This window comes from Ylistrum balloti, unplaced genomic scaffold (assembly GCF_031769215.1).
Source record: "Ylistrum balloti isolate Yb309-2 unplaced genomic scaffold, AGI_CSIRO_Ybal_v1 Utg370572, whole genome shotgun sequence".
Lineage (NCBI taxonomy): Eukaryota > Metazoa > Mollusca > Bivalvia > Pectinida > Pectinidae > Ylistrum > Ylistrum balloti.
The window spans coordinates 301,435-362,382 of NW_026782358.1; the positions used below are offsets into that span (position 1 = coordinate 301,435).

Below are 60,948 nucleotides of genomic sequence, written 5' to 3' on the forward strand. Positions count from 1 at the left end.
GTGGTCGAAAGGGATTCCATGTTGATGCAGCCTACAACTAACGGTGCACTCTCAACAAGTAAGGCTTCTCTCACAGATATAGGTCAATGTAGGTTTTTTTCCTCTAGTTATCCTTGAACTGATTGAGTCCACTCTCTGCTGTATTACAGGGGCTTATCGATATTCAGATCCACTATGACTGTTGACTATATGTGGTTATTATTCTCATTCTTTTTGTAATACCTCGATTATTTTATGAAGGTTGGATAATTGATTTTGATGATGATATCAAATGGAATGATTGCAATTACAATATCCAAATCATTATCAAGACTTTCAGAAGTACTGTTGATACCATTGACAATCATATAAAGTATTTAAAAAAATTCTGGAAATATTTTTTATTAAAGTTATGTATAAATTTATGCCGAGATGTGTTTAAGTTTGGTCTCATAATACATGTGTTTCTCCCAGATATTTACGAGACGTTTGAAAAGAACACTGGCTTAAAAAGAACTTTTCAACAATTTTACGGAATGTTTGTGAAGAAGGCCATCAACACATGGAGAAACAAAGTCGTGACTATAACTCAGCTGAGCCTTCCAGTGGTATTCACCGTGCTGGCCTTCCTGGCTATACAGGAAAGTCCTAGTCAGCAAAACACGACTGCTGAACCTTATTTGAAACTTGATCTCGCACCTTTTGGCTCTGATTCCACAGTTATGTATAAATATGGTGAAAATCTTGATCCGGAAACGCTTCGAATCAAAAATCATTTCTTGAATCTGTTTTCCACCTATTCTACGGAAGATGCAAAAGATTTTAGCTCTTTGGAAGATGCCTTTCTGTCGAAAGCAGCTGCCATAGGAATCGCAACATTTAATGAGCGTTATATCGTTGCCGGAGACTTTCCAAACAACAGCTCCCCATTGACAGCCTATTTCAATGGACAGCCTTTCCACTCTTCGGCTGTTGCACTGTCTTATATGATGAACGCATTATTGAGAGGAATCCCAATTTCCAGCAATGACTCTATTACGACAATAAACCATCCACTACCACCCACTCTCACCGATCAGAGCGACAGAGCAAGTGTCACGGCTTCCGCTGGTGGATTTACTGTCGCTCTGCTCGTCTTATTCGGGATGGCCTTCCTCTCCACAAGCTTTATTCTGTTTCCCATCAAGGAACGTTCTACTGGTGCCAAACATCTGCAGACAGTTAGTGGTGTTAGCTCGTTTGCTTACTGGCTATCCAACTTCTGCTGGGACTTGCTGAACTACCTATTTGTAGCAGTCTGCATAGTGATAGTGTTTGCGGCGTTCCAGTCCCCAGCCTATGTGGAGGACGGTCGAATCGGCTTAGTTGTTCTGGTTTTCTTTATATACGGAGTTTGCTGCCTGCCATTTGTTTATTTTCTTCATTTCCCCTTCTCAACACCGTCCACGGGTATGGCAGTCATCACCATCCTCAACATAATCTCAGGTAAATGCCGACATGCGTAGGTTGTCCCGTTTTCCCTGCCCTAATTTTCTTAGATAAGCACATCCTCTTCTTGCGGATAGAAATTAAATATTTAAGTACCAACTTATCCCAAGAGGCACCTATGATACATAAGAACTTTCCATGTATCATATTCGTGTTATTTTTAATCATAGATTAAAACTTTGTTTGCAATAAGATATCTCTGACGAAATATCTACGAATGACGTCATTGCCTGCTATCAACACGGTGTTATATTGTTCAATAATCTCCCCACTTTCCATGCTTTGTCCGCCAGGTATGATTGCCCTGTTGGCTGTTTTTATCCTGGAACTTCCTGGCCTTGGCACTGAGGATGTGGGAAGAGCCCTTAACTGGGTGTTTACTGTTCTGATACCTCACTACTGTCTGGGAAGGGCTTTGAACAACATCTACGTCAACTACCAACATACCCAGACTTGTGAAGAGTTTCAGTATCGAACAACGTGTTTGTTCAAGAATGATGGTCCGTGTTGTTCAGGTAAAGTCTATTTCTTACGATCTGTGCACGATCTTCAATTTACTAAAATGATTTCCTTTTTTAATCTTTTGAAAATTTTGAAAAATTTCACTTTTTATAAAGACATATCGCTCGCCAATTTTCCCTTTTTGAATTAGCTTTTGATATTATCCTTTCCTGTGTTTGTAGGTTGTACTTCGAACTGTCTTGTATTCAGCGAAAGCTACCTGGTATGGGATTCTCCTGGGATACTGAAGTTTATCGTCTTTATGGCTCTCCAGGCTGTTTTCTTCTTTGTCGTCGTGTTGGCTATAGAGCATGGTGTACTTGGTAAGCTTCTTTACTGCGTCTGCAGTAGTTGTGGACCACCTCAGTCGGATGAGGAGCATCAGACTGGCGAGGCGGAAGACAGCGACGTTAAAGCTGAAAGGGAGAGAATCTGGAATTCGCCTCTCACTAAACTGATGGAGACAGACGCACTCATCATTAAAGGTCTGTCGAAGTCTTACCGTCGTGTTAAGGCTGTACGAGGGATCAGTGTGGGAGTTGCCAGTCAGGAGTGTTTTGGACTCCTTGGACAAAACGGTGCAGGGAAGACCACTACATTTAAGATGATCACTGGTGATGTGTTCGTAAATAACGGGAATGCCTACCTGAACAGTTTCGATGTGAAGCGACACCTTAAACAGGTACAAATGTGCTGTCTAAAGTTGTCATTAGATATCACATATCTCACTTCACATGGCGTTTAATATGTAAGTTAAGCAATGACTCTGCCTATCGATACATCATTAAGTGAAAGTTTATGGCACAATATTTTTAATTTCGATTATGATTTTGTTTATACATTTTGGAATCCTTCGTTGTTTCAATGTTTCAAAGTGCCAGAAAAATACCCTTGACTAGACCTTAATTCTACCAAATAACTCTTGTTGATAATTTCCAAGTATATATTGATAACTAACAAATACAATACAAACACTTATTTCCAAACTTTAGAAGATTTTCTATTTCCATATTTTATATAATCCGATGTTACAAGTGTAGCAGTTATCATAGAAATGTCATCAAACAATGGAATGGCGAGCGATTTATATTTGTATTACTTATTTAAGTATACATCTACGGTAAAGTTTCTGTCAGTATTTGACAGACAACTCATAACAGGATTTAGACAGATGCAGCTTAAGGAAGACTATGAGGAATGTCATACCTAATGATTATCTAAGAACGTGACAATACGAGATTGATCGAGATTTACAGGGCGGAAGTCGTCGATGAAACAGATGAGGGTTACCATTTTGGAACGCGTTGTCTTACATTACTTTTACTTTCAAGAGTCTCCGTGATAATCTTTTTTTGTTCTTGATTTCATCGAATTTGTATTTTAATTATAATTATGTTGTCATATAGGTATTTTCTTGATTGTTTTGCATCGTGAGATGTCATGAGCAAAAGAACTTACTTCGTATTTTTGTGTTGACAATTCAGGTCCAACAGAATCTCGGCTACTGTCCACAGTTTGATGCCCTTATCAGCCAGATGACAGGCCGCGAGACGCTGAACATGTACGCCAGACTTCGTGGGGTACCAGAAAACCGTATAAAGGCCGTAGTAGATGATCTGATAAACGCCACGATGCTGACAAAATATGCTGACAAAAACTGTGAAATGTACAGGTATACAGATACAGGAAACATTGCAGTTAACTTAGGAATATATGTTAATAATGATATTATCATGAGAGTTGAAAACGTTTATCAGAATGGAAGTACAAAGGTTAGTATTGTTAAAGGGTATGTGTGTGGGGAGGGGGGATGTGAAACAAAATGACAGTAATGACAGTAGGAACATAAGAAAGGCTTGAGGATAGGAAATACAGATACCTATAAGTAAGATGTGGAGGGGGAGAGGAGGGGTAATAATTGTACGACCATCCATACCAAATAATATTTACAACTCATGCACAATACCACTTTCCACTATATCGTATTATTTTACACCAGCGGAGGTGATGATATTCCTACTCGTATTTCATTTTCTTTTTTTAGTGGAGGAAACAAAAGGAAGCTGAGTACAGCCATCGCCTTGATCGGGGATCCGCCGTTCATACTATTGGATGAGCCGACGACAGGAATGGATCCTGGAGCTCGACGGAAACTCTGGAATTTACTGTCTGACGTCAGAGCAAGAGGAAGGACACTTGTGCTTACGTCACATAGGTAGGAAGTGTTTTATAGAACAGAGATATCAAAATATGCTTTGAATTTGTCTTAATTATGTTAAACGTTTTGATATTTTCAACATGACTTTGAAACACAACAGCTTCTCAATAATTGTGAGAAACGGGATAAAAATGTCAAAATAATGTTAACACTAACATGAAAGTACTTTCATAACCCAGATCCCGTTATAAGATAGTTTCGTTTTGATGTTTTATTTGATGTGATTATCATTCTTCTCTAGATAGTTCCATAGAGTTTACATGACGAAGTTCAACTCATTTTTCAGCATGGAGGAATGTGATGCTCTTTGCACCAAGATTGTAATCATGGTCAACGGGAAGTTTGTCTGCCTAGGCAGTCCACAACATCTCAAGAGCAAGTTTGGACAGGGTTACACACTCACTGTCAGGCTTGGCTTGTCATCAAGCGGTGAAGCAATATCATCAAATGATGTCATAAATCACGTGCTGCAACATTTTCCAAACACAGAAGTATTTGATGACTTGTATCAAGGTTATCTGAGTTTCCAGATACCCGAATCTGGCATACCCTTAGCGAAAATATTCGGGACCATGGAAAGAGTCAAAACTCAATTTGGTATTGGAGATTACTCTGTACAGTCAACAGCTCTGGAGCAGGTCTTTCTGGCCTTCACAAGAAACCAGGTCTCAGCAGACGACAAGAAAAAGAAAAAGCGTTGCTGTTGTTGTTAACTTATACTATACAAACTTGCGCTTCGTGTTATTGTGAATTCATAAACGTGAGGTAGATAGGATAAAATCTCATTTTATATGATGTGAAAGCACCTCAATATATAACCATGGACAGAACAGTGCAATGTTACGATAGAAAAGAAAATATGATGGACGTAACTTTGATGGTGCTGATAAGATGAGTGAAAATGCACGTGTATTAATACCCAAAGTATTTTCATTGCTAGTGCATCAAAATGAATTACTGTTGCTGGTTTTTTTTCTGTTTTTTTTTTTTTTTTTTTTTGATAAATATTTCATTATCCTCCCATTCCCTGTATTGGACTTGGGCAGGTCTCAATCCCATGAGCATTCCTATAATATTTTTAAGTAAAGCATTTTCCCCATTAGAAAGCATTAATGGCATTTCAATAAATACTAAAGTTAAGTTAACAACTGAATCGCTCCGACATGCTTATCACGTTGAAAAATTTCAATTAATGATCAGAGCATAAGTTTAAATCTAATTTTTGCAAACTAAACACAAAAGGATTGGGACGACAAAAGTTGTATCAACTTACTTACCTGCATTCCGACACAAACAGATAATACAAAATAAGTTTATGGCGCAATAGAATTTGATTTTTAGACGAAAGCATTTCAAGTTTAAGGTAAACTCAGGATTAGGGACACGGATGTTTGAAATATGTGTGCAATATATGTGTTTTTTAGAGATCGCGCGTGCGATTTTCTTAATCTTGTTGGTATAAGTATAAAACTCTTCTAAGCACATATGTATCCTTCTACTTTTCTGACGTCCATCACATTCCATGCCTCGAACTGGATTTTAATTTGATCACTCATAGTCCGTCAGAGGATTCCGGAATTCCGTTACTATATATATAGATATACTTTGCCGGCCAGATCAGGAAAACCAGACTATTTCTAATGTAAGACTGAGACAGGAATGAATGTGATGAATAAACGATAACAGTGAAGGTTATACACAGTTGGTGTTGTGTCGAAGGAGATGGGAATGAGAGAGAAGTGAAGAGAAAGGGGTTATCCAATCTGACTCTCCGCTATTATAAAATAAAAACAACTTCTAGAACTAAAAATAATGACTGTACAGACCTAACAACAGAATGTTTAGATTGGTGTCATGAAATGGATCTGCGAAGAGAAAGTATTCCACGGCATTTTTGCCATATTAGACGAGCGACTGAACTTAGATAGTAGACAGAAGAGTAATATCCGCAGTCGCGAGTCGTCCCGAAGGGGAGGGGGGTGGGGGGGATGCGGGGTCTTTATAAAGATCATAGTTTAAAGAGCTACTGCGGTTTTTTAGTTGACAATGAATAATGTTGACTTTTTTAGACTCATATTCAAGAAAGAATTTGATTGGCATAATGATAGTGTCTTGCGGTGGAAGAAGAAATTCAAACCGTTTAATGGATTTGGATGACATCGTTTCAGTAGGTAAATTGTTCAGGAGTCAAAACAAATATTTGGTAGGAAAGATGACTTGTGACTTAGAACATTAAAGAAAGTCAGATTTGAAAGTCCTTGTAAGTGAACATAGTAAAGACGTCATAACATTGAACTGTGCACAGGATGAGTATTCTTGATATTGTGAAAGAATTTTTTACGTAAATATGAAGAACCCAGGTATAAAAAATAAGTTTAATATCAGATTTCGGTAGTTGTAAGCTATAACAGTGATTGATGAGACCACCTGAACGATTTTCCTTCTGAAAGTTATGGGATTTGATTCAGGCATATATTATTGTTGTTCCAAAGTTGTTGTCAGCACCGTGTTTCAACATTTGTGATATCTGGTGAACGACATACAAATGATATATATCTCTATATATATGTTCGTTTTTATTGTTGATAAAACATTATACGTCCGGTGTTGGTCCGTTGGTTGTTTACATTTGAAATTGATAGTATTTGATGTGAATTTCCTTATTTATAATTCATTATAAGTGTTATATCTGTATTAAATCATATCTATTTTACACTGTTCAAATAGACCTCGGCGCTTCTCACAATCTGACTTAAACGATGTCTTGTTCTATGCTTCCGTTTCGTAACCGTCCGTCTGTTACGTCAGCAGTAAGAGGTTTACCAAACAAGAGGCGTACATGTAACATATCAAAAGTGAAGTTAACGAAACGAACGCGTATTTCAAGATATAGTTTAAATAAATTTATGCTCGGGAAAGATTATCAAGAACCATATCAAGAAAGAACTCTATCATCAAGTTATATATATGTATGTTTATTCTATATTATTGATTAATATTTAAATAGATATTCTTACATGGTTTGCATTTGTATGAGAAGGCGTTTACTTTTCAAAAGGAGAATATAAAAGAAAATTATATTAGATATATATGTGATATTTTATTTCTAACTCTTATAGTATTTTTTTATAATTTGTTTACAATGTAACAAAACATTCCTTATTAACATTTTGGCCTTAATGCCTTATTGCTTGAAACTTTGTAATTCTTCTCTAAATGAAAACAGGTTGATACCACCTGTCGCAGTAATGATATTTGGTGAATCAAGGTTAAAATTAATTTGTAGTTGTAGAAACGTCCAGCTGTTTTATATTATTCATAGAATCTCACAGTTTGAAATCTCACCATTTTTATAAAGTGAATTCTTTATATTTTGATGTCGGAGAGGCAATTAGTAAATCGGGTATATACACGACAAAATGTTTATTTTGTAATCCTTGTACACGGTGTCAATGAGATTTACTATTTATTTTGATTACCGTTACGCTGTTTTGAAACATTGTAATAAGGGTTTTGAGTATATACTGTTTATATATGATACTGGCAAAATCATTACCCCCCTAGTGACCAGCGGTCAAGAGGATATAATGATCTCCCTGTAGGTACATCTATGTATTTAAAGTTTAGTTACAAACAAAGTGTATATATATATACGAAAACACAGATATATGCTTATTAAACACCCTTACGCAAGATGATGTAAGAAACATATATCTACACTATTTACAAACAGTAAGATGAATAATATATTAAATATACAACTAGTGAAAACAGATCATATGAGATCAAAGTATCGATATCCCCCAATAGAACTATGCCATGATTTAAACCTTGTAAATGTATATGTCTTCACCATTTCACTTAGTCGCCATAACTCCTCTTCTTCGATGGAAGTACTGTTCGGACACAGTTGTGTGTCTGTTCCTAGATAAATTAACACTTTTATCATCTATGACGAAGTTCATTTCATTTGTGTAGATTAGCGAACTAGATTAGGAATAAAACGATTGATTACTCGAGAATCAGTGGTTGTTTCGAGTTGTATCCGTCCTCTTACTAGCTGGGATGCTTCTAGTACCTAGTCTAGTTGCTAGCCTTATTCACTGTCTACATTACTGAAGTATGTCATTGCGGAAAAGACACAAAAATGAATCAAACATTTTAAACAGTATTTGTTCATTTACAATTCATTATAATTTAAGAAGTAAATCACAATGATATATGTAGGTGTTGTAACACATATGATTAACAGTTCGGTGTGATATACTGGTATAAAACAAGAAAAACTCGAAAACAAGTGTATCATGAGCTTATTTACGGTGTTTTTTCAGTACAAATGTTTCAGTATTGTTTTTTACAGATGCAACGCATCTAACGTATGCATTCAGTACCAAAATAGTATATGTAATTTAAAGAAGTTGCATATACAAAATTGTTTAACTTATTCAAAACCATTATAAATTATTATTTCAAGTGCATATATAGAAGTATATTTCGGCAGTCATAAAAGTTGTCGTAACTATTTGAAGGTTGGTTGTTAGGTTGTTACTATGTTTTTTGGATATACATCGCGGTTTGAGTCTACACTTCTTTTTTCTATGCGAAAGGGGGGTAACTGTTTAAATCCTGCCAATTCACTAAAGCTCCGTTCGCTGGGAGCTCCGCGCTTATCTTCGGTAACTGCCATCTGTAATTTTACTATAGAAAACATGTGAGCTTTTCATGACATTCTTATCGTCTTCAAATCATAGACATACAGAGATAATCAAAACCTGTGTCGTGCAGCGATTTCTGTTTGTAATTGATTATGCATGATGATGTGCGAGTTATACGAAAATTAGTCTGTCCTACCTCTCTGTACTTCAGTATAGTATTACATCATCAGATACCATAACTGGTACCGAAGTTTGTAATGAATATCAAATTATGGTAATGAGATTGGAAATACAAAGTCGTTAAAGAAAAAACAGTATATTGTGTATATGATAAAAAAAAATGACAAAATATCAATTCAATTTGTCATAAGGAAATAAAAACATACTGAAAACCTTAAATAATTCATTCAAATTTAAATGGTTTGAAACAAATATTACAAAAACAAAAACTTTATTTAAAAAATACGATTTCAGTTCGTCACAGTAAGAGCACATCTGACACCGGTTGTTCTAAGATTGGTTACAGATAACTAGTGGTAAGTGATTTTCTTTTCCAAAAATGAAATTAACAAAATTGGAAACATTTGTATTATTTCACTGCTGTAGGTTTGATGAGACAGGTCAAACTGATATATATTTGTGTCATAATTTTGAATTCAACACACTTGTTTGTTTAGTGGCAGCAATTTGATTTTTTTGCTAAGCACTGCTTAATTCTAACTAACTTTTGAAAATCCTTTGTGGCCTGATTTCCTGGGTATCTTATTTCCGGTTCAAGGCTTCGGAACTTTTGTTATTTTCCGTTGAACCTCAGTATTCCGAAGGGTTCCTATCGGGAAGGTGATATTTGTAATAACCGTATCCTTACTGCATTATAACTTCATTATTAAGTACTTGTGATATTTATTTAAATGTCAAATTGAATTCATATTATAAAATAATTATTTGCATGTCATTATATTTGAATGTTTATGATTTTTTTCTCAAATTGTTATCATGGTTTGCTAACAAAATTTTAAAAATCACGATCAAATTGATATGTACATCTGGTAAATCTATATAAAATTGTGCATCTTTTTGATCAAACTGAGCTGTCTTTTAGGCATTGCCTGTTTTATATTGTTGTCGCTTGGTGTCAAGAATTATGAAATAAAGTACATGTAACGATTCACGTTGTTCAAATGAATTGGTTTTTTTTCACTGCTTTGTCTTCGATTTTTATACATTTATACGAGAATGTTATCTAAGCAGCATCTAACTATCCGATCAAACGAAATATTAAGTACCTCCTCATCAACAGTACCCTCCCCTGTGTACGATATCGCTAGCTTGTGTAGGACACCATCCCATGTGTACGGTATCCCTGGCCTGTGTAGGATACCCTCCCCTGTGTACGGTATCCCTGGCCTGTGTAGGGCACCCTCCCATGTGTACGTTAACCTTTGCCTGTGTAGGACACCCTCCCATGTGTACGGTATCCCTTGCCTGTGTAGGACACCCTCCCCTGTATATGGTATCCCTGGCCTGTGTAGAATACCCTCCCCTGTGTATGATATCCCTGGCCTGTGTAGAACACCCTCCCCTGTGTACGGTATCCCTTGCCTGTGTAGGACACCCTCCCCTGTGTATGGTATCCCTGGCCTGTGTAGAATACCCTCCCCTGTGTATGATATCCCTGGCCTGTGTAGAACACCCTCCCCTGTGTACGGTATCCCTTGCCTGTGTAGGACACCCTCCCCTGTGTATGGTATCCCTGGCCTGTGTAGAATACCCTCCCCTGTGTATGATATCCCTGGCCTGTGTAGAACACCCTCCCCTGTGTACGGTATCCCTTGCCTGTGTAGGACACCCTCCCCTGTGTATGATATCCCTGGCCTGTGTAGGATACCCTCCCCTGTGTATGATATCCCTGGTCTGTGTAGGACACTCTCCCCTGTGTACGGTATCCCTTGCCTGTGTAGGACACCCTCCTCTGTGTACGGTATTCCTTGCCTGTGTAGGACACCCTCCCCTGTGTACGGTATCCTTTGCCTGTGTAGGGCACCCTTCCCCTGTGTACGATATCCCTGGCCTGTGTAGGGCACCCTCCCATGTGTACGGTAACCTTTGCCTGTGTAGGAAACCCTCCCCTGTGTACGATATCCCTTACCTGTGTAGGACACCCTCCCCTGTGTACAGTAACCCTTGCCTATGTAGGACACCCTCCCCTGTGTACGATATCCCTTACCTTTGTAGGACACCCTTGACTGTGTAGGGCACCTTCCCCTGTGTACAGTATCCCTTACCTATGTTAGACACCCTCCCCTGTGTAAGGTATCCCTTTCCTGTGTAGGACACCCTCCCCTGTGTACAGTAACCCTTGCCTGTGTATGACACCCTCCCCTGTGTACGGTATCTCTTACCTGTGTAGGGCACCCTCCCCTGTGTACGGTATCCTTTGCCTGTGTAGGACACCCTCCCCTGTGTACAGTAACCCTTGCCTATGTAGGACACCCTCCCCTGTGTACGATATCCCCTACCTGTGTAGGACACCCTTGACTGTGTAGGGCACCTTCCCCTGTGTACAGTATCCCTTACCTATGTTAGACACCTTCCCCTGTGTAAGGTATCCCTTTCCTGTGTAGGACACCCTCCCCTGTGTACAGTAACCCTTGCCTGTGTATGACACCCTCCCCTGTGTACGGTATCTCTTACCTGTGTAGGGCACCCTCCCATGTGTACGGCATCCTTTGCCTGTGTAGGACACCTTCCCCTGTGTACGGTATCCCTTGCCTGTGTAGGACACCCTCCCCTGTGTATGGTATCCCTGGCCTGTGTAGGATACCCTCCCCTGTGTATGATATCCCTGGTCTGTGTAGGACACTCTCCCCTGTGTACGGTATCCCTTGCCTGTGTAGGACACCCTCCTCTGTGTACGGTATTCCTTGCCTGTGTAGGACACCCTCCCCTGTGTACGGTATCCTTTGCCTGTGTAGGGCACCCTTCCCCTGTGTACGGTATCCCTGGCCTGTGTAGGGCACCCTCCCATGTGTACGGTAACCTTTGCCTGTGTAGGACACCCTCCCCTGTGTACGGTATCCCTTGCCTGTGTAGGACACCCTCCCCTGTGTATGATATCCCTGGCCTGTGTAGAACACCCTCCCCTGTGTATGATATCCCTGGCCTGTGTAGGACACCCTCCCCTGTGTACGGTATCCCTTGCCTATGTAGGACACCCTCCCCTGTGTACGATATCCCTTAACAGTGTAGGACACCCTCCCCTGTGTACAGTAACCCTTGCCTATGTAGGACACCCTCCCCTGTGTACGATATCCCTTACCTGTGTAGAATACCCTCCCCTGTGTATGATATCCCTGGCCTGTGTAGGACACCCTCCCCTGTGTACGGTATCCCTTGCCTATGTAGGACACCCTCCCCTGTGTACGATATCCCTTACCTGTGTAGGACACCCTCCCCTGTGTACGGTATCCCTTGCCTGTGTAGGACACCCTCCCCTGTGTATGATATCCCTGGCCTGTGTAGGATACCCTCCCCTGTGTATGATATCCCTGGCCTGTGTAGGACACCCTCCCCTGTGTACGGTATCCCTTGCCTATGTAGGACACCCTCCCCTGTGTACGATATCCCTTACCTGTGTAGGACACCCTCCCCTGTGTACAGTAACCCTTGCCTATGTAGGACACCCTCCCCTGTGTACGATATCCCTTACCTGTGTAGAATACCCTCCCCTGTGTATGATATCCCTGGCCTGTGTAGGACACCCTCCCCTTTGTACGGTATCCCTTGCCTATGTAGGACACCCTCCCCTGTGTACGATATCCCTTACCTGTGTAGGACACCCTCCCCTGTGTACAGTAACCCTTGCCTGTGTAGGACACCCTCCCCTGTGTACGATATCCCTTACCTGTGTAGGACACCCTCCCATGTGTACAGTAACCCTTGCCTGTGTAGGACATCCTCCCCTGTGTAAAGTAACCCTTGCCTATGTAAGACACCCTCCCCTGTGTACGATATCCCTTACCTGTGTAGGACACCCTCCCCTGTGTACGATATCCCTTACCTGTGTATGACACCCTCCCCTGTGTACAGTAACCCTTGCCTATGTAGGACACCCTCCCCTATGTACGGTATCTCTTACCTGTGTGGGAGACCCTCTCCTGTGTACGGTATCCCTTGCTCGTGTAGGACACCCTTCCCCGTGTATGATATCCCTTCTTGAATACAATTTCCCCTCCCCTGTGAACATTCTATCGTCCATATGTACAGTACGCTACATATATATATATATATGTATATAGTATTCCCTGTGTATAGTGCCCTCTCCCTGTATACAATGTCCACTTTGTGTTACTGTACTCCTTCCTCCTGTACAGTACAGTTTATGCAGCGCCCATCTCTACATATCTTCCGTTGTTTGCTCTCTCGTAACAGCATCAATACCCTTTACTTTGCCTCGTCGTCTCCCGTCTATAGTTCCCTGCCTTGTGTACATACTCCGTGTTACAGACAGAGAAGATATTTAGTCTCGGCAGTTCGTGTGTTTGGAATGACGAGCCAAATACATAATTATAGTAGGGCCTTTACACCTGAAGAGAAACAATTACTGCCACAGTAATGTATTTGGCCCAGTCTCCTGTCACCTGTTCAGAAGACTTATTTATAATATCTGTGTCGACTTGGTGCAAGTTTACCCAAATTGATATAAATGTATGCACCTTATGACAACGTCGTGGATATTACTTAAGATGAACTTGACTAGATTTTCTTGTTCGTTCTTAATTTAAAAATCTATTAAAATGTTAACTTGTTTTACAAAAGATTGTGATTGCGTTCGGAGACTGAGATGATACTGTCTTTTATGATGTCAAAACATTCGTAAAGTGATTTAAGAGGAAGGGATTTTTTAGTTGCAGCGCAACCTCAAAGTTTCCCGCGTTGATTTTTCCGCGTGACAGTTACTGTAAATAAAGACATTTTTGTGGGGCTCGTTTTAGTGATATTCTAAACATTACTGTTTGGTTGGCACTTGATATCATGCACGAATAATGATGATAAAAGCCCGCTGGTATCAAAATTAATGTCAAATTAAGCTGTTTACGTTTTATGGACTTACAAATTCGTGGATGGACAAAATCAATAAAAATAATGAAAATAAAACATCCTCAAAAAAGATAATTTTACAGTAAAGTCATTATGTGCTATGTATGATGACATGTAAATAAACGATATTACAGTAAAGTCATTATGTGCTATGTATGATGACAGGTAAATTAGCGATATTACAGTAAAGTCATTATGTGCTATGTATGATGACAGGTAAATAAACGATATTACAGTAAAGTCATTATGTGCTATGTATGATGACAGGTAAATAAACGATATTACAGTAAAGTCATTATGTGCTATGTATGATGACAGGTAAATAAACGATATTACAGTAAAGTCATTATGTGCTATGTATGATGACAGGTAAATTAGCGATATTACAGTAAAGTCATTATGTGCTATGTATGATGACAGGTAAATAAACGATATTACAGTAAAGTCATTATGTGCTATGTATGATGACAGGTAAATAAACGATATTACAGTAAAGTCATTATGTGCTATGTATGATGACAGGTAAATTAGTGATATTACAGTAAAGTCATTATGTGCTATGTATGATGACAGGTAAATTAACGATATTACAGTAAAGTCATTATGTGCTATGTATGATGACAGGTAAATTAACGATATTACAGTAAAGTCATTATGTGCTATGTATGATGACAGGTAAGTTAGCGATATTACAGTAAAGTCATTTTGTACAATATATGATGACAGGTAAATTAACGATATTGCAGTAAAGTCATTATGTACAATATATGATGACAGGTAAGTTAGCGATATTACAGTAAAGTCATTTTGTACAATATATGATGACAGGTAAATTAACGATATTACAGTAAAGTCATTTTGTATAATATATGGTGACAGGTAAGTTAGCGATATTACAGTAAAGTCATTTTGTACAATATATGATAACAGGTAAATTAACGATATTACAGTAAAGTCATTTTGTATAATATATGATGACAGGTAATATAGTTTTATCTTTATATATCACTCTAATTAAGATTTGATCTCTCCGTGTACACAATTTATCTACCTAATTCTTATGTCAAAATTTGATATTTTAAGTAATATAATTCTATATCGGCAGCAGTGTAAGGATATAGGTTAATTATCATAAGTATACGAAACATATGAAAACTTGTGTTAGGCGGGTTTGAGAGGTTGTAGGGTACATTCCTGTAATACGAATAGAGGATAAATGTTTTATAGGTGAAATGAAATAGGTGTAATGATTCAGTCCTTATCATTTTGATGGCTATTTTTTTACGAAATTTAGGAAGAAATATTACTACTTAAGATAAGGTGTAGTATAGTACTTGAAATTCACACCTATTTAGCCGTGAAACGAGAAAAAGTCTACATCCCAGACATTCAGTGTAGATAGGATCAGAAGACTATCTAACTTACTGTTTTAGTATCTCTTACTTATCGTCCTACAGCTGGCTACAGTTACACTTTCCCAAACTAGTTTTTCTCACTAAAAAGTTCCGTTTTATCCAAGTTAGTCCCAAGGACAGGTGAACATATGCCTTACCGCGACGTCCGTCGTCCGCCGTCAATCCGTTTGTAGTCCGTCAACTTTTTATCTAAAATTGCTGCTTATCATGAATGACTGAACTAATGTGGCCAGAAGCATCCTAGAGGAAAGATCAGCTATGACACCTGAGCCCGGAGATAGGGCATTATAAGAGATATATAACAAAGTCTTCTTTTTTTTTATTTCTTCTGTAGGAATAGTAGAATTTCATCCAAAGGGTTTGAAACATCCTTGGCTGAAGGTGACTTAATTTTGTACAAGTAGAAGATTAGATTCCTCTAGATACACAGAGATTTGGCCAACTACGGAAGGGGAAGGGCAGGGGCAGGGGGGAGACAAAGAGAGGTTGTTAAGATGTTACTTCATTTTCAATATTAATGTTTTTATATAGCAATATCCAGTTAACAGGGCCTTATATTAAAAAAAAGCCTGTCATTAAATATTACACATTACCAAAATATAAACAAAAACAGGTGGTCAGCATTTGATATGGTAATACCGGATAGATACTGGTCAACATTGGAGAGATTACAGTACCGGATAGATAATGGTCAACATTGGAGAGATTACAGTACCGGATAGATACTGGTCAACATTGGAGAGATTACAGTACCGGATAGATACTGGTCAACATTGGAGAGATTACAGTACCGGATAGATACTGGTCAACATTGGAGAGATTACAGTACCGGATAGATAATGGTCAACATTGGAGAAATTACAGTACCGGATAGATACTGGTCAACATAAGAGATTACAGTACCGGATAGATAATGGTCAACATTGGAGAGATTACAGTACCGGATAGATACTGGTCAACCTTGGAGATATTACAGTACCGGATAGATAATGGTCAACATTGGAGAGATTACAGTACCGGATAGATAATGGTCAACATTGGAGATTACAGTACCGGATAGATAATGGTCAACATTGGAGAGAATACAGAACCGGATAGATGATGGTCAACTGTTGAGGTATAAATTGAAGCTCAATATAAGAATTGCAGTGTTGCTGAGAATGACCAACTTCAATACAAGACATATGATCTCGTGCATGATAGTATTGCGGAAAAACTGCACGCGCATTATCAGTCGCGAGTGCCGTATCGGTCAACAATTTAATGATAATCAGCCTGTACTTGTAATCAAATAAACTGACCTTCCGATGATAGACATACGGCGCCTATATCTGAGTATACAGACTGGCCACTGCTCTACGGGCGGGCAGCTTGTTTCCTCCCTTCACATGTCCGAACACACCGATGGGTGCGATATCATATCTTCAAACGACTTTAATTTTCTACTTTACATTTTGGAGCGAGTCCAAGGATTTGCAATTTGTTTGAAAAGATTTCGGCAACAACAACTTTGTCAGGTTTTTTAGGAAACGTTACCCAAACAATCTTTTTACGTAAGAGAAGTTCTGGAAGGAGTTGTCCCGAATCCAATTTTCGGTACGATTATTCTCTATCAATGTCAGCTACGGTTTGCATTTGAAAGCCAAAAAAATATGATTGACAATATTATAACCGTTTGCCAACCCTCCATCGCACAATCAGCAGAGAAATCTCAACTAAACAAAACGCTGCAGTCCTTTCAGATTATGTTCGTCGGGCTCACATTGCAGCATCGTGCGTCAGGGCGTCCCACGATTAGACGCCACATAGATCCTGTGTAGGGGACGCTGTTCGACAGATGTGCGTTAGGAGCTTTCCTCCTTCAAACGGTATGGACCGTCCGTCGCTTCTCACGGCGGTAAAGAGCTTACCTCCACATATCAAAGAAGTTTCCTCTGAGCTGTATCTCAGAACCTTCCGTTAAGAAAGGTTTATCATCCCTGTCTATATTTCTTCCAAAGCTTGGAGTAATTTCTTCAGTATTTCATTGAAGAAACCCAGTAGACGTAATATATAACCGATGACTGTCGGCTAAACTAGCTAAGGTTTTTTTTATCAGTAACACACATACATATATATATATCCACATTGATAAGGTGGATAAAAATACGAGACTTTGATAATTAAGTGTTTGCCAGAAAATGTCAATTATAACAGCACGGTAACCAAACCAGACTGTCTTAATTATAGGGTAGCTATAGCGACAGTTGAGGTAGGTAGGTGTGGTGAACCCCGCTGGCGGGGATTGACACGTTAATCCTCAAAACATTTAACAGTGAGACACATATACGACAATAAAAATTAGTTTAATTTGCATTGATAAAAAAAACTGCTAGTTAAGTACATACATCTCAGAGTGGTTGTAGAGAGTCGCGCCAGCTAGGGTGCTATCGGTAGCCTATCGTAGCTATACATATGCATTCACACTTACAAGGGAAACCCATAATTTCCGGCGGCGACCGCCGAGTTACTGTTTGTCAGAGCCTGGTACGTGAGAATATCTACGGTCATGTATCCCGGTGCTGTGAGAGGAGGTCTCCAGTTTCAAACTTCCTATTTCTGTTCTTCTCTTGAACATTGCGCGTTACATTAACTACTTAAACCTTCTGTCGGACGATAGCGTAGATTTGAATGCTACAAGTCATACAAGTGTTGGTCCCTGACATCTGTCTGATGGATTTCCACGTTTGGAATTATCAGTTACCTTATGTGTCAAAATGTTCTCTCTTTATATGATGTGATAGTATTTGTTATAACAGATACTTGCCCTAAACTAATGCCTTCCCGGCAAAATCCTTTCGCGTACATGGCGACATAATTCAAATGACACCATGGAGCTACGGAAAATTACCACATCGTGCTTATTCTATATGGCCATTGTGTCGGCAACGTGCGCAGAACTCAATAACATCATCGATGGGTTTCAGAAGGTGAGTCTTTTTTAAATATAATCTCTCGTGGTTGCCTTTATGATACTGCATTAACAAATGCCGGTGGATTTAAACAGCAATGCTAAATGACTTCACGGCAGTTCCTAACTTTTTCTAGACAGGGTATGTTAGATTCCAGTCATGGGGCATTTCTCAGGGATCTAAAGGTTGATTGTTTTAGCTATATCCCTTTTGGACCAAGACGTCCCTACATTGTGCCAAATCCCATTTGTTTCATTGAACAAATTATGTTAAGTCAATCAAATCAAAATAATCATTGTCATATTCGTAAAATGCTTTTTATTAAGTTGGTTGTATTTTGTTATCAAATTAACTATAATACGTATCTGTGGATACTCCGATATTATACACCCTGTAATAGGTTTGATTTCGGCATGAAGCTGAATGTTAACGAAGACAAATTGTGTTGGTGCTACTCCCAAATGACAACCAGAATAACCTTGCTTGCAATCACTTGGCTGAATGTCTGTTTATTTTTGTATCATTTGGCCTACTAAGGAACTGTAGGCCAAGGAAATCTTGGGCTGAAGTAAGGTTGTGACCGGTGTGTGTCCGGGATTGAAACATCGAGATGTGTATACTGAACCATGTTAGTATGGTTTGTCTTGTTCTACCAGATATATATCGCACTACGTACTGTCAGAAGCCTTAACACACAAATATCGTACGGTCAGAAGCCCTACCACGCAAATATCGTACGGTCAGAAGCCCTACCACGCAAATATCGTACGGTCAGAAGCCCTACCACGCAAATATCCTACTGTCAGAAGCCCTAACACGCAAATATTGTACTGTCAGAACCCCTAACACGCAAATATCGTACTGTCAGAAGCCCTAACACGCAAATATCGTACTGTCAGAAGCCCTAACACGCAAATATCGTACTGTCAGAAGCCCTAACACGCAAATATCGTACTGTCAGAAGCCCTAACACGCAAATATCGTTCTGTCAGAAGCCCTAACACGCAAATATCGCACTGTCAGAAGCCCTAATACGCAAATATCCAATTGTCAGAATCCCTAACACCCAATTATTGTACTTCAGAAGCAGTAACACGCAAATATCGCACTGTCAGAAGCCCTAACACGCAAATATCGTACTTCAGAAGCCCTAACACGCAATTATCGTACTTCAGAAGCAGTAACACGCAAATATCGTACTCTCAGAAGCCCTAACACGCAAATAGCGTACTGTCAGAAGCCCTAACACGCAAATATCGTTCTGTCAGAAGCCCTAACACGCAAATATCGCACTGTCAGAAGCCCTAATACGCAAATATCCAATTGTCAGAATCCCTAACACGCAATTATTGTACTTCAGAAGCAGTAACACGCAAATATCGCACTGTCAGAAGCCCTAACACGCAAATATCGTACTTCAGAAGCCCTAACACGCAATTATCGTACTTCAGAAGCAGTAACACGCAATTATCGTACTGTCAGAAGCCCTAACACGCAAATAGCGTACTGTCAGAAGCCCTAACACGCAAATATCGTACTGTCAGAATCCCTTATAGGCATATAGTGTCTTTCAGAAGCTCTAACACGCAAATCTTGTACCGTCAGAAGCCATGATACGCATATATCGTACTGTCAGAAGCCCTAACCGGATTTCGTTGTATCGAATAGTCTGACTAGGATTTCTAGATATTCCAAATCAAAACCATTGTCCGTCCAACGATCCGTGGATATCCGTTTTCTACACTATTGTTTCTTTCTGTCCTGCTATCCGTTAATATCCGTCTCGTCCACAATTATTGTCTTTCCTGGCTACCACTATTGTTGGTTTCTTTAACCGTTATTTTTTCTCCTGTGTTTGACTTCGTCCGTCCGTCCGTCCTTTTTCACTATTATCAATACCCTCATATACACATCTAGTTGTGTCGGCCTTGTGATCAATAGCCATCCTTACAAATACTCATTGTGTTTAATATCATCTGTGTCTGTCTTGTTGACCATCATCGTCTGTCTTATCTGTTAGCACCGTCCGTCCTGTGAGTAACCGAGCAATCTACCATCTACGTCCGTCATGCATAACGTAATTGTCCGTCCGATCTACCATCGATGTCAGCTCTGTCTACCAACTATGTCCAAAGTATATATCGATGTACCATGAAATTGACGTCTGTTTTATCTTACATCACCACCTGACTTGTGTAATATCATTATTCATTCTAGCATCAATGTTTGTTTGTGTTCTAGTAAATGCCTCTCATGCCTTCCATCACCGGCATAACTGTTTGTTTGTTCTGTCTATACTCGGATAGAGGGATGATTGTTTGTGAAATACTCGTGTCTTAACAGACGCAGATTTATACATATCCACGTGCATTATCAAGGAGGGGATTTATCACAAGCAATCTGCACATACGCTAGCTCTCGACGTTGATATGACAGCAATGTTAAATCTTATAATGATTTAATGTTTAACACAGAATACGTTTCTAAATCACAAAATGGTATTCGCCATTCCGGAAAAGAAAACGCCGATTTCTGAAAAGGAAATATTGATCTCATAAAATATATATCGGACATAGAAATCAGTCGTCTTCGACAAAGCATTGTTTACTCTCGGACACGGAAAACTCACATCTCGTACAGATTGATTAGCTTACATAGTAACCGAGATATCGTTGCTTGGCACGTCCGGTTAGCAAATGTTTTATCTTTAACAAAAAGAAACATTTATTCCCAAAACAAAATCCAAATTACTCTAAGAATTTGAAAACAGTTAAGCATAAGTTAAACTAACTGAAAAATAATTTCCTTGCGGCATATTTCAAATCCACTTATGTACAGCATGACCAAGCTCCTTGTTCTTGGCATAAACACTACCTATACATGATACGGTACTCCCATCCTTGATCCCAGCAAGTTAGAATGATGATAATGTAGACAAACAGCATGTCTACAAGTTTCAAACTTCAGACTGCATTGAATTCATCACCATAGGACAAGGATAAACTAATTAAAACACATTAGTACTTCCTGTTGAATTCCCATTGGCCTGAGTGACATTCATGGCATATATGAACGCCAACTGGTCAGTGCTTGTTTTGTACTCATTTTATAAGATAAATGTGTCAATGAAATTTTCTTTTTAATAAAACCGATTGATTTACACCAATAACAGAGCCAACTGTTTTCCTCAGCTTAATTTTACTAATAATCTTATAAATAATGAAATTATCTTGTCATCTGATCATATTAAATTATCTAGTAATCTCAAGTATCACACATGCTTTATGTACTGGATAACTTGTCTGGTGAAAAGCTCGTATTATCTGAAGATATATGGTTAGTGTAGATTTCTTATCACTTCCGGCGGATTACGTGTCCGACAGAATTAACTACGCGACTCTCTCATACATACAACACCCTGTCTCACTGATATCGCTCACTAGGGATACTGCCGACTAACGGCGCTTTGAACATTTATTTATCTGATACAGAGAAACTGACTTTCAACACTGATACGATTTATGGGTCAGAAGGGGGGATATTTCCTTTCGCCAACTGCATTCTGGCATGGTAGAACATTGATAGTGATTTCTGACAGCTTAACTGGCCACTTGTATCCCCATCCCAGTACCAGGAAACACGTGCTGCCAAACATGCGATATACCACTGGCTACACAATGCAACAAATATGATAACAGTTTGAAGGAAAATGGTTTCAGAGGCAGTAGATTTTAAGGTGTTGTGTCATAAATCATGTTATATATAGATAAACAGCTTCCAATAGAACATTGTTTCTATTTTCTCTTCCGTTTCCTTGAGTTATAGATAAGTCTAGGGTAATCTATTCGTTCATCTGTCAGTCTACAAAACACAGACCTGACTAGTTAGTTGACATAACGATGCAATAAATCTTTGCAAACGTCACAGAAGATTGAAAACTGTAGAACAAACACAATGTGTAGGTGATTTTAATTCCCGATTGCTACTCTTTACAGTATACGCGCCCGGCATGTCATATTTTTTTGTTTAAAGTGTTCTTTTGTGTCTGACACAGGTATATGAACTGTAGACTTCCGGAATTGATAACGATGTCATAATTGATAGAAAGCTGTCATAAACTTTGTATAAATGTCTATATTTCTCTCTTATCGAGTTGTTGAATCAAAGCAATGTTTAGTGCACACATGTTATAGATTAGTGTAATATAAACTATTATAGCGTCCATAAACAGTTAAACAGGCGATTGTTATCGCCATTTTCCTATCTACACCATGTACTCGTCTTGTATGGTAGAGTACATGCTTGGGAATCGGTATAAAAAAGTAACAAATACATCTAGCATTTCGTCAAACCAGTTGCCGTTGTTGGTCGACCGTTATTAGGGTAGTCGTTTCTCTGTTGTTGGTCGACTGCTATGAGGAGTCGTTTCTCTGATGTTGGTCGACCGTTATAAGGGGAGTCTTTTCTCTGTTGTTGGTCGACTGCTATGAGGAGTCTTTTCTCTGTTGTTGGTCTACCGTTTGGAGGAGTCTTTTCTATGTTGTTGGTCGATTGTTATAAGGGGAGTCTTTTCTCTGTTGTTGGTCGACTGCTATGAGGAGTCGTTTCTCTGTTGCTGGTCTACCGTTTGGAGGAGTCTTTTCTATGTTGTTGGTCGATTGTTATAAGGGGAGTCGTTTCTCTGATGTTGGTCGACCGCTATGAGGAGTCGTTTCTCTGATGTTGGTCGACTGCTATGAGGAGTCGTTTCTCTGTTGCTGGTCTACCGTTTGGAGGAGTCTTTTCTATGTTGTTGGTCGATTGTTATTAGGGTAGTCTTTTCTCTGTTGTTGGTCGACTGCTATGAGGAGTCGTTTCTCTGATGTTGGTCGACCGCTATGAGGAGTCGTTTCTCTGATGTTGGTCGACCGCTTTGAGGAGTCGTTTCTATGTTGTTTCTATGTCTTTGCTTTGTTGTCGTCGACCGCTTTGAAGAATCTTTTCTCTATTTCGCGATTATCAAAACCCTTTTGTCGCGCTTTAGTGGGAGAACAACGAAGGTCGCCATATCCATACTTAAAGTAAATTGTCAAAAGGTGTTATTCACTTGTATGTTTTTGTACGTTTTTTACATATGTAGTAAGGTGCTGTTATCAGCATCAAATGCATTTCCTCATTTCGGAGCTTCCTACACCCCAATATGGAAAATGATATACATAATTTTTTGAAATTTTATCCGCTTTCCCGACCGATTTTTTTTCAGTTTTTTGGTTATAAGTACTCTAAAATCTTCACTTAGATTTTGCTCATTTTTCGTTTAATGCGACCCAGTACCAGTACCCTAAAACAACTACACTAACACACTTTGGTCGGGGTTAAACTTGAACTTTAAGATTACAATGAACTGAACAATACCTTGTAACATTTTCAAATACTGTATTTTTGAATGCGAACCTGACCTCGACAATTAAGATTCGACATTGTGTCTTATAAAATAGTGGACACTGCTTGTACTCGACATAGAAAACATGAAAGTACATTTTGTGATATGGCTCCTTTATGTCGAAAAATGACCATCGAATCCCGTATATCGTCTGCTTTTTGGCATGAATTCATAACAAATTGAACATTACGCGGAAGCCAAGTAAACGCCCGAGTAGTTCCGAAAGGCGTATGCATTCGATTTTTATTTATTTTTTCCGATAATAATTGCGGGATTGATGCCATTTCAACAATATTACCAACATTTGCTCGATCTGCTTTCACTGTAAACGCCATAAAGATGTAATGTCAGGATAGTAATTATAAGGAAAAACTAGAAAACATGATCACTGAATATACTTCACGTAACACCCATGTACATATTGAATGGACAATTTCCAACATCCCTATCGTTGTGAAGATGAATCCAACCAAATTTAAATAGAAGCACGAGCTCAGATCTGACAACATATTTGTTATCGCAAGAGTTGCAACCAGGGTAACATTTAAGCAAATCTTCTTGTATGTGTTTACTTTAATCATTTGTAATACTTAGAATACTTCAAATATTTTTGTCAGAATAACAACAATCATGATAAGAACAAAGAATTTCTTGTTTCATATAATTCCTACACGATGTCAATAACAACACATATGTAACGGTTTGTGACGGTTTACATATCATTCCGACACGTTGTGTCAGTATTTGACACATACAATACAAATGTAACGTGATGTAACGGTTTACATTTGACCCCGACACGGTGTATATAGAGTTGAAGCTTACAACACAATTGTGAAGTAGTATTCTTAGTTAACATAGTCGGTGTTCCAATTACATCAGGATCGTTAACTAATTTCCTTGTTACACCGAGTCTAACCCTATTATGTGAAGGTCGGAGAATAAAGGGCCAAGACATGTTATGCCCATCACAGTAATATGTCCGTATTACATACCCTAATTAATGGTTCATTAACGGTCTCCTAATTACGCCCTAGTTCTTTACAAGAAATCATTACTGTTTTTCATGGTGGCACCCGGCACAATTGGTTTTATCTATTCATGTTTCCTGGTTGTAAGTAGCACTTGGTGTTTAATATTGTAAATTATAATTATTAAATACCTTTATTCGGAGAAAACCTACTATAAATGATTATGTTCTTGAAAATTTCGATTATATCATTCACATTAATAAATTCACATTTACTTTAACCTATCACTGTCAAAAGAAATGACATCTATGGGGCTATGAACGCATTAAAGTCAGCATCGTTCTGCTTCGCCCGTTGCAATGAGAGATCATCGAATATGAGGATGAAAGCAGGCCGTTCAATGAGTGACGTGGATATACATGGTATATAGTATCAATACACAGGATAATTGGGAATATTTATTCCTATACCAATTTTGTCTACAATTTTCAGATAATCAGACTTTTTTTTCATATTCATGTAAATACAATGCAAATCGATGACGTTCATTTGTCAAAAGCGTTTATATCGTCGTTTTATATTTATTTATTTCAAACTGCTTATTTTATGCCCTGGGTCATACATTAGGGACCATCAATTTCAGTATGAATTCATATTCTTTTTTGTAAAAATAAATCTTGTCGTGCTCCTTGAATTGTCTCCTTTTGTGTTTATACGCTATACACCCGCTGATTACTGAGATAGGACTGGAATACCTTTGACACCTAAAGCAGCGTTTGCATGCGCATTACTGGTGAATCATGCACGTGCACATACGATATTTAAAAGTGGCACGACAAAAATTGACTAATGCTGAAAGGTGGCGAGCTTCTAGAACGATTCAAGGTGGTATGAAATACAGGCAGGTAGCTGCACGGTTTAATGTCAGCCATTCTGTAATTTTCCTATGAATACAGCGTCTGAACAAAACCGGGCATGCTGAGGAGCGTCCCAGGCAGACATGGGATTTATAGAGACATGCAGGGCGAGCCCCATTCACCACTGCCAAACAGGCTCAGGGGACAGTGGAACGACCTTTTTAGTCAATTGACTAATCGTATACAGGAAAATAACAACAGTAAAACGCCTTCTCTATTGAAATGATCACTGTACGTGGAATATCAGGTCTTAGCGAAGTGTCCACTGGTCTGCTAAAAGCCGCTTGTACTTAGTCGACTTAAACTGTAAGCTTCACTTTCAGGTCTTAGTAGAACATTAAATTGTCAGACGTACCGTGATCAGAATCTTCGGCCTTAAGTTGTTCTGCATGCCCATCCACCGGTCTGTCCTAATGGATGACAATGCCAAACCATACAGAGGCTGCCTAAAGCAGGACTATCTTGACAAAGCGTGAGAGAGACGCTCCCATGTAATGTCACCAGACATGAACTGAAGGGACTATGACGGGCAAAAAGGCAATGCATTTTTTCCAAGCAATGCCAAACAATTTGAAAATTACGGACTGCATTGCTTCAGTAGTAGCAAAGGCTTTCTTAGACCAAGCTTCGGTGTCTGATAAATGGTATAAGACGATAGATGTGGGCGTGGTGGCTATACCCGATGTTGACATTTTCATGTCCGACAAAAGTCGTTGATTGGTTAATCTTTTGATCAAGTAACATTTTGTGATTTGATGACCTATCTGTCAGTATGAGACAATTAAAGATAGACAGGAATATCTTTTGAAGCATGTCTTTTTAAAAATAATCACTTCCGGCTCCGTCAATTTCTTTGCGACTGTACAGTTTCGTTCTATGTGGAAATAATGGGTGGTCCCTAATTTATGGCCGAGTGTACATTATACAGATATGGTTATTGCATACAAAAGTAAAGCATCAGTTTTAAGTAGACATGCACTTCATATTTAAAATTCCATGTTGAGTTTTAATGTTCGTTAATTACCTTACGTATTTCCTGTGAGAGGCCGGTGTGTATGTTTCTATACAGAGTCTGCAGAAAATTTCTATTTGAACAGTGTAGTGCTCATATGTATATGATATTTGATATCTCTCAGAACTTCCGACATGTGTTGCAAAATCTAAAAGCAATTTTTCAAAAAAAAAATCGTTTCTAGAAGTCATAAACTTGCTCTGTACATGGTTACAGTCTTGAATTTTGTGTACACAAATATGAAACTAGCTGATATATCGAAAGTGCAGGCATTGCTTCAATGCCAGTTAAGACCAAGAACACAAGAGGTCCAACGGGCCTGCATCCCTTATCTGGTGTACATTAGATTTTATATTTCACGTCATATAACTCCCAAGTGAATCTTAATTAGAAATACGGCTCTATATTAACTGAAGACTAGCACGCTAACAACATTCAAGGCTACACAATACGATTTTTTTTCTAAAAGACAATTTGATCCTTGAGCTTGAATATATGTTAAGGTCGTTTCGTCATGCAAATTTTGGCGGCCTTCATTACATGTACATAACAGCCAAATATCATTACTCGGGGCCTTTTGGTTAAACAGAATAATCGCTGTCAAAGTGTTTTAATGATTTTAGCCCCTTTGATCGTGATTATGGGCCAAGGTCTTTCCTTTTTGGAAACTTTGTGTTCCTTTATCCTTGGAATTGCAAGATGTAATACTATGCCTTGTGGTTAATCAGAAGAAGTTGTTTGAATGTTAAAAGAAAGTTCAACCCTCCGGCCTTGGATTTGAGTCAATGTTATTTCTGTTTACATTCTTTGTCTAGCTTCATATCTGGAACCTATAAGACGTCTATAAAGATTATAAGCCTTTTGGTGATTCAGATGTCTTAAGGGCGTTTTATCTTCAACAAAATTACCCATTCGACCATGAATACGGGCCAAAAGCAAAATTTCTTTTCAAAAATTTTTTTTCGCTTTTATTCTTGGACCTTGCATCACCAATCGAATGTCATGACCTTTGACCTCTCATTAAGACGAAGTCGTATCAAGGATAAAACATGTTTCCAGACGGACGGCGAACGCTGCAACACAGCATAAACTTATCATTCCCGTCCTGTCAGATGTTAATGACCAGTTATAAGTAAAGTGCATAAATATAGTTTGGTGATAGTGATAGCTCCTTACAGCTGTCAGCCAACCTAGCTATGTCAATACACATCAGTAAAGCTAGTATCAGCTGAAGTAATCCTAATAATACAGAATCCATTGATGGGCAAAAATACCAACGGGTTCAAATTAAACTACCTCATTTCGTCCTCCACGCGTGGGAGTTGTTCGTCACTCGACGAGAGTACAAACGATAGAAGTAGGAGATCTGGTGTATGTTTCGCTGTGGTAAGCACGCTAATGAGATGGTTATGATGAATGATGAATGTTACTCATCGTGTACACATGCATGTAGTTTTGCTTGAGTCTAGATTTTACACATCATTTTGTCAGACTGGACGATCAGTAAAGGCATTTTGTGTTGGATACTCATCCGTATCGTCGTTGTTAAAGAAGACATCCTCCGATAATTGTTACATGGAAATATAGCTATTCCAGAACATATAACTATCTCAGTTTATATCAACATCATCTTATTTCATATAACACCGTCCAAGTATATATATAAAACCATCCCAGTACATATATAACACCATCACAGTATATATATAACACCATCCCAGTACATATGTAACACCATCCCAGTACATATATAACACCATCCCACTGCCTTTAACACCATTCCAGATAGGAGTAGAGGTTTTGGGTCGGTCGGAATAGAGACCGCCACTAAGGATACTTTTTGTCTAGTTCCAAACATATAAAACTTGACTGGTTCGTATTTCTGACGCCAAAATGAAGAGCAGATTAACCTGAAATAGAGGTCGTCTCTCTCTCATTTCTGTAACATGCTTTAAGAATCCATATCAAATGCTGTTATATAACGCATACTAAGATGTACCTGTACATGAAACAAGACGACAGTCGAGTATGTTTAAAGGTATAAACTTGGCATACTGACAGCCGTGGGTATTTAGGAGAGCTCAATAAACTGTGTATGTAAGTGTAGTAGAATTCGCCACGACACGAACAGATCATTCCTTTATTTTCGTCGCGTTATTTGGTTTACTTGTTTTACGTTTATGTGTACATAGATAAATGAGAGGCTGTAAATGAATGTTTTACGAGTGTGAGAGAAGCAGGTTGAATGAGACTTTTGTTGCTCTTCCGTTGTATCATCATAAACAACAATGACTTAATGGCGCGTAAAATAGCGAGAGGTGTTCCGAATGCGTGGGATTCACCATCTGCGTCTGGCGTACAAGTGTCAGATTGTAAACACATCAGTGATGAGAAACAAAGCCTGGAACTAAGTAAGACGGAAACCATGCTTTTTTTTTGTAAACTAACAGATGCCATTTCCATTTTTACATCATCTAAGTACGATCGGGGTTCTGTAGAAACACAATCCGTAACAAAATATGTTCTAGTATTGCAATAAACATCCCCAGAATGTCTACAAATTACATGTACATATCGTACGAGGTTCTCTACGGTTTATAGTCTTTGGCATGCCTGGAAAAATGGACCATGTTAGGTATACTGATTTACCGAGTGTAGATCTTAAGTCCAAATGCCAAACAGAGCATTATGTTTAGAATAGGCATCGCAAATTATCTAAATTCATTCTCAGTATAACCATGACTGCACCGTGAAAAAACGATAAATTTATGGATAAATGCGTGAGGATTTATCGAAATCAAATAACGAATAAACATACTAGAATTCTGAAAAGGATTTTCTGATAAAAAAGATACCGTGAACTTGACCTTGACAGCAACATAAAAATTGAATTTATCCAATATGCTCAGTTCTACGTGCTTGAATTCTGATTTCAATCATTAAATGAAAGCAAAAACAACGATGATTTTCATCCTATCGAAGTAAAACCGCTAAAGCTCGGACAAATGGAGGAGTTCCGAATGTTTTGTATCATACTCTACAAATATACCTTATATCACATATCTCATGTTAAGACAACACACACCATACAACACACACCATACACCATACAACACACACTATACACCATACAACACACACCATACAACACACACCATACACCATACAACACACACTAAACTCATAATACATACATCACACTACTCAACATAAGACACATTTATCATTTCTGAACTGAATTGTTAATATATTTTCCCAGATAAAACAATTCTTTAACATTTACTGCTATTCATAATTAAACAGAACAGGTTTTTGCCGTGGTCATTTTAGAATGAAACGACATTTCGATGAATAGAGTATAGATAGTAGGGTAGTGCCAAGATCTCAACTCTTACTGATCAACCATGCACTGATACATGAGTTTTTGTTATACTTATTCTATATTTTTATGATATATTTAGTTATAGAAAACGGTAATGTGATGTCAGTTTCACACAACAAAACACAATAATGTGATGTCAGTTTCACACAACAAAACACCTTTATGTGATGTCAGTTTCACACAACAAGACACCTTTATGTGATGTCAGTTTCACACAACAAAACACCTTTATGTGATGTCAGTTTCACACAACAAGACACCTTTATGTGATGTCAGTTTCACACAACAAAACACCTTTATGTGATGTCAGTTTCACACAACAAAACACCTTTATGTGATGTCAGTTTCACACAACAAAACACAATAATGTGATGTCAGTTTCACACAACAAAACACCTTTATGTGATGTCAGTTTCACACAACAAAACACCTTTATGTGATGTCAGTTTCACACAACAAAACAAAACACCTTTATGTGATGTCAGTTTCACACAACAAACACCTTTATGTGATGTCAGTTTCACACAACAAAACACAATAATGTGATGTCAGTTTCACACAACAAGACACCTTTATGTGATGTCAGTTTCACACAACAAAACACCTTTATGTGATGTCAGTTTCACACAACAAAACACCTTTATGTGATGTCAGTTTCACACAACAAAACACCTTTATGTGATGTCAGTTTCACACAACAAAACACCTTTATGTGATGTCAGTTTCACACAACAAAACACCTTTATGTGATGTCAGTTTCACACAACAAGACACCTTTATGTGATGTCAGTTTCACACAACAAGACACCTTTATGTGATGTCAGTTTCACACAACAAGACACCTTTATGTGATGTCAGTTTCACACAACAAGACACCTTTATGTGATGTCAGTTTCACACAACAAAACACTTTAATGTAATGTCAGTTTCACACAACAAGACACCTTTATGTGATGTCAGTTTCACACAACAAAACACAATAATGTGATGTCAGTTTCACACAACAAGACACCTTTATGTGATGTCAGTTTCACACAACAAAACACCTTTATGTGATGTCAGTTTCACACAACAAGATACCTTTATGTGATGTCAGTTTCACACAACAAGACACCTTTATGTGATGTCAGTTTCACACAACAAAACACAATAATGTGATGTCAGTTTCACACAACAAAACACCTTTATGTGATGTCAGTTTCACACAACAAAACACCTTTATGTGATGTCAGTTTCACACAACAAGACACCTTTATGTGATGTCAGTTTCACACAACAAGATACCTTTATGTAATGTCAGTTTCACACAACAAAACACCTTTATGTGATGTCAGTTTCACACAACAAAACACCTTTATGTGATGTCAGTTTCACACAACAAGACACCTTTATGTGATGTCAGTTTCACACAACAAGATACCTTTATGTAATGTCAGTTTCACACAACAAAACACCTTTATGTGATGTCAGTTTCACACAACAAAACACCTTTATGTGATGTCAGTTTCACACAACAAAACACTTTAATGTAATGTCAGTTTCACACAACAAAACACCTTTATGTGATGTCAGTTTCGCACAACAAAACACTTAAGTTGTTTGCTGGCTTTAAAACCTCGTGAAAAGCCAGCCATTTTTAGGCGGGGTCTCCATGTAATAGCTAGTGGTCACCTAACTGAACAAAATAGGAGAGGCACATCTTAAACCGCTTTACTACCACAGCCTTCTACACACATGATAGTAACACATATAAGAAACAACATATATAACGCATGTTAAACCGTTAAACAGCGAAAATCCAAACAATGCAACGCACGGTGGTGAGATTGACTTAAAAGCCTTAAATCAAAACAGCATTTGATATCAAACGTATGTTGGATGCCGTATTAATTGCTAATTACACATGGATTATGTCATAAAATATCCCAAGTCTGCTGTGGCATATAGAAAATGTACTTTTCGTTAGATAATGTGTGTGAAGGTAGCACAGAACTTCTCTGATCCGTAAGGACCTACATATCGGGGTCACTATCAATGTGTTTAGCATTTGGCAAGTCCTCATAGAAACAACTTATCATTCATTATATCGGGACCAATAACAACAAACAAACAAACAACAATTTGGCTAGGTGTCTTTTACGGCAAAATTATCGACTCAAGATGAAAGGACCAATATGATTGGCAAAGGCCAATACATAGACGAAATATCAGACAATATAACGCAGGCAAGATTTTTGCAGAGTGCAGTTGTGGCAGACTTCTCTTGATGGCACCCCCTCCCCCTCCTTTTCCATATCTGCCCGGCGCCCCCTCCCCCTGCCTTCTCCCTTTCGATAAATTGATGATGGCGGGTAATCACTTACCGGTTTATGGCAGGATGTTGATGTATGGATTTATGAAACGGGCTCAGTACATGTAACATGTGCATTTGATGTTCTATATTGTTTATTTGTCCGAGAGAATTGATAAACTTTCCAAAATCGGCGTTTGACAACCCGTTCTAGCATCAAATGTTAAATTATAACATACGAGAGCTATACGATGTCATAACTGTTTTTACATTACGATGAATTGTATTTTAGTGGAATAAACATCTTGTCGTACCTTTTTCAGGGTCCCACTATCACTTCCCTCCACATCCGGTCCGACATTCACTTCCGCTTTGCTACCACAACCGTCTACAGCTCCATTTCTAACGCCGATATTGCTGACCACGAGACTACATTTGATGTCACACTTCCAGACGCTGCCTATATCACAAACTTCACACTGTAAGTTCGACATTTTAACGAAAATTTTAAAGTGAGTATTACTGAAAATTTTTACCAATCAACGATGTGTGTGTGTTTTTTGTTTTTTTCTCTCTCTCTGTCCGTCCATTTTTTTGCTCTCTGATTGGTCTTTTTAGGGAGTATGTAATAGAATGTTCAAGAGTGAGGCGATGCTCAAGATGGGCAATGTCTATCGTCTTGCCCGCCATTGTACAAGCACATTTGGTAATCATCAAAAAAAAAAAAAAAAATTCAACCATTTGTAAAATCTCATTTATACTGCCTCTGTTATGTAAATTGTATCTGACTGAAATCAGAATCAGAGAAAGTTTTCAATTCTAACTGATATCTCAGTTTAATATGTACACAACACCTGGTATTAATTTCCATCCAAATCGGTTCTTTCCATCACACATTGTCCATCATGATAGAAAAAATATGTCGGTTTTTTCCTTACAGATCCAGAAATTTACATTACTATCTTATACTAACACCTGTATAAACATCATGGTGATATTGTTCAGCATGTTTCTGATGTAAGGACTCTAAAGAAACCATTAACAGCATTTTGATCACATTATCTGCAATCATATTTTTTTCCTCTGTTCTGGCGGTGACGGCTATCAGCATTGTTTTGTCACGTGCGTCGGTTTTCCTTATGAAACATCCCATTATAACTTCTGAAAAGTTAATATATATTTTGCTATCAAGTTTAAATAGAAAAGAATAACAAGCACATTGCCACTTTAACAGAAAATTGGAACTATATTTCCGTTTGAAATACGTACTTATACTGACGTCATCAGATCAGATTAAGTGCTCGAAGTTAAACACAAAATGGTGGAGTTTCGATTATATCACATTACAGTAAATGATGTTCGAATGATAGAATACGTGTCAGTATTTTAAGTTATATTCTGGCTTAGAGAAGAAGGTATTAAAAGTATTCAGTCCACGACGCGTCAGATCTGTCAATCTTTCCCTCAGCTAATGAAAATATTTGAAAAAAAAAGTAGAAAAAAAAACTAAATAAATAAATTTGAAACACTGACTGCATTCACTATTTTCAGTACTCTGCTTGATATTATGACAATGAACATTTCATCACACAATGTTTGTTGGGTAAGATGCCCACACAGCAATAATAAATCGGTGAACCACAGTTTTGAGAAACAATGACAGCGGATATTGATATGTTTTATATCTGTGTCAATGGTTTGACCCAGGCGATATACCTATAATATATCGAGAATTCTAGGGTACAATGCTATAATATGTCGAGAATTCCAGGGTGCAATACTTTAATACATCGAGAATTCAAGGGTACAATGCTATAATATATCGAGAATTCCAGGGTACAATGCTATAATATATCGAGAATTCCCGGGTACAATGCTATATTATATCGAGAATTCCAGGGTACAATGCATGTTTTTTCTGACGTTCGGTAGTTTCTGTTTCTGCCCACAGAGAGATTGGAGGTGTGATATATCCTGGGGTGATCAAAGAGCGAGAAGCTGCCAAATCTCAGTACGACAAGGCCAAGAAAAAGGGACAGTCTGCTGGCCACATCTCAACTAACAAGTAAGTACATCACGACAACGAGGCTAAACAGCCTTTCGATAAAGAAAATCTTGAACTTCTTTGTAAATAAGTGTAGAGATATTAAATATGTCTGTTAAAAGATCTGATCATTCAAGTTCCATTAATTAACGTTTTGTAAGGACATTCAACTATTTTAGTAACATTTAATAACGCGAGGAACACATGTGTTTGAACGTTTTTCATGTGTAAACAAATCTAGTTTACAGAAGATTATTTGTAATTAATGCTCATTTAAAACTGTCTTTTACAGGCCAAGAGATACAAATCGATTCAAAGTGTCCGTAAATGTGGCAGCACAAGACAAGATCAAATTCACTTTGACGTACAACGAACTTCTCCAGCGGCGACGCGGAAGTTACGATCATACTATCTACATCCGGCCCAGACAGATAGTCAACGACTTCCGTGTGGAAGTATATATCCAGGACTCTCGTCAAATCACTCACCTTAGAGTCCCGCCATTGCGAGACGATGTTCTTATTAACTACAACAGTATTGGTATGTGTAGTTTAATTCCTGTTTCGATATTAGCCTATTTGGACCTTAGAGTCAAACATATATTCTCGTTTTGGCGAATCACTTACTCCATTGAGCGTAGACAGAATGATAAGCCTATTAGAGTTGTGCCCCTTCGATTGAAACTCTGTTGTTTCAAATTTTGAAAGAATTTTCACGAGCTATGTCCCTTTAGCCCAAACTCCCTCTTTCCCTCTCAATCTATATATGAACACTCAATAGTAAAAGAAAATAAATGAAAAACAGAACAAAATATTGTTTCATTTCTTTTCATAGAACAGAATCGACTTGCACGGGTCAGTCGCCCGTCTTCGACGTCCGCTCATATCATATATGAACCGTCCGCACAAGAACAGAGCCTCGTGTCTCAGCAGGGACTTTCCGGGTTGTTCGTGGTGGAGTATGACGTTGACAGACGGTTGGACGCGGGTGATGTCGTGGTAGGTACAACCACTGGCCAATGGCTTAATATACAAGGTATGCAAAGGAGGAAACTGGAGTACCCGGGGAAAACCCCTGCCCGATCACGTGGGTTTTCCCCGGGTACACCGGTTTCCTCCCACACGAGCAGCCAAGAAGAGTGATTAGTATAAGTTGGAAAAACTTACTTCGCAATTGTTGTAAAATTGATAAAGTTTATTATTAGTATTATTACAAGGTCTGTGTATGTAGACGCTTTCTTTAGTTCTCCATTTAAAAGGCGACAACACATGCGCATTTTCTTTATAAGAACATTGAACCACATTGTTCACTTGCTGTAATAATGTTTAGAGCTACACTAGAGAGTCGCAAAAATACGAAAACTTCTAGAGGATGGAATTAGGAGAAATATCGATATGCAACATATCGATTTTGCGGCAACATCATCTAAATGACTACAAAAAAGTGTTGACATAGATATAGGGACTATCTTCCCTGTCTTGGTGGTCACTGTTTTCGAACAAGGTGACAAAGACCTTGCCAAGTCTTCAGTATAATTTATAGATGCATGTACAATGATGATTCCTTGGTTATGCTACGTATTTACACACCAGAATGGGAAACCTTGGGCACTTCAGACTTTTAATAAACAGCTTACTTTACGTTTCAGTCAACGATGATTGGAAGCTTCGTATAAAATACATTGCATGATCTGGTTTCTGAAAAGACGGAAAAGTGTTTAGGTCCCAATCATTGTTTTATTGAAAAATGTTAGATGTGTTGTTTGAGGCTAGAAAAGTAGGTGTTTTTGTATATGGTATCGTTCTATCCTTAGTTCCTATCTTGTTGTCTTTCTGTTGGTTTTTAGTTTATATAAATTGTTTGTTGATATGATGTTTTCTGTTGCAAGAATTGCGTTATTAGTCTATGATGAAACTTTCTCGTGAATAGACTGATGTCAGCAACAACATATATACTCCTTTCATAGTAAAAGAAAAGTAAAGGAAAATGCTTATTTTTTACTACTAAAATTCTAATTTAATTACAGGTTGTCAACGGATATTTTGTTCACTTCTTCGCCCCTTATGGGCTAGAGCGCATGCGCAGAAGAATCCTTTTCGTTTTGGATACCAGTGGATCGATGGTGGGAACTAAGATGAAACAACTGCAGACCGCCATGATCGAAATCCTAGACGATCTCAGTGAAGAAGATAAGTTTAATATCATCAAGTTTCACGGGGGCAACCAAAAATGGCAGGATGGTATGTCTGCTGTTCCGGTTACCGAGGAGTCCATCGCGTCCGCCAAGGCGTACGTCAGAGGGATGATAGCTGATGGCTGTAAGTACAACACGGTACAAAAACTTTGACTGTTTGTGGTTGAAACACTGACGCAATCATCTTTACATCGTTTTATCATAAGCAGGCGGAGCTGAATTTCGTGACTTTGTCATCCATACCTAACAAAACAGATAAATCGATTTATCACAATATCTATCTTCTATCCAATGAATTAACTCGTGTAATATTTTGTTTTTGTTACTGTAGCTCAATTTTGATGTCATATTGTGGACAGTGTCGTTATATCTTGAGTTGAAAATAGCACTACCAATTAGCTGCCTCCGTTTGATTTTGTCCTCATTAAATTAACTCTACAACCTGCCCAAATGTAAATTTTCTGAGTAACGTGTCAAAAACAAAAAACAAATTTTTATCGTTCAGAAACTCGTCTTGAAATTTTCATTTTTGTTATTGTTTCATAAGATCTTATATGGAATTCAAATTCCTTTCAGATCCTTTGTAAGGTTTACAATTGTGCACTAAATATGTTTTGTTGTGTTTTAAATATGGTTTAGTTTTGTGAACAACTTTAATTCATATTGTATGTCTTTAAATTAGTTATTAAGGTTTTAACAGCAACAACAATAAACGAAATATTAACACTATAAAGACTGTTTTATCATAAAACATTTCGACCGTGCATACATTGTATGGCTTCGTCAAATTCCACGAACACCCAATGAATTACAAGAAATACTATCAAAACTCAGTTTAACTTTCCAATACAGAACCTATCGTAACTCCTTTAGAATTAAAACTGTACCACTTCAATGTAGCATGGATGTTAAATCATACAAAAAAAGTTCGAACTTCTAGGTCAAATAATTGATTCAGAATTGGAACTTTCATTGACCTTAATGTATTTACACAGGGACAAATATAGATGGCGCTGTGATGCAGGGTATCGAGGATGCCTTGAAGGACAACACGGACGACAGCATCCCAATCGTAATTTTTCTGACGGATGGCGATGCAACCGCCGGTGAAACGAATGTCAACAAAATTCTCACCAATATTAGGACACGTAACACAGAAGGTGTACCTGTCTTCTCATTGGCTTTTGGAGATAGAGCGGACTTTGACTTCCTCAAGCGTCTATCTTTACAGAACAATGGGTTCGCCCGTAAAATATATGAGGCATCTGACGCCGATTTACAGCTAACTGGTTTTTACGACGAAGTCTCCTCTGTTCTCGTATCTAACGTTACATTCCGTTATTTAGATGATACTGTGATAAAAAATACAATTTCAAATGTGATATTTCCTAACTATTTCGAGGGATCCGAGATAGTTGTAACAGGTCAGTTGATGGACACGGCGATGACCGACCTACCTGTTTCTATTATCGGAGAGAGTTCGAATGGTCTGTTAGAACTACGTTCTTCTGGAAATACTATTTTGAATGACGTAGACATGACGTCATTTGAAGACGACACTCGGCCGAACGTGAACTTCACTGACATTGCCGAGAAGATATGGGCTTATGTAACCATAAAACAATTGTTGGACGACCGACTGAGGGAGACCAATCAAACGATTCGAGACGAGATCAAGGAAAGGGCCACACAACTAGCGCTCAAGGTAACCAATCACAGAAACTGTTACGTTCATATGCGAAATTCAAAATAAAGCGGGAAATGAATTGATTCTTAGTAACGTTAGATTTAAATAAGTTGTATAAATAGGTCTATCATTGATAGCACTTTGGTGTATCTAGAAACAATGTCTCGTTCCTATTGAGTTACACACGGAGACCAATAAGTGTTTTTTTTTCACTTGGAACAGATTATGTTGTTAATTCAACTTCGATAACTTATGTTGGTAATGGAACTGGCTGAAAAGTAATGAGATAGTACAAAAACACATACATACAAATAATTTCTTTAAGTACGGACTTAATTACAGAGTAAAGGCAGATTAGTGAATAAATTACACCCAACATCTTTTTACTTTCAAGATTTTTACGTCTCTAGTTAATGCAATATTTTTTCAGTGATATTGCATATAATGATTTTTGAAAATTTCTGAAGATTTGTGGAAATTAAAATTCGACTGCTTTAAAATATCACTACTATTTTCAATCATAAGTTGGTATTGAGGTTTGATAAAAGCTATCTTCTGTATTAATTTTAGCACGGGTTTGACAACCTCCTCACGACTTCGTAAGTGAGGAAACTAGATAAATATTGTCTCCTGTTCTTATGTAAGTATGACATTGTCAACCTCCTGACAACTATATGAGTTGGGAGGTCGAATATTTTTTTCTTCTATTTGAATTGTAGTACAACTTTGTGACACCCCTGACATCCATGGTGGTAACGAAGCCGGAAGAGGAGACCATGGTAGATCCTGAAGGTAAGACAGAAGACAACAAGGACTCGCTGTTTCTCCTAAATCAAACTCATCTAATTTGTGATCAATCTGGAAAAAATGAAATTTTGGTAAAACAAAAAGGTTATTTGCGACCACGTGTGAAAATACTAAATTTAAATACATATGGCGGCTAGTTTCTCCACTTTTTTTCACATGTTGGCTACATGTACAATTCAAATAAGAGATATATACAGTTATAAGAAACCAGAAAATCTGAATTTTTCAAAAGGCATTTAGGGTCTAAGAGTACCATAAGGTTATGAATATTTTTTTTAACATTGTAAGGTTGGCTCTGTTGTGTATATTGTGATTTTAGACATACCTGGTCAATCTGCTATATTCCGTTTGTATTATCTTATGAATATTCATCATTTTTTAGAGGAAGAAGAGACCACTAAATCTACTTGGCAAGCTGGGCCCAATCCTGGTCAAGCACTCATCGGCAAATCTCCTTCCTTTGGTAAGATAGCAAATCTGGTAGACTATTGATGCCAAGGAAATTTATTATGCTCCCCGCAGGAGATCCTATAGTCGCTGCATTGTCCGTCCGTCCGTCCGTCATAATTTTGTCCTGGGCCTTACGCAAAAAGTATCAACATAAAACTTCATAGGTAGATAGATCTTAACAAGGAAAAGTGCAGTGCACCAGAATCATCATTCTCTTTTGCATAATTTAGGAGTTATTGCCCTTTTTTATGCTTAAATCTTGCACTAAAGCTATAAACGGTGAACTTCTTAGGCAGATAGATCTAAACGAGTAGGAGGGCAGTGCACAAGAATATTAACTCTCTTAGTGCCCTTTGTTAGTTTTCATAGTTAAACTTTGTCCCAGTTGGAGAGCTTAACCCATCTATGACGGCCCTTGTTTTGTTTGGTGTCAATGGACTTCGGCTGTCATAAGTCTTATGGGTTAATGCTTAATTGATTCGTATCAATGGTAAAGAAGGTTATTACCAATGTTTTGGTAAATATTTATAATAATTTTAATCACTGATGACAAGCTACTGTTACTCTAATAACTACGGTAGGACATGTCAGAATATAGAATGTATATTACTCTAGTAAGGTAATAACACCAACTCGTTACCAAATCGTTTTCAGCAAACTATATATAAATGATTCCAATCAGTATAATTGATATGACATATTATACATCCCGTCCTGTGTGTGAATGTTTATTCTAGATTAGATATTATTAACAAAGACTCTTCCAGACCGATGTTTTACTGTGATTGTTGCTGTCGACAAGATGTTGATAACCATGTCTCCCTTTATAGTTGAGACACCAGCGGAAAATCGTTGTTTTAATAAAATCTTGAAATTATCCTTATCATAAGCGACTAATTTTCTATCGTGCCAACTTTTTATTTGGTAAAATTTTGATGACAAGATGATCGACTTTCTTGAAATATGCCCAATAAGAAGGGGTTTTTCTTCTGATACAGAACGTGGGCGTAATATACTTGGAACACATTGACAAATTCTCCTTGTACTTCTTAAAGGTATCTGTGTAATATAGTTCATTTATTGCCTTTAGTATCATAGAATTTGAGTATATGTGTGATGTGAATGTTTGATAAAACTGTGTTTGATTTAATTGATGACAATGATGTAACGGAGATTTAATTAAGTTGTAACTTTGAAATGGTACAAAACTATTTTAGATAACCGCTCATGTTATTCTCATCACTTGTAGAAATTGTCAGATTTGATCGATTTTAGTGTGGACATATAATGTAATAGAACTATTTCATTTGATATACTGAGGAACAAAAGTAAGTATACATAAAGAGGGGAAAATGAGTAAATGTTTACAATTATTTTTAACAGTTATTTCATTGTATTACTGGATGTGATTAGTCAATACATTGAATTTTTAGAGATACTTACTACGTGTAAGCTATTGTATAGACTGGAAATGTGTTATTCCCAGTTACAATGCATACTTACTTATTTGCTTACCTTTTTGCACTTAAGTATATTAGCATTTATGTTGTTGTTTTTATTCTGCGAATTGCCTGGTATATCACATAAGTTATCAAAAATGATATCGTGAATAAGACTCTATTGTTCTCAGGTAGGTGAACATGATCTAGCATTAGAGGGTAAGAATAAATACTTGGTGTTACACGAATTTATAAAACTATGTTGTTCAAAGTGAGACTAAAATAATGCAGCATTAGAGAATGTGAATGGGCGTTGTATAAAAGAGTAAACTTATATAACAAAATACATTAGTTATCTCTTTCTATGTTGCATTAAGTCACAATTGTTGGGAAGTTTGGTAGTCATTCAAGTGCGATATTTGTGTTTAACACAGACTTCGTCGGGCGTACGTGAAGTTCTCTAATGCGATCTGTTATCCTGATTGTAACCGCTTATCAATCTCCACAACAGTCCGTGACTTATAATATATGATAGTTAACACTGATTTAGACAATGCTAATGAGGAAATCGCTGATGTAGAAATAACAATTTTATTGGTTCTATTGATAAAGCACTATGTTCATACATGAATGGACACTATTCATAAAATTTGAAATTAGAAGTGACGTTCTTGCATGGTTTGATTGCATTGTGACAAAAACACACATCAAACACATTAATTAAATTAATTAAATTTATTTTGACATGCTTCAGTGGACAGTGATCCCCATTTCATCGTGCACGTGAAGGGCCTTGACACGTCCGTGTGTTTTGATATCATGGGCCAACCGGGAGATAGAATCAACCTCGTCTCCGATGACGTGTCAGGTACAGAGGACAGCACATACTTTTTTTACACTAGAGGCAGCAAATACTGTGTTTTACACTAGAGGCAGCACATACTGGTTTTTACACTAGAGGCAGCACATACTGATTTTACACTAGAGGCAGCAAATGCTGGTTTTTACAGTAGACGGCAGCACCTACTGGTTGTTACACCAGAGGTAGCACATACTCGTTTTTTACAAGAGACACCACATACTGGTTTTTACACTAGAGGCAGCACATACTGGTTTTTACACTAGAGGCAGCACATACTGGTTTTTACACTAGAGGCAGCACATACTGGTTTTTACACTAGAGGCAGCACATACTGATTTTACACTAGAGGCAGCAAATGCTGGTTTTTACAGTAGACGGCAGCACCTACTGGTTGTTACACCAGAGGTAGCACATACTCGTTTTTTACAAGAGACACCACATACTGGTTTTTACACTAGAGGCAGCACATACTGGTTTTTACACTAGAGGCAGCACATACTGATTTTACACTAGAGGCAGCAAATGCTGGTTTTTACAGTAGACGGCAGCACCTACTGGTTGTTACACCAGAGGTAGCACATACTCGTTTTTTACAAGAGACACCACATACTAGAGGCAGTTTTTTACACTAGAGACATGCTGGTTTTTACACTAGAGGCAGTACATACTGGTTTTCACACTAGAGGCAGCACATACTGGTTTTTACACTAGAGGCAGCACATACTGGTTTTTACACTAGAGGCAGCACATACTGGTTTTTACACTAGAGTAACCACATGCTAGTTTTTACACTAGAGACAGCACATACTGGTTTTTACACTAGAGTAACCACATACTGGTTTTACACTAGAGTAACCACATACTGGTTTTACACTAGAGTAACCACATGCTGGTTTTACATAATGGTACAACACATACTGGTTTTTGCACTAGGGCAGCACATACTGGTTTTTACACTAGAGGCAGCACATACTGGTTTTTACACTAGAGGCAGCACATACTGATTTTACACTAGAGGCAACAAATGCTGGTTTTTACAGTAGACGGCAGCACCTACTGGTTGTTACACCAGAGGTAGCACATACTCGTTTTTTACAAGAGACACCACATACTGGTTTTTACACTAGAGGCAGCACATACTGGTTTTTACACTAGAGGCAGCACATGCTGGTTTTACATAATGGTACAGCACATACTGGTTTTTACACTAGGGCAGCACATACTGGTTTTTACACTAGAGGCAGCACATACTGATTTTACACTAGAGGCAGCACATACTGGTTTTTACACTAGAGTAACCACATACTGGTTTTTACACTAGGGCAGCACATACTGGTTTTTTACACTAGAGTAACCACATACTGGTTTTACATAATGGTACAACACATACTGGTTTTTGCACTAGGGCAGCACATACTGGTTTTTACACTAGAGGCAGCACATAGTTTTTACACTAGAGGCAGCACATACTGGTTTTTACACTAGGGCAGCACATACTGGTTTTACACTAGAGTACACCACATACTGGTTTTTACACTAGAGGCAGCACATACTGGTTTTTACACTAGAGAGCACATACTGGTTTTTACACTAGAGACATCACATACTGGTTTTTACACTAGGGCAGCACATGCTGGTTTTACACTAGAGTAACCACATGCTGGTTTTACATAATGGTACAACACATACTGGTTTTTTGCACTTGAGACACATACACATACTAGTTTTTACACTAGAGGAAGGCCATACTGGTTTTTACACTTGAGACAGCACATGCTGGTTTTACACTAGAGGCAGCACATACTGGTTTTTACACTAGAGGCAGCACATGCTGGTTTTACATAATGGTACAGCACATACTGGTTTTTACACTAGGGCAGCACATACTGGTTTTTACACTAGAGGCAGCACATACTGATTTTACACTAGAGGCAGCACATACTGGTTTTTACACTAGAGTAACCACATACTGGTTTTTACACTAGGGCAGCACATACTGGTTTTACACTAGAGTAACCACATGCTGGTTTTACATAATGGTACAACACATACTGGTTTTTGCACTAGGGCAGCACATACTGGTTTTTACACTAGAGACATCACATACTGGTTTTTACACTAGGGCAGCACATACTGGTTTTACACTAGAGTAACCACATACTGGTTTTTACACTAGGGCAGCACATACTGGTTTTTACACTAGAGTAACCACATACTGGTTTTTACACTAGAGACATCACATACTGGTTTTTACACTAGGGCAGCACATGCTGGTTTTACACTAGAGTAACCACATGCTGGTTTTACATAATGGTACAACACATACTGGTTTTTGCACTTGAGACACCACATACTAGTTTTTACACTAGAGGAAGGCCATACTGGTTTTTACACTTGAGACAGCACATGCTGGTTTTACACTAGAGGCAGTACATACTGGTTTTTACACTAGAGGAAGCACATGCTGGTTTTACATAATGGTACAACACACTGGTTTTTGCACTAGGGCAGCACATACTGGTTTTTACACTAGAGACATCACATACTGGTTTTTACACTAGGGCAGCACATACTGGTTTTACACTAGGGGTATCTCATGCTGGTTTTACATAATTGTACAACACATATTGGTTTTTCCACTTAGGCAGCACATGCTGGTTTTATACAAGAGGCAGTACATGCTTGTTTTACGATAGAAGCAGCACATGATGGTTTTACACTAGGGGTTTCACATGCTGGTTTTACATAAGGTAACAGCACATGCTGTTTTACATAAGGTGACAGCACATGCTGTTTTACATAAGGTAACAGCACATGCTGGTTTTACATAAGGTGACAGCACATGCTGGTTTTACATAAGGTGACAGCACATGCTGGTTTTGCATAAGGTGAAAGCACATGCTGTTTTACTCTAGGGAGCAGCACATGCTGGTTTTACACTATATACGATGGAGCAGCACATGCTGGTTTTATATTATATACGAGGGAGCAGTACATGCGTGTTTTACGCTAGGGGACAACACATGTTGGTTTTACACGAAGGGACAGCACATTGTCGTTAACTATATAGGGCAACATATACTGATTGTACATTCGATTCATAAGACCCTGACTTCACGCTAGGGACCATAGTATGGAGGTTTCAAGGGCAGCAATACTGGTACTACACCAGAGGGTAACATATGCTTATCCTACAATATTCTAATATTGGTTCTATGTCAGAGGGCAACACATGGTAGTTATGCACTAGGTCAAGGCAACAATACTTGTGCAAGTTGATTCAATTGCTAATTTTGCTAATTACCCCACATTATTGAATACGTATATATCTCTTACAGTGATAATTTACAACAAAAATGTCATTAGTGTATAACTGTTTCGTCTTCTTTTCCATTAGCCTCTGATAAAACTTTTTTTGTATTGAAATTAAAACTTTGTTTGATTAATTTGGTTTCTCACTTTACTAATCAATAGCCAGAATAAACAGCTTCTGATTTATCTTAGAGACTGGTACATTGATAGTGTTCATCTTTGACTGATAACAATTAATAACGATACCAACGAACACGTGATTTAATGGGCTTATAAACGAACACTTGTTACATTAATATGTTATTTCCGGTTCCGATATCATGGTCTTTAACCCACATTCTTGTCTGCTGCAGGTATAAGTGTTACAGCCGCAATTATTTCAAACAAGAAAAAACCTGGTTCACGGAGGAAGAGAAAAGACGGATTGGCCGACCAGTCCAAGGACATTACGAAGACATACCTTGGAGAAATACGAATCGAGGGGTTAAAAACAAAGCTGTCCTTCACCCCTACAAACTGGACCATGGATGGCCAGCAGCACACGTGGAGAAGTTCTGAGGCCCTAAAATCTCACAGAACGAAAGTTGTGACTGACGGAACCGGTCAACAGATTGCCATCATCTTCCCTAACAAAGTACTCCTGTTGGTTATACGTCATATGAGAACAAAGTCACAGCTAAGGATGGGCAAAGTGCCATTTCTAGGATTCTACATCGTGGAGGAGAAAGGATTCTCCTGGCATACGCATGGAATTCTTGGTATTATTTGTTAAAGTTTTTCATGTAATCGTCATTAACTTTATCAGATATAACATCACATCCATTCTTGTGCTATTAATTAACTTGTCTGTATGAAAGGAATTTCCTGAGGAACACATAATTGTCATACCGCTATAATGATATTGGCTAATGGTCCAGATGTTTTCTTTTTTACGGTGACAGTTTGGTGTAATCCTTTTAAAATCCTTAGATATTCAAAAATCATAAAAATCAACTACAGAGATATGAAGTGTTAAACATTAAGTATTGTTTACAATTCATGATTCACGTGCTATAAAATAAACAAATATAAATTTCTCCTCGATTCGTAGATTTCGTGAAGCTATTTTTGCAGCTTCATTATCTTTTACTTCTTTTAAAAATACTGTTCCAGCTTCAGCCTATATGTCCGGTAAAATGAGTTTGTTGAACAAAACTCAAAGAGTTCTACCATAAAATTATCCTATTTTGTTACATTTTTGACAAATAGTTTTTTTCAAGATAATGAATGTTCATACCTTTTTCATACATTGCATAGAAAACCACATTTTCTGAATATATGATGCTTTGATGACGTAGACATCTATATACCACCCTCGTGTTGTGGTGTATCATGGAATTAATTTAATTGTACAATGTACCTATTAGAACTGTATTGAAAAGCACCACAAGCGAATGACCATATATTAGTTTGACCCGTTTGCAGTCCAGTGATCATACATTTTGTTTGTTTATTTGAAAAAAAGCCATTTGTGTATTTTGTATTTAAGTAAACCGCTTTTGCTACTTAGTCGGACACTAAAGATTTCGCAATCGCGATCTTGTTTAATATTTTAAGGATTCTAACATCGCTTGGATTTAACTTAGATTTCCATGCCACGTATCTTCGATAAAGTAAACAACATTTGGCTTTTCGGAACACTTGGCTTATATTTTAGTAGCACTCGTTTAATAGAATTTGAGGTTTTGGTTTGAGTATTTGGAATGATACATTATTCTATGGTATTATCGTTTCAGGGCAACTACTCCACAGACGGATTTCACTTAAAAAGACCAAGAAGGTCGACGGTAAAACAAGAGGAAAGCTTCTCGTAAGAGGAAACACAAAAAAGACCAGGAAGCTGACGGCTACTCTTGGAACTCGTCTTAATCTGGCTACCAACAGGGAGACGCCTTGTTGGATGGTCCAGCGTAACGGCAAGAAACTTCTAGACGGCAGTTATAAAGATTATTTAGTGCGAGATAAAAACTCCACAGTCACCACAAAACGAAAGGGACGACGGAAACGAATTATGAAGACCACTAGTGGTTCACAGTGATTCTGGAAACAAAAAAAAATGGCGACAGTGTAATTGTTTGTGATAATACAATATATGTGGAATGTTTATACTGTTTACATTGGTGCTATCTACATACATACAATGTAAAGATTTGATAAATATAATGGCATTTGTGACAATATTTGTCATATCATAATTTTGTTTGGATGTAATATTGTGTAATACCAAAGAATGGTGACTCCTGACAAATGTTGTCTTTGGACAACAGACATATGTGTCACTTTAAATACTGGATGATCAATAGGGCTTAGTGAAGGTTTAGTCCTTCGGTGTCTTTGTTTTACACTCATCGACATTCTTAATGATATACACCATAGACGGTGTTACACATGTGACCATATATTGTTAGTTGATATGATTGGCAATGCTTTATTTAATTGACAAGTAATATGCTACGCTTATTGTTTATATGAAATCAAATTATCTTATACTGTTTAATGATATGTTTGTGCTTTTTGTAATTTCGAATGTCAATAAGGAACTGATTTTTTTGCAGAATTTGAATAATTAACAGGTTTAGACATGGTGAGCCACATACTAATGTATTGGCTATGTATATATTGATATTGATATATGCACGACAGGCCAAATAAGATTGTTGGCAATTAAGATGGTAATAGTATAATAATGATATCACCAAACCTGGATCATTAGCCGAAACGTTGCTTAAAGACAATCAAACAAAATCCTGCCACCAGAACGCCGACTAAGAACAGCAGGTAATTGTGTGTATGATACATTATATCTATATTTATGACATAAATAAGGTGTTGTCATTAAAATTTCTATTCACAGTCACGTTTCATATTCGTTTGATATATATATTTACAAGATACTGAAACAGGGATATGTAATTCGATAAATGTCCCTAACCAAGCTTATGCTACTCCTGCAAACATGTCGTTTTTCTCATCCTAGATACTGTTAGTTCTAACTAAGAAAAATATCCTAATAATGTTATATATACGCTTGTCAAAAACATTTCACATAAGACTTTTTTCATAAGATGCCAAGCCTGAAATATATATACATTTCAAATTTTAGATGAAACATTGTTCATGTGTTATTGATTAAATTTCCGTAGCTCCATATTATTCGTTAATGTTAGCGATTTAGTAGGTATTCCTGATCAAACGGTAGGTATATATGTCCATCTTTATAATAAGTATCGCAATATGCATATCGTAGGTTCTAGTATGCATCTTTCAAAAATATAAAATAGTATAAGTTTATATTAACCTGTTTCAGATCGCGTGATACAAACACCAAACTAACAGCTGCAATTTACGTTTTATCACCACGTAAAATCACCAGAGATGTATGCTTCAGTATAATATATCGTTTGAAAGCTTCTTCCGCAGAAATAAAATATACACAATCCACTCTATTGTTTTGTATGTTGGTTACGTTCTCCATTTCTATGTGGCGATTTTAAAAAATGGACTGAAGAGTTTGTATGATGGCAAGGATTGAGAAAGACACAACTATTTCGTCTTTCTATGAGTCGTCAATGATGCTAAGAGCCTAAAACCTAGGAGAGGACTGAAGAAAATCCATTCTGATCGAAAAAAAATCTAAAATCTAAATGGAGTTTACTATCTCCATGATTGCATAAATTTTGTACCAGTTGATGATGTTAGAAGAACATGTGTATGTTCTGACCCGTGCCACTATCAGAAATGTGGCATGCAGGTTACGGCAAATCTCAGAGACTAACGATCCATTTCCAGTGTCTACCACCTGCAACCTCTAAGTGATGACTTATCACACCCATAACGATACTGCAAACCATTATCAATAGACACCATCACAAAAAAGGTCATAACCAAAATCATGTTATAGATATGTTATAAACAATCATGTAATAGATATATTACAAACACTAGGCAGACAATAACGACATACATTAAACTCAAATCCGATGAAACTATGCCAAAATATGAACAGAAGAAAGATTTACACAGAGGTCCTGCAAAATTACCGTTTTCTGCGTATAAATATTGGTCAATTCAAGTAAGTAAATCATAATTCCAAGTGAGTTAAACTACAGCGGAACAAGTCTTTGCATTATACATATCAGTACTCAATCTTAACGCTGCTGATCAGTTTTGGAAAGAATTAACGTCAAAAACAAAATATGGATAAAAATGTTTACCCAAATTACTGTTTTCCAAAACGGGTATAGAATTCAAAACCAACATGAAGCAAATACTACATTGAGACAATGATGAAATATGTTGTTTCTGGAAGATATTCTTTGAGACATCAAATCACATCCAACATTAGATCATAAAAATCACAGTGTATAAAATATGACCCGACACATATTCTCGAAGAATCCAAGACTTCAGTTATTGACAGGGCTTTTCAATATGATGGATCGGTAGAAAATGTTTGCCAATGACATAACTTACAAGTCCGTGCTCCAGGTGTCATCAAACGTGATCGAGTGTGTTGTATTTTACTTTTTCAACAATTAATTGATATCCAATTAATTTGTCTTCACATAGATTGATCATTTGCACATAGACCGTCTTTGTCTACAAATATAGGCGTGGTGTTTGTTGTATACTCCCTGTATAAATAAATTTTTAACTACATTCCTTCACGTTATCCTAAATATCATATTCTATCAATATTCCACTCACACCAAAAGCTATTAACGGCGTACATTTGCTGCTATAAATCTGTCAATTTGGTATCGTTTCAGATCTAATTATGTTCGAACCGTCTGTCAGAACAACAATCAATGACCAACTGACAGCTAGCATTCAACTAACAATCCTGTCTATAGACACAGGCTACTATAATCCATAAATCATCACGTCTGTCTTTCTATTAACATACTTCTAAAAGATCATTTGCTTTGCACTAAACGAATCCATTCAAGTGGAGAATAAGATACCGTATATAGTTGCAATACGAACACTAAATAGCACGTTATTTTCTGTAATATAATATATTCATTTTTATATGACATTTGATCCTCATCAATTATTCTTTTGATAATTAATTCTTGTATACTGCAATTAATCAATAAGATCATTATGCTATATTAGGGAAAAATAGCAGTAGCTCAATGGAAATAGTCAATGAAGGTATAATGCAATTATAGAAAGAAAGAGAAAACGACCAAGGAAAACAACAAAATAACAGGGATAAGCACCTTTCAAAATGCATTTAGTGTTGAATACAGCATACCCCCGGTAATGAACAAAATATAACTGTTTCATCCTTCCTGGACACGTAAGTGATGTTAAGCGTCTAGATTAAATCATTTTCCAGTGTAGACTATTTTTTTCTTGGTTGCTTTTGTTTTGTAAAGGAAAGTACAGAGAGTCTATCTATAGTATTGCGAAACACCACTGAGTGAGCGTTTCAGCTTTATGCATATTTTTTCATTTAGCACAAAGGTGATTTGTAAAGAAGCCGTTGAATTATGTTAATTTCTATCCATGTAGTCGAACAAAGAGAGAATACATAAATTCTCCTAAAATGGAAATCCGACTATCAAAATTAAAAATGGAAATCCCACTATCATTAACAAAAAACGGATATCACATTATCATTAATTAAAAATGGACATCCCATTATCATTAATTAAAAATGGAAATTCCATTTTCATTATTTTAAAATGTCCAAACGATACGCTACCCTAGAATCAAGTCCCTATACTTTCCTTCTTTGATTTTTTTAAAATATCAGCTTTGTTCGTTTTTTCCCCAATTCAAAATTAGCATAAGAAACTTCTTCACAAATAATTCAAGACATCTAATACCAAGTAACAATACAATGTACCTATTACATACACTGTTTTTTATTTCTTTATGCAATATATAAAAACAGTTGACTACAAATTTCATTTGTTTATTAAGTTTAATAATCAGTGAATAGAAGATTGTATACATTCATCAGTCGTACGTTTCATAACAAACACAATCTTAACACAAAACAATTTGAGGTATTACTTATATTAAGTATTAGGCGAACATTTCTAAACATAGGCATGAGATGATTTATAAAACAAAACATGAACAAAACAAGTATTCAAGATTGCACAAAAACACACAAATGAGTAACACCTTCCGCTACAAATTCAGAAGTAGATTCAGCAGAGCCAAATAATGAATCGAACCGCATCATACTTGTGTATCGTCCTTTTTCGTCCTTCTAGGTCTCGTCAGTGTAGTTAAAGTTCTACATTTTGAAATCTAGAAGACGACTGGGAAGTGCACTTACCCAATAATTTAGTAAATTAACGTACAAAGTAACATAATTTCAACCTTTATATATAAAACCATTAATAGATGGTCATTAACTTTATTTAGTGACGTGATACCATATAGATAGCAACGTTGTTACCTCCCCTACTGTTACCATCGATTATGTCATACAAATGGCTGATAGGATAGACAACGTTAGCGAATTACCGTGTCGATTTCGCCTTTTTAAATATTTCTACGTATATAATCAGAGGCAATATTCACAATCTGCAGACAAAGACATTAATCGTACATAAATACCATTTAAATATTAAATACAAGAAAACAGATATGGGACTTTCAAATTTAATTCTGCCACGGCAGAATTCTCCTGCAATAGTACTCCATATCTCCACACTTTTGATTCAATGCATTGCAGTACTTCGAACCTTATTGCATATGTATTCTTAATGAGCATATCTACAATGTATTCATATGATAATGAACGGGTATGAATTGTTAGTATTCTTGGCACATGCGATATTAAGATAAGTAAATTAATATAATCATTGCTAAATAAATAAATCACCTCATTAAATGAAAGGTTAAGTCACTGACTTTTATAAATAAAGTCACGCGAACTAATAAGGCCTTGTTGACAGGTTGTAATTAAGATTACAGTAATGATACTCTGGTCTCATCTATGTTAATTAACACGGAGTTTATCAGTATCATCAATTGTAAAACTTGACCATCATTCAAGGCAAGTAACATATGAAGATACGTGCTCTCTGATGTCGTTTATAATTTATTGACATATGCAATGTTTGAATAATTTATAGTAAATCACTTTCATTAAAAATGCAATAAATTAAAATCAGTGACTATATTCTTACCAAACATTAATTGTCTCCTGTGAGCAATATAAATGTCGTCAAAGTTGAATGAGTGTTATATATCACTTGAAAATATTCAAATATTGTAATTAGCATATTTCATTCATGTATACTGTCGGTTTTACCTGACCTGGTCATTGACAACGGTTTGACATTCACCTGACCTGGATTGTGGCTTATCGCCTCGATTGTTTCGAGACATCAGCGCTGTCAAATATCACAGGAATGCAAATAAAACCCCATCAGAACAGCTCTTCTTTATATCCCTGGTATGTTTTCTTCACTATTGTTACATAATTCATGTGAAAACAAAACACAACCTAAATGTTACATAAATTGATCATGCTGGTGACACATATCACTTCTCTATCAACTCGTGCTACACCTGATACAAACAATACATCACATATCTGTACATGAATGTTTTTGAGTATTGGTTTACATACTGAAGATTATATTCAGTGAACATTACCCGACATGTAAGTATATCTTCGGTTACCATTTTTTATCCAATTTCGTACTGCTCATGACGTATGCGCAATGTTTGAATCGCATTTAAGACGTTATGGTAACGATTAATTGGAACCATTTGAAGTGGTCCCCACAGTCACTTGATTATAACACTTTTACTGATTTGTTTTCTACAAAGAATTGTTAGCATCTCATATAGTACGTTGGTTTAATCGTATGAAGATGAATAACTGTCAGTTCTGCAGTCTGAATGAAACAGATTTTAACTGCACAGGATGTAAGCAATATTTTTTTCGCATAGGTAAGCTGCGTTGTTTAGCTAGTTCTCAACACATCAATTGTTTTCATATTTATGGTACTAAAAGTAAACACCTTAATACCGGATATACACGATTTTTTATCCGATTTGTGGTGTAACTCACTAAGAGCATCCGATCGTGAACGATATTTGCTGATGACGAATATGGCAAACATGGGACATTCGAATGCAAACAACATTTGAGGTAGACCAGCTACTTCAATTTCTTGCAAATATGTTGCAGATTCCCCCCGTCAATTCGGCAAATTTTTCGAAGGGCTGTTCATGCAGTCACACTTGCATTGTTTAACACTGAGAAACTGAAATGAAAATATTTCAAATGTAATTTTCTTTTGATAATACATTATAGAGCTTTCAACAATTCACTACCTCATTGTATATACTCATATAGATAATTACTGATTCATCGTATATTTTTATTGAAACAAATATAGTAATTTCCTGAGATATTTGAATTACTATAGATGTTGTTATGACGTATAGCAATAAAAAATGAACGAAAGGAAATGAAACTGATATCATTAACAATATGCAATCATTGTGATTGCTATGTCATTACAACTAACCTCATCAAAATAGCCATCGAAATGGTCCATCGCTCGGTAAGGGGAACCGGCAATCGTTAATTTGCAGTCACGTTTGCGCAATGAACCTGTAAACAGAAATATTAACTTTAAAATAAACATTGAAGATTATGCCATCAGGATTGGTTTATAAGCAGGTAACAGTAACTAGATTTAATTTTAGCAATGTTATTGTAAAGGACATCAACAGTTCGCTCTTTGATTATTATGCAATACGTTAACCGCCATGATACGCAATGAACAGTTATTTACCATTCCTAAAAAGGTCGAGCGTTCTCAATCGTAGTTCAATTCTTAATGATATAAAACAAATGATTCACAGCAATTTTTCTATCATTGCATTATCACGATGAGTTGAATAATTTATTGTACATGTTTTAATTACGCAATCTTCTTCTTTTAAGTTATAACTCTTTAATATACCAAGAAATCTAATCAGTTTAAAACAAATTTGTATTTACCGTTCATTCCTGATCTTGTGAAGACTTTCCTGTTGTTGACTATTAATGTAAGTGTGTTATCTTGTAGGTATAACACGACTTTGTACCAACCATCCCTGTCCTGGAACATATTAATGTTAGCATATCTTTTAAACTAAAGAGATGCAAAGCTTAGTGTCATATTCACGTGATATCTAGTTATATCATTCCAAATGTACCATAATGGTGCACTGGATGTTCCTGTTTCTGGTAACATCCATGATTATTTTGAGACGAGGTAAACTTGTGGTAGCTTACAGCTGCTTCACTCAACAGCAAACTGGATGCCTGTCGCAAACCATCCAGATCAAATTGTGTAAAGAGTTTTTCACAAGGTCACAATCATGACCATGATAGCATAGATATATCCGTTTCAATCTTATAAGACACACAAGCCGCCATAGGTAGCGAGAATCGAACTACACACCTCGGATCTTCACCTGAAGTTTCGTGAGTCAATGTTATATCAACGGCACTATTATGACACAAATAAACCAGACAACATCTTATTTCAACTTCTACAATATGTTTTCTTAATCAATAAGTTACAAATGCAATTTGTGGACAGAAATTTCAACATAAAATACAAATAATCATCGATGAGAGTAAAATATTTACAAGATAAGTACAGTGGTAATGATCATGTGTGCACGAGAGATATGCTTGCTCCACTGCATACACTATAACCGTCATTTAAATCGCCTATTTAAATTATGCCACGTTCTTGAAAAGAGAACCGGGTTACTTACGACGAAAAAACTTGACATACTTATGAGCATCAAACACATTTAACTTCTTAACGAAAACCATATCAAACTTGAGAGGGCATTACTTACTCTATTTCCTCTGATATTTTTAATAATGCGGTTTCCAAATGTTTCAAATGAAATCCCAAATGTCTGGTCAAAAGGTCTGAAGCGGATCTCCACCGAAGGTCTTATCTTGTACCTCATCGATGTAGACGTTGACCAGCAGCCATTGCTCATCAGTACCATGTGACGCCTCGAATTTATGCTGAATCTGTGCACCTTAAAGTTGAATGCAAATCGCACAGTGTCTGTAAGGTCGTTTGCATAGAACGACTCCACTTGGATCGGTGATCTCCGTATAATCGCTGCTCCATTCTTTGACCCTTTAACTCTATTGGTTATCCGAATGTGCGCGTTTCTGGATAATGTCAAATGACCCCCACTGTCGTCCTTGACACGTCTGTCCATCGTTATGTTGGCAACAACTACACATTTGGTTATTTCTGTAACAGAGAAATTAATGTTTTACATGGCGATATGTATTAGCCTGTATCAACCCTGAAAGTAATAAACGCACAACATAGCTTTAAGATACACTACATATCGTTTTTAAACTTTCACATTTACAAAAGTATTGCAATCGATGCATGTCTGTTTTGCATGCTAGCAAGAAATGCACATTGTGAGTAACAAAGGAACACGTGTCTTGCTTATCTGTGCTAATGATTAGTTAAATGTAAAAGCGATGGTGTAGATTACTTACGTTTTGGTACTGGATCCGTTTTCGGAATTTGTATCGTAGTCTGACTTTCTATATTCAGACCATAATCGCATTGGCACGTTTTTTCTGAAAAGAGTCCCCGTATATGCACACTACAGGAGTAGTCAATCCAATCCGAGTTGACAAGTCTTTGATACATCCAGGGTCGATTTAAATCAGGATGTTTACGGTATTCACCACAGATTGGATCCTTCAAAGAAACTTGTGTGGGCCAGTCACAAGCACAAGTGGCCTGGTTCCACACTAGCGACGACGCACATGTCTGGTATTCGCCTTCAAATTGATTGGGAGTACGTGCGATTTCAAAGAGTCTTGGATTCGTTGGATGTGGCCTGTGCATGCAGTCTGGTCAATACAATGATAATATATCAGATTTGGTTCTTATTCACCATTTCTTTAAAAGATGTAATATCTCATTTATTAACACAATTACTGTACACTTTCAGAATATTCATGTTATTTTTACAGTGAAAATACAAAACGCATACACCGAAAAGTAAATGTACAAAATGTCAGAATTTTTTTTTTATATATATATATAATTGAAAATAAGCTCTGCGTTACCTGGATCAGAGCTGGGAAGTGTGGTGGGCCGAGATGTTGATCTAGTGACACGCACTGTCGTTGTGGATTTCTTAGTGGTTCTAGGAGCATCCTGAGGAAAGGAGGGAGTTGTGGAGGTAGAGGAAGTAATGGAATTCTGAGATGCAGCACCAACAGCTCTTACGCGCCTAAATGAGGAGGTAGATGGTATGTCGTTAGTGGCTGGGGCACATGTTGTGAAATCAACAACCACTGTCAACAGAATAGCTCCCGTCCTGATCAACGTCCATAGGTAAGCCATATTACACGTCTAAAAAATTAAATATGCTTATGAAAATGATTGCACATTTATCTTGAACATTTTGATATTCTATACTCCATAAAACAATTAGCATGCATTGATTGTTAATACAATTAAAAGACATGACATACCTCGTTATTTACGTCGTCGGATTTATATTTACTACGTTCAAGCAGACAGCACATTCCAGAGTCAAACACATGCACAGTAGCAAGATGTGTATCTACTCTGGATAAGCCATTTATGCTGACGCTTCAGTTCATCTGCTGCGTTATCTAATAAAGCCCATCGTTTCTCAAGCACCTAAGCTATGTCGCAGCTGCCGGGAGATCCTACTTGTGGCTATGAATTATTCAAATGATACATCTTCGTTTCTTTTGTTGGAAAGTTTAATCTCTTCTCATTGACAGTTTGATTTAATTAAGTTTGAACCTTGGAGGACCTAAAACCCCTTATTAAAAATAGAGTCACCAAGTTAAACCAAGTACAACTATTCCATTTAAAAAGTCAAAAGAAGGTTGCTCTTCGCTCTTGTCCAGAAAATATTCAACAAAAAATAAAATAATAATCAAGACTAAGTCTAGAAATACCGCAGATTGTTTTCGTTTAAATATTCATAACAAATGCAAATTTTGACATGTGGCCACTTCAGTGCAATTCATTCTTGAAATTGATTTAAATTCTCACAGATAGGTTAGGTTACGTAGATAAAACTATTTCATATTACTGACAGGTGAATTACATATATACAATATGTCACTACAAACAACGTAAAAAATGCAAGTCTGCAAAAAGTATATTTCCTCAAACTATAACGAAACTTATGTAGATATTAGAGTGATCATGAATAAAGAATTTGTGTTTTGCTTTCACAATGAATAAATAAATAAAATTGCATGTCATTTTGAAGCATTTGATAAGATAGAGTAATAGTAAATAGTGCTAATTCCCGAGAAAAAATTCTTGATATTCATAGTTCACCAGTTCTTTGATTTTGCTGTTCAAATTACGAATCTGTCATTTTTTTGCCTTACACTAAACTGATGGTGCGATAACCAGGTAAATGAATTCAACAAGTCGGTGGATTACTATACTCGTAATATATACTATCATATCATTAAAACGCTTCTTCAAATAATCTTTCGGGGAAAACCTTACCAGCTTTAAGAACTATAATATCATATGAATATACATATTACTATTCTTAAGCTGACAGTGCGTTTATTAAACACAGTCTATTTCTGTCATGTTACGATAGCACTTCCGCTTCACAAAGATAAGTCTTCCTTCCTCTTCTCATCGTGATATTGCATGAATCATTTATTAGCTGGCCTGGTTTGCTCAAGACGGCAATTATAAGCTTATGCAATTCAACAGAAATGTCTCTTTATCCATATTAAGTATTCATTAAGGCCTGAATCTAGGTGACAAAGAACAATTGTAATTAACTCTTTTCTCGATAATAAAAGCATTTCTGTATGGGTTTGACTGACTTTTATTATGCTAAACGAATGGATTTACCGTTTCTGTAAAAAAAGTTTGGTCATCAATCTTTGTCTAATATAAAATCTTTGTCTAATATAAACAAAGATGACTAGAACATTGTATATATTCAATTTTGACGTTGTTCATTTAGATTTTGATGTTTGTATGTCCCTTTCTCTGTAATGCTATGCAATAAGTGCCTTCGACGGTCGGGCTAAATATATAATATGAATTTTAAAATGTACATGAATAAGATGTGTATTGCAGAAGTACACCATCATTTGCCAATATAGTTCCCAATAACCAGAAACGCACATTTTTGCTTCAATCTGTTTAAACCATTAACGCATCTAGTTTGGTTCTTTATTTGGTAGTATTGAGCGTGTCATTGCCAAGAGCCCTTATTCCTTGAAAATAGCATTTTGAAATTCCAACAAGGTATAATTGCGAATTCTCGACTGCAGGGTGTTTAGATTGTTCCGAGGAAAAAAACTTGTATCATTCGTGACTTGAGCAATAAAGCATTATCCTAGAAAAAACTATTCTTAAAGATGCATCATGCGGATACCTTTGACATCTCAATATGTTCATGGATTATCATGCAACATTGTCAGTTTAAAACGCCCCACTTTCCAGCTTTATAACGTGCAATACTCAATAAAGGATGATCCACGATTAAGGTCGGCCTGCTAATATCATCCCAATAAAATTATTTCTTTTGTATAACCGTACCACGTCTTGTCACAGAATTCATGTTTATGAAACAGCGACGACAGGTTTGATAATACATAAACACCGTCAAATCTTACTGACTGGTCTCTAGAAATCTTTATTGACAATATGCTATATAGTTTGCCTAAACATTTTCCCGATCTATTTCGTTTTGGTTTTTCTTCCTCTTAATAGATGCTATGTACTATAAAACGTCACTGTTTGTTTTATTAGCTATGAATCTGATCTAAATTTCTCATCGTATCATTTCAATTCATTAGTTTAAAAATCAAGAAAATGATTGAAGTTTGATAAGGTATATTGAGGCAGGCTAAGACCATTTTCAGAAGAAAAAATATATATTATAGTCTTAATTCGAATAAATCAATCTGATTAATTCAAAATAGTGTATGATAAAGAAAAAATATTCTTACCTTAAGATAATATCTTCAAGTATAAAATGATATTCATGTAAGTCGATGTTCATGTCTATCTATTTTACTCAATCTAATGTTAATAAAGCCTCCCACGCAATCACGGAATGTAAAGTTATTGATACATATTTATTTTAAAATGTCAGGATGTAGATTATCGATTCGTGTGAGAATGTAAGTGTATCATATAAAAGTCACCGTGCGCAAGCGCGACATATCACACAAAAGATAGCTGAGAATTAGGGAAACAAAAATATTCAATTTTCACGTTATAAAGTTCACATTTTACAGATTTTTTACATCACCACCAGTCATAATTTATAATGATGAATCAATACCATAAGATATTAACTATATATAGGTAAGGATACGATCCATCATCTCGTTAACGGTATGCTTTATGAAACTGAATATTATGATAGAACCTCTTACTATATTGCAAGAAATTGAGAGGCCGTTTGACAGCGTGTTCTAGTTTATTACCCCTCCCCGGCTGCCTCCCCCGTCTTTTTCGGCACGTACGGAGCTGATATCGACATATCTATCAATTTTCCTCCCACACATTATCTAATTAGCCAGCCAATAGAGGAGAAGTTCATATCTCTATAAGTGTTAATTGACGTTCATGACTTCATGCAGCGATCACGAAAGTCTTCCAACTTCTCAATCTAATGTCTGTTAAAACAAATATTAACTTCAAAGAAATATCAAAAAGTCTATTTGTAGACAGGTTATCATACGTTTGATGTCAGTATTGTAATAAAAACAGTTTTTGATAAACACGTTTTCATACAATAACAAAAAAAGCAAAACCAAAAACAAAAAAAACAAAACAAAAAACACGAAAATACCAACATGTCAAAATATTCATATAGATTCAAACTATATCAAAATATAAATTAAAGAAAAATCTTGCAAATATACAAGGAAAATAAGATCAGGTGTTCCGAGAGAGTAAATGTCTACTGCTTCATCGACGAAACCCGGCATGTAATATTTGGTCAATCTAGTAAATAATGCCCCACTCTCAAATGAGGTACACAACTTATGAACAACAAACGCGTCGAGCTTCATATCGCACAATAAAATAAAATAATTATTAATGAGATGACCATGACGATTGTAAAACTTAACCATCTTTCGAAGCCTTGTGTAACGAATTTGTCCGTCAGTTGACGACTTGCATGAAAATCGTGATAATGGAAATAGGTTCTTGAATATCGAATCAACTGCGACATGTAAACACCAAAGGATGGGATGCAGGGATGTTACTACAGAGAAACGAAAAAATCACAATAGTGAAGTCAAAATCTTCACGCTTATCATACAGTTTGGTGGGACGCTGTCCATGTTTGTTTCGTTTTAAGAAAAGATCGAGATAAGCGGTTGATGCAGAAGAGTATGTTATGTCTTAATGTCCAATTGGCAACAAGCTCTATGGAGTTCTTTAAAATCCAAATACTATTAATTCCACTTCTTGAGTAAACAATACCACATTAATACTGTAACCTAGATTTCATAGTACTAGGAATGATGGTTAGCTTGACAAAGGCTTGATTGTACATCTTTACGAACCAGCTATAAAACATTTTACACGGATTCTTGTTAAGTTTAGAATGCAATATAAACATGGAGTCCGTATGATAAAAAGGCAATCTAAATTATTGAAATACCGAAGCATCATTAGCCAGTAATTTCGTCTTTGAAAAGATTACATAATGTCTAAGTGGAGTTGCCTTCGTTATCAAGCAAGTCTAGTTATTTGTGAATACAGGAAATGTAATAATGTTTGCAGACAA

General features: G+C 37.0%; 3 protein-coding genes across 3 annotated transcripts in view; 2 read left to right on the forward strand and 1 right to left on the reverse strand.

Annotated features, from left to right (window-relative positions):
- The window catches only part of LOC132556486 (phospholipid-transporting ATPase ABCA1-like), an 18,985-nt gene extending 14,086 nt beyond the window's left edge, over positions 1-4,899 (forward strand). The window contains exons 13-19 of the mRNA XM_060220896.1: positions 1-58; positions 454-1,464; positions 1,761-1,982; positions 2,151-2,650; positions 3,453-3,640; positions 4,013-4,183; positions 4,473-4,899. The exon at positions 1-58 is cut by the window's left edge and continues 73 nt beyond it. Coding sequence (XP_060076879.1) covers positions 1-58; positions 454-1,464; positions 1,761-1,982; positions 2,151-2,650; positions 3,453-3,640; positions 4,013-4,183; positions 4,473-4,899 — 2,577 coding nt within the window. The remainder of the gene's footprint in view (positions 59-453; positions 1,465-1,760; positions 1,983-2,150; positions 2,651-3,452; positions 3,641-4,012; positions 4,184-4,472) is intronic.
- A 12,892-nt stretch (positions 4,900-17,791) lies between these two features.
- LOC132556487 (inter-alpha-trypsin inhibitor heavy chain H3-like) lies at positions 17,792-48,577 on the forward strand. The gene is made up of 12 exons (XM_060220897.1): positions 17,792-18,325; positions 32,625-32,782; positions 34,253-34,366; positions 34,638-34,885; positions 35,180-35,343; positions 36,372-36,663; positions 37,535-38,244; positions 38,946-39,018; positions 39,416-39,496; positions 41,677-41,790; positions 45,450-45,854; positions 46,872-48,577. Exons 1-12 carry the CDS (start codon positions 18,227-18,229, stop codon positions 47,171-47,173), a joined length of 2,760 nt encoding a protein of 919 aa, XP_060076880.1. The 5' UTR covers positions 17,792-18,226; the 3' UTR covers positions 47,174-48,577.
- A 4,738-nt stretch (positions 48,578-53,315) lies between these two features.
- LOC132556471 (uncharacterized) lies at positions 53,316-56,519 on the reverse strand. Its single transcript, XM_060220881.1, has 6 exons — positions 56,240-56,519; positions 55,658-56,020; positions 54,982-55,397; positions 54,128-54,227; positions 53,649-53,734; positions 53,316-53,381 (listed from the first exon to the last, which is right to left on the reverse strand). Exons 1-6 carry the CDS (start codon positions 56,517-56,519, stop codon positions 53,316-53,318), a joined length of 1,311 nt encoding a protein of 436 aa, XP_060076864.1.
- Positions 56,520-60,948: the final 4,429 nt, after the last annotated feature.

Excerpts from the sequence above, each read along its gene's own strand:
- LOC132556487 (XM_060220897.1), top strand. The coding sequence starts at position 18,227 with ATGGAGCTACGGAAAATTACCACATCGTGCTTATTCTATATGGCCATT. Across the intron at positions 18,326-32,624 it reads TCATCGATGGGTTTCAGAAG|GGTCCCACTATCACTTCCCT; the intron begins GTGAGTCTTTTT and ends TACCTTTTTCAG. Across the intron at positions 45,855-46,871 it reads GCATACGCATGGAATTCTTG|GGCAACTACTCCACAGACGG; the intron begins GTATTATTTGTT and ends TTATCGTTTCAG.
- LOC132556471 (XM_060220881.1), bottom strand. The coding sequence starts at position 56,519 with ATGGCTTACCTATGGACGTTGATCAGGACGGGAGCTATTCTGTTGACA. Across the intron at positions 56,021-56,239 it reads ACTTCCCAGCTCTGATCCAG|ACTGCATGCACAGGCCACAT; the intron begins GTAACGCAGAGC and ends TGTATTGACCAG. Across the intron at positions 53,382-53,648 it reads TCGATGGCTATTTTGATGAG|TTTCTCAGTGTTAAACAATG; the intron begins GTTAGTTGTAAT and ends TTTTCATTTCAG.